This window comes from Taudactylus pleione, unplaced genomic scaffold (genome assembly GCF_031769625.1).
Source record: "Taudactylus pleione unplaced genomic scaffold, aTauple2 ptg000008l, whole genome shotgun sequence".
Lineage (NCBI taxonomy): Eukaryota > Metazoa > Chordata > Amphibia > Anura > Myobatrachidae > Taudactylus > Taudactylus pleione.
The window spans coordinates 2,761,388-2,831,835 of record NW_028284411.1 but is presented as its reverse complement, the minus strand read 5'-3'; the positions used below and the strand labels follow the sequence as shown (position 1 = coordinate 2,831,835).

General features: G+C 48.4%; 1 protein-coding gene across 2 annotated transcripts; it reads right to left on the bottom strand.

The window, feature by feature from the left end:
• Positions 1-10,090: 10,090 nt before the first annotated feature.
• On the bottom strand, positions 10,091-45,283 carry MXI1 (MAX interactor 1, dimerization protein). 2 transcript variants are annotated; one of them, XM_088464741.1, is made up of 6 exons: positions 45,106-45,283; positions 32,263-32,383; positions 29,873-29,902; positions 17,936-18,050; positions 16,544-16,715; positions 10,091-16,358 (listed from the first exon to the last, which is right to left on the bottom strand). In XM_088464741.1, the coding sequence occupies exons 1-6, from the start codon at positions 45,281-45,283 to the stop codon at positions 16,195-16,197; spliced, it is 780 nt and encodes a 259-aa protein (XP_088320867.1). In that variant the 3' UTR covers positions 10,091-16,194. The 2 variants fall into 2 exon arrangements, with proteins under 2 accessions (XP_088320867.1, XP_088320876.1); XM_088464750.1 differs by lacking the exon at positions 45,106-45,283 and adding an exon at positions 33,914-34,401.
• Positions 45,284-70,448: the final 25,165 nt, after the last annotated feature.

The following is a 70,448-nucleotide window of genomic DNA, read 5'->3' as shown; positions in this document are numbered from 1 at the left end:
TGACATGGTAGGAGTTATGTCAGACTTAACGTCAGTGTTAGCTGAGGCTCAGCCTCCCTGGGTGGCTGGGTTAACCAGCCACCCATACCAGGTTATGGGTACAGCGGTGTCTGCACCCTCGACTGCTCTCCAGGCAGAAGAGTCGGAAGAAGAATTCATCGCCACGGAGGATACCGAAGAGGGGGGCGGTACCCCTTAAAGTCCGTCTCTGCCGGGGTGGATTTTCTAATTTTGCCGGTCAGAAATGTCCTTAATTTACCTGTGGATATGTTTCCTGCATCCCAGGAGTGTGAATTATTTCACGAACAGCCTAAGAGCTCGGCTGTTTTCCAGTTTTCACAGCGGTTCCAAAATTCCACGTCTGTTTCCGTCAAGCATCCTTTTGCATCATCCATGATGGAGTAGTTGGAAACACCTCCTCCTGTAGATGCGTCTGTCTTCCATCTCTCTAAGAAAACAGAACAGCACTTCCAGTGCCGGGAATTACAGTGTTAAAGGACCCTTCGAATAGTAAGTGGGAGACAACACTAAGAGGCAGCTGGGGGCTCAATTAGACCTGCCCTTGTTACCGCCTAGGTTAACAAGGCTGTGGTTTGCTGGGCTGACCAGTTGATTACAGGACTCAGGTATTTCCAGATATCTGCGTATGCTATTTCGGGCAGCAGACCTCTCTGGTTGTGCGCTTGGCAAGCAGACGCAGAGTCCAAGCGTGCGGAGGAGGGTTTACCATTCACTGGTGACATGCTTTTTGGCCCGGAATTGGGTATCCCAGGCCTCGTGGGGTAAGTCTTCTTTCCTCCCACCTACTGCTCCGGCTCCCAGAAGACCTTACACCTTCGTTTCATGGTAGAGCCAGAGGTGCTCCCACGCAAGCTAGAGGAGACAGAGGGAGAGGTCGCCCACACACTGTTGCAGGTGCCTTAACCAGCTGAAAAACAGGTGGCATGACGGTCTTCCGCCCCACCTGGGGTCTCCTGCGGTGGGAGTCCGCTTGCAGAAATTTCAAACAGTGGATTCGCAGACTAATTTCCCTGGGGTACTGAATAGACTTCAGAGTCCCCCATCCACCTCGGTTCTTCACTACCTACAGACAAGGCCAGGGTTCTACAAGAGGCTATCCAGTCTCTAATAGTGTCATCTGGGCTAGTTCCGGTTCCGCAGCATCAACGAGGTATGGGGTTTTTACTCTAACCTGTTTGTCATGCACAAACCGGTTGGTTCGGTCAGACCCATTTTAAACCTCAAGTCCTTACACCTGTACCTGAGGATGTATTGTTCCAGAAATGGAATCTCTGCAGTCCGTCAGGGGTGAGACCAGGGGAATTCCTTTTATCCATGGATTTCAAGGATACCTATCTCCATGTTGCCATTTGGGAACCGCATCAAGCCTTCCTGCAGTTTGCTATACTGCAGAATCACTACCTATCTCGAGCATTACCGTTCAGGTTATCCTCGGCTTCCCGCATTTTTACAAACTCATGTCAGTCATGATTGCTTTCCTTCGGTCATTGGGAGTGAACATATTCCCTTATTTGGATGACCTATTACTCAAGGCTTCATCGGTAACCCTTCTCTCAGACCATGCCTTACTGACATATCACACTTTAATCCAACACTGTTGTATAATCAACTTCAAGAAATCACATCCCTATCCATCCCAGAAGCTCCTGTTTCTGGGCATGATCTTGGATACGGCATCAGAGGGTTTTTTCTTCTGATAGACAAAACCCGGGATATCGGTTGTTAGTGCAGTTGGTCCTCAGACCGAAGAAGGTGTCCCTACTTCTTTGTCTGCGTATCTTGGGGAAAAAAAAAAATGGTAGCTGCTTTCCAGACACTACAGTTCGGATGGTTCCACCCCAGAGTGTTTCAACCGGACCTCCTGTCACAAGTCTCAGGATCTCATCTGCTTCTGCATTGACAGATCCGTCTGAACCCGGTTACCAGAGGGGCTCTCCTCTGGTGGACACAATCCAACAATCTTTTGGCGGGCTGAAGATTCGGAGGGTGGAATTGGACTATCGTAATAACGGATGCCAGCCTTCGAGAATGGAGAGCAGTAGTCCTCAAGTATCACTTTCAGGGTAGATGGTCCCCTCTGGAACAGAAGTGGCCCATAAATGTGTTGGAACTAAGAGCGATTTACAATTCTCTTATAGAAACAACAGAGTTTCTAAAGTCTCGTCCGGTAAGAATTCAGTCTGACAACGCGACGACCGTCGCTTAAATCAACCGACAGGGCAGGACTCGAAGTCGCATGGCCATGCGAGAAGTAACTCAGATTCTCCCGTGGGCCGAAATTCAGTCAGTAATCCTGTCAGCGGTATTCATCCCGGGTGTGGACAACTGGGAAGTAGATTACCTAAGTCGCCAGGACATCCATCCCAGGGAATGGAAGCTTCATCCAGACGTGTTCTATGCACTGATTCATCGCGGGGGGGTGTCCTCAGGTGGACCTCATGGAGTCATGATTAAATTATCAGCCCCCAGTAGATGTGTCAAGAACTCTGGATCCGCAGGCAGAGGCAGTCGACACTCTTACAGTTCCATGGATCTACGACTTCGTTGACCTTTTTCCTCCGATTCCTTTTCTTGCTAGTCTTCTCAAGAGAATACAACACGGGTCTGCCTCTTTCATTCTAGTGGCTCCAAGCTGGCCTCTGAGAAGCTAGTTGTCGAACCTTCGGTCCCTATTGGTAGACGACACGTGGCCCCTTCCTCTGTGGCCGGATCTTTTTCAGCAGGGTCTTTTCGTCCACTCCAACTTAGCGCAGCTGAGTTTAATGGGGTGGCTCTTGAAACGATATCTTAAGACGTAGAGGTATTCCAGACTCTGTTATTCCTACCATGCTGGGCGTCAGGAAGCCATTTTCGGCTGCGCATTATCATCGAATCTGGTGTTCTTATATGTCGGGGTTTTCCGTCTAGGATTTTTCGTCCTGACGGGATTGGATTATATCTTTTTCCTTGGAACTTTAAAGGTGCAGGTCTTTGCCCTTTCCATTTTCTTTCAACGCAAATTGGCCCTCATTCCTGAGGTGCAAACAGTTCTTCAGGGGGTCTGCAGCCTCCTTTTGTACCTCCGGTAGCTCCTTGGGATTTGAACTTAGTGATTCTGTTTCTTCAGTCGCCCTTGTTCGAACCTTTTGGAAGCGGTTGATCTTAAGTACTTGTCCTGGGAGACGGTCATCCTTCTGGCTCTAGCTTCGGCTCATAGAATTCCGGACTTGGGCGCTCTGTTCTATAAGCCACCTTACCTTGTGTTTCATGCTGATAGGGCGGAACTCTGGACGGTAGCCGCCTTCCTTCCCAGGGTTGTGTCGGTTTCCATATCAACCAGCCTATTGTGGTTCTGTCGTTGGTGGAGGACTCGGGTGATTCTTCTACCTTGGGCGTGGTTAGTGCTCTCCACATTTATGTTGCCAGGACAGCGTCCCTCCGTAAGTCAGTCGTTTTTTGTCCTATGATGCTGTTCGGAGGTGTTGGGCAACTCTAAGCAGACGTTGGCACGTTGGATAGGCTGACTATTCACCAGGCTTATATATTAGTGCTGGACGTCGGCCTCCTTTGTCCTTTTCGGCTCATTCCACACATTCTGTGGGTGTGTCGTGGGGGCCGGTAGGGGAGCCTCCACGTCACAATTGTGCAGAGCGGCCACTTGGTCTTCTGTTCACACTTTTGAAAATCTTTTTTTTTTCGGATTTGACACGTTTGCTGCTTCAGCATTACGTTTTGGCCTTCTTGTTATACAGGTTCTACAGCGCGCTCCCACCCGTGGGGAAAACTTTGGGACGTCCCCAACGTAAGCAACCTCCAGTATTCCCTAGTGGATGAAAGAGAAAATGGGATTTTGGTACCTACCGGTAAATCCCTTTCTCTGATTCCACAGGGGACACTGGACGCCCACCTCTGCGCTCTTAGCCTGCCTGTTCAGTTTGTTCCGTATGTGGTATGTTTTCATTATTGTGTGTTCTTCTCTCCCTTTTACTCTGCTTGTTCTCCATCTCCTCTCAGTCTTCATTTTCTAAACTGAGGGCTGATGGGGCATAGAGGGGGAGGAGCTTCACACGTCTAAATTATTTAAAGTGCCAGCTCCAGCTATCCACGCCTCTATACCCCAGCGTAAGCAACCTCCAGTGTCCCCTGTGGAATCAGAGAAAAGGATTTACCGGTAGGTACTAAAATCCCATTTTTACGTCAGGCGTTCGACAGGCTTCAACTGGCTGAGGTTCTGGTCTCAGGTTCCGACTGCTCAAAGAAACCAGGGATTTTATTACAATCTTTTTGTGGTTCCAAAGCCGGATGGGTCCGTCAGATCCATTCTGAATCTCAAGTCTTTGAACCAGTGCCTCTCCTTCCACAGGTTCAAGATGGAGTTCCTTCATTCATTGAATGCGGGACTAGACGCAGGGGAGTTTTTGGTGTCATTGAACATCAAAGATGCCTAGCTACACCCTCCCATTTGGGAACCTCACCAGGCCTTCCTCAGGTTTGCCATCAGGGATGTTCATTACCAATTCCAGGCCCGCCGTTCGATATATGGTTTGCTTACAGAGTATTCACCAAGGTGATGATGGCTCATCTGTGCTCTCGGAGTGACTATTGTCCCTTACCTGGACGACCTGCTCATCAAGGCTCTGCCAGCAGAAGTTCTGCGCAAAGTGTCCCTTACACATCAGATACTCATACAACATGACTCAATTGTCAACTTCCAGAAATCTCAATTGATGCCGTCTCAGTGACTGGGTATGATTCTGAACACAGTCCTGCTTCGGATCTTCCTCCCGATAGACAAGGCCATAGCCATCCAGGAGATGGTTCTCTTTGTGCTCAGGACGAAGAAAGTGTCTGTGCATCTTTGCATGTGTCTCCTAGGGAAGAACGTTTCAATTAGATCTTCTGTCTGAATGGTTGGGTTCCCACCTACAAATGCATCGTCTGGGGTATCTGTCTCCTCAGACCCACATATCCTTGATCTGGTGGCACCAGACGGACCATCTGGTAGCGGGTCGACGCTTTGGAATTTGGAAAAGGACCCTGGTCACTACAGACCCCAGCCTTCGCGGATGGGGAGCTGTGGTTTTGGACAACCACTTCCAGTGGCTGTCGCGGGCGGAATCCCTTTTACCTATCAACGTTCTCAAACTGCGGGCAGTATACAGGGCTCTGATTCAGGCTGCTCTTCTACACAGACTTCCAGTTTGGATACAATCCGACAAGGCCACAGCAGTGGCATACATAAATCGACAAGGGGGAACCCACAGTCGTCTATCAATGAGAGAGGCCAGTCGCATTCTTCTCTGGGCAGAAAGGCATGTTGAGGCTATCTCTGCAGTCTTCATTCTGGGAAGCGGATTACCTCAGTCGCCAGGATCTGCACCCCGGGGAATGGTCCCTCTATCCCGAGGTCTTCCTTCAACTAGTTCTCTGTTGGGGAGGCCACAGATGGATCTATTGGCTTCTCGGACAAATAAACAGCTACCCCTTTACTGCTCCAGGACCAGGGATCCAGTACTGGTGGGAGCGGATGCCTTACGGATTCCTTGGGCGTACCGCCTTGTGTACCTATTCCCACCTTTTCCGCTTCTTCCTCTGGTTCTCAAGCGGATCAAGAGTCATCCACAGTCATCCTAGTGGCTTTGGATTATGAACTCTTGTATTCCTTTATCACTTGCTTCACTCTTAATCCACGCGCTGTCAAATTTACTTGCTTTGGGGCCCAACCAATCGCACATATGTGAAACATGATCTGTGCTAAGAGGTCGAGACCACGGTTCCTCCTGATGCATCCTCCAAGCCACATGAAACCATGGACATAATGGCTAAATAAGTATTGCTGTGAACTTTTCCTTCTCTTATTTTGTTTTTCTTCCTACTTTAGTCTTCCTTCCGTTTCCACTACCATTTTAACTAAGTCTAGTTCTTTCTCTTCTGTCGGTGAGTCTGACCTTGAAATTTAAAGTGGCGCTAATATTAAATGCAAAGCATTGCCGGGCTTTGCACTTAAAATAAGTGCTGCTTTACATTTTTAAGGTAAAATTGCTCCTTTGTGTTGACAAAAATCAAAGCTTGGTACTTTGGCTTGGTCCTACAATGTCCTCCTGAGGAAGGCTTCCTGGAACCACTTGCCTGTGACTCCTGCAATCTGCCACTGCGTTCTCCTACCCTGCGATATGGAATGTTGAAAGTGGAGGTTTCTTTCTGCCCAAGATTTTAGGTTTGCTACTTTAAACATCATGGCTCCGCCTATGTGTCCTCCCTAATGATTTATGAAGGCCACCAGAGATGTGCTGTCTGTTTTCTTGTTTTCCAAGCAATGGTTACTGAAACACTTCAACTGATTTCCATACAGCTCTTCTTTCCAGAACATACAGTCCTTGCAGATGCTTCCAGGCTGAAAGGCAGACAGTCCGATGTGACGTCCCATAATCTAGCACAGTGGTCAACAACCGGTCTTAATTTTGGTAGCTCGCCTTATGGTGGCTAACCGCATCGTAAGCTCTTTGGCCTGACTGGGAACCCGTGCAGATGTGCTGCTGTGAGCTCTCCCTTAGCTGGGGGGTGTGGGCTGACTGGGAGCCCATGCAGGTGTGCTGCTATGACCTCTCCCTTAGCTGGGGGCCTGGCTGGGAGCCCGTGCAGATGTGCTGCTGGGAGCTCTCCCTTAGCTGGGGGGTGTGGGCTGACTGGGAGCCCATGCAGGTGTGCCGCTGTGAGTGCTCCCTTAGCTGGGGGGCGTGGCCTGGCTGGGAGACCGTGCAAGAGTGCCGCTGTGAGCTCTCCCTTAGTGGCACTCCTGAGCCCACTTTAGACAAACCCTCCGCTTACCATCGGGACCGGAACCCACCTGCTGGTCTGCAGACGCGGGTCTCCGGTCTCTCTGCGAGATCTCCATAGCCGCGGCCCCATCACGCTGCTGAAGCCGCGGGCTAAATTACAGGGTCGGGAGTGTCCCTTCGTCCGCTGGACGTTACCTGCAGAGGCTCTCTGGTTGTGTTTGCCCCGTGGAGCTGTATCCACTTCTTCAGGGGCTGTAGTTTGCTGCCTTTGGTCTCCAGAGTCTCCATCTTGAAACCCACAGCCGGACACCGCATTAACCACTCAGTGCCCTGACAGCTGGACCGGGGTCACTCAACTGGACTTCATACACCTGGCTGGGGCTGAGTGACTTGAGGCTGCGGTTCATTTTCTTAGAGTGGCATTATTTTATTATATCTCCTTTTCAAAGTGCTTATACATGGTTATTAGCCAGATTTTAGTTTTCAAAAATAAAATGTAGCTCTACCTCACTGGTCTTAGAGGGGACTGGCCAGATGATGGTCACTGTGGAGTCTTGCTTTTTGTCTTTAACTTTTAATCTGGAAGGCTGTGCAGACGAATGTTCTGTGTATTGTGTCGACGAATGTTCTGTGTATTGTGTCGACTTCTTGGCTTATAGTTCTGATTTACTGATGAATTGAGGGAGGCTGGAAAAAAAAAAACTTGGACGTTTCCCTCTAGAAATTTTCACTATCATTGGGGGGTGATTCAATTCAGTGGGATGTTCTCCATCTTAGCGCAGCGCTAACAGCTTTGTGGCCGAGACTTTGGAGAATGCCGGTTAGCGTGACTAAACACCCAACTTAATGTGTGGTGTCCGCCATTCTCCGACCCAAGTTGTTCTAGTTGGACTTCACGCTGAATTCAATGGCCATCGTGGAAACCAATTTTTCTCCAGGTAAAAGATTTCTTTCAAAAAGGGACACTAGCCAAGTTATTCTTAGATTAGGTATCAGCTGTCCAAGGTTTCTTCTGGCCTCTACTGTTATTGCACTTCAGAGCACCTTCCATATACGGGACTCTTAAGAGGACACTTATCTTCTAGATAAATTGTAGTTTAAACTGTGAAGTACTGCTGACTCCATCTCACACATTCCAGCATTAAACCAGCGATTTTTCCACTTGTTCCCCTTCCTTTTGTATTAACTATTTCACCGCCTGAAATACCTCTGGCCTTGGCAGCTGTGCTCCTCGGCAAGAGATCTTTGTGCTGAAGTGGATATTACTGTTTAATTTATCCCCAAACACTTTTCTTTCAGGAAATATTCCACAGTATCCGCATCAAATTGTGTTTTTTTTTGTTTAGTTTTGCTAGAATCAATATAAATAGATCTTATTTATATAGCGCTTTTCTCCAAAGGGACTCAAGGCGCTTTACAGAAACCATGAACCTACTACAGAGGTTTAGATTTGCAAAAAATACAGAAAACCATGAACATAATATAAAGCTGTGACAGCAATTTGGGTCAGAACCATTTTGTCTCAGAGTAGCAGGTGTGGCAGCCATCTTGTGTGCACTACACTACATGCACTAGGTGGAATAGGCAATTGCCTGGAAGAGATGAGACATAATGAGGGAGCTACAGAATACTAAAGTGAGATGAGGATCCTTACATAATCACGCCACTGATAGCCATTGCGCAGTCCCACTTCTAAGACTATGTACCTCAATCCTCTCCGCCAGCCTACAGGGATTCAAACGCTCCCTAGAAACTCACCGGTTCATCAAAGTAGGGATGGCCATCAACCATCGATGATTCATAATCGATATTTTATGGCCAATGCTGAATGTTTTTGTTTGTTTTTTGCCATCAATATGGGACAACCAGATGGTTTCCCTCCATCGATGGCTAAGCATAACCGAATCTTTTTGTTTTTTCAGGGTTCCAGGACACTGAGCATAGCCCCAACCCCAGGTTCTGATTGGCCCAAGGGCCAGTCAGGCAAAGAACAGGGATGACGAATCAGTTGGTGAAACAATCGATGGTCATCCATTGCATAATTGGTAACCATTGATGGAAATCCTACCAGTCCACCTTCTCCCTATGTCCCCACTGGCCCACCCTCCTCCATACTCACTCTGTGTCACCCCCTCTTGCGTCAGCCCTTCCCCTTTAGAAAAAACTTACGCCCTCTTACAGTCTTGTCTGCCCCCATCTGGGCGTCCTTGACCTGCTGTACATTCTTTATGCCACTGTTTATTAAGTCTTACATGCTGTACTCCCCATTTGTATGGTGCCGCAGCTTTACGTGGTGCCTAATAAACCGTAATAATAATATTATACACTGACTGGCAACACATAAGCGCTGAGACTGGGATTCCTGCAATTTGCACCTTCGTTTCATGGTGAAATGTAAGTAGTGTTATGTCTCCATAGGACAGCTATCGGCGGATTCACTTTGTGCTCTAGAGACTAAATTAGACCGTTTTTCATTATCCCAAATAGCCAAGTCGGGAATAACAGCAACGAAATGTTAATCTGGGGATTTGTGCTAATCCTTGGGGGAATTTGAGCTTCTAGAGGAAATCTCAGCTGCCCAGAGGGAGCTGGTTATATAATATGTAAGATTCTAAGAGCTTGTCCTCAGGGAACTCTCCAGGAGCTGTGATTTCCTCACTCAGGGCCTGATTTCGTAGATGGACGCCAATGCAGACGCAGCTAGGATTTATACACAGCGGCTGCGCAAAAAATCTGAAAACATGGCCGCCACCTGTATTTGTATTGAGAACGCCCACCGACGTCTTTTCAAATCCAAGTGACTGCTTACACAGACGTAGAATCGGTCACAGAGCATCGACTATTGGCCTCCTGAGCGACTCTATGGTCATGCAAAATGGCCGCATGTAATATACAGTACATCTGGTTTCTGTGGCGTTAAGTATTATAATTTTCATTATTACGTTATCATTTTATACGACCACATTGATCTCCGTCAGATCTGCTCAAAGCCCTTGGATCATACAGGACCCAGCGCAGATGTCTGCCTGCACGGTCAGACGTGGCCACCGTCTTGCCGGATAAGTGGATGCTCCCATGCACACTGCGAGATGTGGCCAAATGCCCCGATTGGGTGGCATCAATGCAGCATTTATGGGGTTCCAATTACAGAAGCTAAGCCCAGATTATTACATACAAAAATACAGCTAATGTACAGGTCATATTACACATGTAAGTAGCAATTGTATGAGAAGTAACAACTGTCCGCTCAACTAAAACAAAGACACAGCAGAGAAATACGTGTATTTATTTTTTTATTATTTTTTCTTGCATTGGTTTTGCACCAGTTCGCTTAGTACATAAAAAATAAACTACAATAATGATAATAAAATAATGAACAAGTTCAGCAATAATTTATGCATTTCCATAGACAATTTCTTTAGCCACAAGGCAAGTTAAATTATTATTAAAGAAGAAATATTAAGAAAAAGGGGGAATTACGTGCTGCCAATAATTATTTGTGCAAAAAGATTTTTTTTTTTTCACCGTTAAAAATACATAATACATTTATCTGCATTTCTACATTAAAATTCCTTAGCAAATCTCACCCTGACATATTTGAGGGTCAAAGGAAGGGTCACGGGCAACAACGGGGCCCCTTGATATGGTACTGAAGATTTGCCAGAATTACAGATAAGGACGAAACGTCTAACATTTTGTATTTGGGAGAAAAAAAAAAAAAACCTTCCAGCACAGAATCATTTTTGTGTCAGGAACACCCCTATTATTAGAACATAATGAGAAGAGTGTGTTTAAATAAGAGTGCATTTACTTACAAAAAATTCACTGGAAAAGCACCATGAAACTGAAAACTATGGCCCTCATTCAGAGCTATTTACGGTCATTCGTTCAAAAACAAGGGGTGGCTATTCAAATGATCCGTTCGCACATTGGAGTCTGTTCACACCTCTAAGTCTGAACGAGCGAGCAAAACATACGCTCGTTTATTTGATAAAAGCGCCCCCTGGCCGCTCGCACCATACGTCATGTCCGCTATTTATTAGATTAATCGAGTACATCGTACAGCGTATGAACTGCTCGCTATTCTTGTGGTTGGTTTTTTCAACCGCTATTTTGCGAGCAGTTCTGAGTTTAAAAAAACCAAGTGACGTGGTCAATGACGCTGCTGGATTAATTATGCACACCCTTAAAACGCCCGTTTTGACCTTTAAGCACGCCTGCGTTCGAATTCCACTCCCCCGTTTTCAAGCACCTTCCCCTGTTACCACCCACATACGCCTCATTCTGTCACTCAAAATAGCAGGCACTCGCTATATAGCGTACAAACGATTTTCGGCCGCACTGACTGGTTCACGCATGCGTACTAAAAACCGTACGCATGCGCAGATGTGCGAACATCGCTCGGAACGAGCGTACTGCCGCTAACGAGCGGCTCTGAATGAGGGCCTATGTATATATATATATTTTTTTAGATGTTTTTCAAAAAGAGGGGCCTGGACATACATTGTCATTTTCCCTGTTTAAACTATGCACAAGAAGGCTGTAAATTACATGGATATTGGTCACAGAACTCCCCAATGTCTGTATTATTTACAGCAGAGGAGAAATGACTCCATATAACTTATAAAAAAAAAGTTATAGTAAACTCCAGGTTTTTGTTTGCGTGGATATAAAAACCATGGGCCTGATTCAGAGCCGGACGCTATTTGCGCTCGCTCGTTCAGAAAAAGGGGCCGGCTATTTAAATTGAGCGCTCGCTCTTTGCGGTCTGTTGACGCCTCTATGTCTGAGCAAGCGAACGAAATATGCGCTCGCTATTTTATAAAGACGCCCCCTGGCCGTTCGCATCCTACGTCATCTCCGCTATTTATTTGATTAATCGAGTACATTGAAAGGCATCTGAAATGCTTGCAGTGCTTGTGGTTGGATTTTCCTACCGCAATCATGCGAACAGTTCAGGCTAAGAAACAACCAAGTGACGTGGCCGATGACGCTGCTTTGTTAATCATGCACACCCTTAAAATGTCCGTTTTGACCTTTTGGCACGCCTGCGTTCGGATCTCCACTCCCCGTTTTCAAGCACCTTCCCCTGTTACCACCCACAAACGCCTCATTCTGTCATTCAAATTAGCAGGCACTCGCTACTTTGCGAGCACACAATTTCCGACCGCAATGAATGGTTCGCGCATGCGTATTACAACCCATACGCAGTTGTGCGAACGAGCGGCTCTGAATCAGGCCCCATGTCCTTTAGGGCCGTGATATAAATGCATATTAACATTGGAGGCATTACTCATTAACGGGTGGAAATGTAGTACGTAAATGCACATTTAAAAAAAACCACATATATATATATATATATATATATATATATATATAAATAGCAAATAAAAAATATAGTGCAAGACAGAAAAAAAGAAGCTTGTGACAAGAAGTAACTTATTTCATGTTCAGCGCCAGGATTAGTTCCTAATGGAGTCCCAGACGGGGGACGGGATGGTGGAGAATGCACTCGAAGATTTAATTAGCTGTGAGCGACCTCTCCACCATCTGGTTGGCGATTAATACTGCGGTTATGACCGACACAGACGTGGCGAGAGGTTGTAGGGCACAAGCCCGGGCGCACTGAATTAACGGCCTTCAGTGCAAATCTAGTACAACAGAACTTCCGCTAATTTTTTACATTTTTTCTTTAAATAAAGGATAACAAAACTTCAGCGCTCTTTCCATTTCAATAAACTTTTTTTTTGTTTTGTTAGTGCATGAGCTTAATAAAAGCAGGACCCAACATGTCTTACACGTGGCGGAGGAGGAAACTAGCCACGCCACCAAGGCATTCCAATGGCACATAAACCAATTGAGACCACAATATGGCCGTCTCCTCCGCGTTTAGGCGACAGTTCCACTTTCTATGAGGTACAAAAACAGTTTTGCACCGTATTTGCATTAACGTGATCAGTAGGGTGGCCAGGTCACCAAGCACAGGGCAGCTACACACGTAACGGGATACTATAAACCTTTAGGTTGCACCTCTATGGGTTGCAAGCGAAAACTAGTTGGATTTCCTCCCCAGATATTCCGTATAATATTAGCCCCCAAGGTTCCAACTAATCAAATCTATCTCCTTCATGTGTGAATGTTTCCAGGCGGCTGACATTCCTGGTCATTATAGTGTTTAAGAAGGTCACAGATGTCAGCAATCGTTGCAACCAATCAGATATCAGCTTAAATTAGTCTCCTGCTTCTGGACTGTTTAAAGCGAATAGCCGATTGGCTCCTATGGGTTGCTGTATGTTTTGTTCTATGCTATTAAAGACACCCGACTGCAACTTGCAAATAGCTCTATGTATAGTGCACAAGACCCAAATAACATTCACAAATACATGTAGAAATGTTCTCAAAACATGACGGGAGAGAGCAGCGGGCAATTTGCTACATCGCGAAGGAAGCCATGTTTGATTCATTTAAACTCCCCAAATCTGCCACTGTTGTAGCTTTTATAATCTCAGCCAGACAGAACTATTCTGTCGCCTGCCAAGGCACATATACATACAAGTGGACACGTACAAAAATAATCTAAATTTTAAATAAGCCTTTTTTTTTTTTTTTTCTGAGAATTACCGAGCCTAGGTATTAAGAAAAAAAAAAAAAATTCAAAAAGGACGTAAAGCCAAGAGTGACTCATCCGCTCAATGCCAATATAAATCGCCACTAATCTAAAATAATAATAAAAAAAAAAAATATATAAAATCAAAAAGACATCTCTTAGAAATCACAGTTACATGGGTAGAAGCGGGCAGACCTTTTTTCTTTCCAGCCACGTTAGGCCCCGAGCAATGTGCTCACAGATGGAAAGTCGAATATGCATAGAAAAAATAAATAAATTACTTTTCTGCTGTGATCACAACCTTACCGCAGGGCATCCCGATTCCTGAATTGCCGGCATAAATACAGTACTTGTGAACGTCACCATTTCCAATGCTGCAGAATAGGAGCAAAGCGAAATGATGCACTGACCGGCTGCCCCACCGCAAAGTGCTGCAATCAAAATAAAACAAAAAAAAAAAAAAGTCTCTTTACAAATTTACCAGCGCAGAATTGGCGTGATCATCACAGACTTCAGTGCGCAGCGAGACGACAAACTAACTGTGACATCATGCAACTTACAAAGTTGAACATTTAATTGTCTAATAGACAGTCTGGCGCACTGCTGTCACAGCTGCAATGCTTCATAGAAGAAGTATCCGATCAGCGCATGCGTGATCACAAGTAGTACAGAATAAATTAATAGGGTCCCTGCTAGCTACAAGACGCTTGCGGTATTCTTGTGGAAGGGATGGAGTGTAGCTGGTCTGTAAATAAGAGAGAGGTGACTTCCCTATTAGTATGGGGAGATAGGAAACCACACCTGTAGCTTGGAATCTCTCTAATCCAGCAATCTGTAATCTGCTTGGGTTTGCCAATAAAGTATGTGGATTCAATAAACAAAATAAATACACGCGCCCGGACAACGGGATGCTGGGGAGTTCCCCTTTACGTAAGATGTAAAACGCTTAAACTTTGACCCAGTAGTTTCCAAAAACATCTGACAACAATTACACACGTTGTGCTCTAATTATATCAAAAGCAAAAATAGATAAATCTTTAGTCTGTTGCCCCCCCCCCCTCCCCCCCGTTGGAAGTGGACAGTTTTATAACCTAACAACCCATCTAATTTAAATGTAACTGCTAACACACCTCTCGTCCCCACCAAAGAAATCTGCCGCGTGGTTGGATACCAATGACGTTTGTGAGCCCGTCATTGGGAGGGGGAGTCAAAAACAGTCAAAACATTGTACAGCACCATTTCCCCAGTCAGCTTCATTTTGCGCTAAAAGTTTTTTATTCCCCATTACTGCCTCCCATGTCCTAGTTAGTCTCCCTGCCAAACTTTCGGGACATTCTGGTTATTGGATGGAGCTACAGACGGCTCTGAGTAGGGGGAAGTTTAGTTAAGGTTACCCTGTATTTATCCTAACCGGTAACTGAAATTATAACCAGATAGAGAGCCCACGAGGCCCTAGGCAACAGGCTTGGGCCGTCTTCCCACCTTCATTTGTCTAAAAAACAAAACATAAAAACAGGTTCAGGTAATCTGGGTCCTCCCTAGGTTGACTAATGGATGTCTTGGCTAGAATTTCAAAATTTCAAATTTAAAAAAATAAAGTTCATGTAACTTTTTTTTGTCAGACATTATTTCATCTGGAACTTTACATAATTATCATTTGCAAACAATTCAATTTTGTTTCGTGAAGATGAAGGAGTATCTCCTTAAAGTGTTGTTTTTTTTTTCTTAAATATAACAGCATTTCATGTCACCCAAACAGGTTTCTTACGTTCAACATAAATAATACTTTCCGCTCGTTTTTTTTCAAAGTACATTTTGGAACAACAAATAATGGCTGCTGGAGAGTGGTTGAACTGGTGTAGTGTTCCAGTTACTATAGAACTACAAGTCTCAGCATTCTGTGACAGACAGGGGTTACAAGTATGCCACCGGCTACTAACTTCTACTCTAGAGGATCAGGAAACGTTTGTCATGTTGTCGAATATTGCAAAGATACCCCCTACACCCCCACCCAAGAGCTAATTCACAGCAGAACAGAATTCCCAAATATGAATTAGTCCCCTAAATGAAAGTTATTACTGGTCACCTAGCAGGTCACACAGGTGCGAATATTCTATGCTCCATAGACAGAGGGACTGTCACAAAGGTGGCAGGAAGATTGTGTGGTTAGAAATGAACTGTCGGAGCCAAGAGTTAGAAGCTGGCGCATCCCATATCCTTGTTGGGAATGGATCAGCTGTTGGCAAGTTGACCCAAGCTGATGAAGTGATGAGGAAACATTGCTGGTAGATTCTCAGTTTTACAGTATGAAAGACTGTAATGTGTGGCTTCTCTAGGCTAAGTTGGGTGGACAGTTACAATGCTCCGAAATACAGGTTACGGGGAGACCCGGCTGGATACACTTTATAGCCTCGATCAGTAAGGGGTTTTGTTTTATACCATTCTATGGTAATTTTGTGTAAAAGTCTTCTACTGTACATGCCGAGCTAAGGCAAAAACGTGTCAAATAACGTGGTCAAAGCTTTAGATCTGTATTAAAGTAGAGCCACGTAGCCAGATCTTTCGTGTTGTGCTACAGTCAGATCACGGCAATCTCCAACACAGCAGGAGTTGTGTGACCTTCAGGGAATGCCCGTTTTCACATGGAGGAATCGAAGCTGCTCAAGGTGTTTGGTCCAGCAATCCCACATGATTGTCCAACTCTTTATGATTGAAGATCTCCAGCAAGATGGATTGAATCCAAGTGTTGACCACGGATAACCACCAGCAGTAAATCTAATCCACTGCCGTGGCTCACCGGAGACAGTCCTAGGAGTGGTAAGCCAGCTTGACACTAGCGCTGGAATAGCCTTCATCGCTGCCCAAACTCTCCATGCTGTTGTGGTCGTCAATGTCACTAATGCTGGTACTACTGGAGCTGTCCACTTCCAAGTTGGAGAATTCTGTGCTCTCAATGTCCACCTCAATCTCCTCTGTGGAAACAATAAGAACGTGTGTTATTGTCACCAGGCAACTTAACACCCCACCTCCTAGCGTCAGACCGGCAGATCATGGTGTGCATCGCTACAACAATGTTTCAGTAGAATGGTCCTTAACACTGACATTTCTTTGGCAATTTAACACTGGTAGGCGTCAGAAGATGTCTGGTCAGTCCTACCTTGCTCCGAGTCAGATCTTTCGGGGGACATGTTAGAACCCACGCTGTCCGCTCGTAACCTCTCCGACTCAGGACAACCCTGAAGCTGCTCCAGCCTTCGCTTTAGAAACCGCTGTTCTCTCTCCAGTATGTCGAGCTGGTGTTGGCCTTTCCGCGATGTGTCTTCAAGTTTCTGTAAGACCGTGGGAAATATTAATACCACGGAGAGAACTTAAACCATGGGGATGCTCCCATTTTCCGCGCTGGCCTCCCTATCTCTCCCTATAGTATGGATTTTCGGAAACCAAGTATTGATAAGACTCAGGGGGAGATGTATCAAACGGTGTAAAGGGTGGACAAGTGGAGGTTTCCCATAGCAACCAATCAGCTACTACCTATCGATTTATAGAATGTACTTGATAAAAGCTACCTTGAAGCTGATTGGTTGCTATGAGCGACTTCTCCACGCTCATCACGGCTTGGTACATCTCCCATATAAACTAGATTAGATGCATTTCAGTACATCGAGTTACAGTTTAATTGTACAGCACCATTGAAAACAACTCTTCATATATCTCTCACATGGAAACTGGTTACATCATATAAAAGGTTAATTTCCAAATGATTCTATACAGAAAACCCAGAATTTAGAATATCGGGTTATTCAACTTTTCTGATTGGGATCCATCTCAAAGTCTGGTTCAATTTTTCCTCATTATTTGTTCCTCTTAATAACAAATGGGGAGGTGGTAGAGCTGGGGGTATCGCTTACCTCCTAATCATTTCTAATCATTTCCCTGTTATTATCGGTGAACATCATCTTAAAAACTTTTCTAAATGTAGTCTGTAAACTTTTCCCTAAATCTCCGGAAACATACATTTATTTTGTGCACATTATAAAAACGTTCAGACGGAAAAGTTGTGCACAGGATCAGGAACTAACAGCAGCCACGGGCAGCTGGATTCCTGTGCAGAACGCGTTGTGCACAGGATCAGGAACTAACAGCAGCTACGGGCAGCTGGATTCCTGTGCGAAACGTGTTGTGCACAGGATCAGGAACTAAGCAGCTACGGGCAGCTGGATTCCTGTGCAAAACGCGTTGTGCACAGGATCAGGAACTAACAGCAGCTACGGGCAGCTGGATTCCTGTGCGGAACGTGTTGTGCACAGGATCAGGAACTAACAGCAGCTACGGGCAGCTGGATTCCTGTGCAAAACGCGTTGTGCACAGGATCAGGAACTAAGCAGCTACAGGCAGCTGGATTCCTGTGCAAAACGCGTTGAGCACAGGATCAGGAACTAACAGCAGCTACGGGCAGCTGGATTCCTGTGCAAAACGCGTTGTGCACAGGATCAGGAACTAACAGCAGCTACGGGCAGCTGGATTCCTGTGCGAAACACGTTGTGCTTACCTTGATGTGAAGTTTGGCCTTATTCAGCAGCCCCAGTGTGGTGTGCCGAGTGCTGTCAGGCTCTAGGGGGATAAGGTCTTTCAGGCGTTCTAAGCACAGACGGAGATGGGCCCTCCTGAAAACAGAAAAATGATGTCACTTAGTCGCAAGTGAAAGCGGGGTCTCTTAGTGTTAAATTTACATGATACATATGACACAATGTAATTTACTAATGGTTTAAGAGTGGTTTCCACAATACTACCCCAACCTTTTATGAACTCAACCCAATACCCACCGCACCTCAACTGTGTGCCTTATTTTTAACCCGCTTTTTTGTAGTGTTCCTTGTACTTAATAAAGACAGCAAATAAACAGAAAATCCAATGTCAGAGAAATGATTTGTTCAAATATGGTTTCCCTGAAATGTAAGCAAGCATTTAGCAGTTATTTATTACTTATCATTGGCCACCAGGTGGCGGTGTGCTATTGCTTCATTTAGGTCATTTAGAATTGAAGCTTCAGCCATTTCACTGTATTTTTCTTGTTTACTAAACTGGTTTGTCTTTCTGCGATCGGTAAATAGTTATAAAAATCATGTTATGACATTGAATTACATGTCTGGACTATTGTGGGCGATTCTTTCTCAGCTTATAACTTGCTTTGTTCACTCAAATTAATGTTATCCCTCTGGTGTTCCTCTCTGGGCTGATTCAGAGTTGGAAACGTGGTAACCCAGCGCCCACCTGCAAATTTACCGAGCGTGGTAACCCCCCTGCGCCCACCTGCAAATGTACAGAGCATGGTGACCCCCCTAGTGCCAGTCTGCAAATGTACAGAGCATGGCGACCCCCCAGTGCCAGCCTGCAAACATACAGAGCATGGTAAAACCCCAGTGCCAGTCTGCAAATGTACAGAGCGTGGTAACTCCCTCAGTGCCAGCCTGCAAATGTTTCAGAGTGTGGCCACCCAGTACCCATCTGCAAATGTACCGAGCATGGTGACCAAGTGCCCACCTGCAAATGGACCGAGCGTGGTAACCCCCCAGTGCCAGCCTGCAGATGTACCGAGCATGGTAACCCCTCAGTGCCATCCTGCAAATGTACCGAGCATGGTAACCCCCCAGTGCCAGCCTGCAGATGTACCGAGCATGGTAACCCCCCGCAGTGCCATCCTGCAAATGTACCGAGCAAGGTAAACCCCCAGTGCCAGCCTGCAGATGTACCGAGCATGGTAACCCCCCCAGTGCCATCCTGCAAATGTACCGAGCATGGTAACCCCCCAGTGCCAGCCTGCAAATGTTTCAGAGCATGGCAACCCAGTACCCATCTGCAAATGTACCGAGCGTGGTAAGTCAGTGCCCATCTTCTAATGTACCAAGCGTGGTAAGTCAGTGCCCATTGGCAAATGTACCGATTGTAGTAACTCAGTGCCCACCTGCAAATGTACCGAGCATGGTGACCCAGTGTCCACCTACAAAAGTACCAAGCGTGGTAAGTCAGTGCCCATCTGCTAATGTACCAAGCGTGGTAAGTCAGTGCCCATCTTCAAATGTACAGAGCGTGGTAACCCAGTGCCCTGCAGCAAAAGTACCGAGCGGCCAGTGCCAACCATGAAGAGATAAATAAAATGAGGCACTAGGAGGCAGCCTACAGTGTCTCATTAGTGACCTGGCTCTGACAACAGGCTGTTACTTTTTAGTGCCTTTGAAACTATGGCCCTCATTCAGATCCACTCGCGAGCGGCTGTCCGTTCGCAAGTGGGTCGATGGTCTGCACTGCACATGCGCACGACGGAGGGAGCTCCGTCGTGCGCATGCGCGAGACGCGACGAGCGAAGGACTTTCCTTCGCTCGTAGTGTCTCATCAAAGGGGGCGTGCTGTCGATGTTGATTGACAGCACGCCCCCTTTGGTGGGCGTGCCTGCCAGACGGAGGCGTTCCCAAGGAAACGCCTACCGTCTGAAGCCGGCCCCACTGACATCACTAGTGATGTCAGTGGGAGTGTTTTTGGCTCTGATAGAGCCAAAATCACTCCTGGCCTTTCGGTTGAGAAACTCAACCGCAGGCTTCTGCTCACAGTGGCGATGGTCAAGACCATCGCGACCATCATCCTGTACGCTCGTATATGCTGTGGGTGGTGACCCACAGTTAAACGAGCGTCCAGGAGGACGCTCCATATTAATGGAGGTGGGCCCTGATTCAGAGCGAGCGCTCTGGTCAGAGCGTCCGGCTCTGAATTAGGGCCTATATTTGAGGAAAGCACATTCATAAGTACCAAGGTCTTCCCTCTATATTATCTTAGCCAGAATGTGACAAGAAAACACAAACACGTAAATACATTTGTAATGTACAAGACAGACCCTTATTTACATGACTCATAGCCCTGCTCCTAGGTCTCTATTTAGCTTTTTCTCTCCCCAAACTGTTTACAGATCTGAGAGGAATTTTATACAACACCCCATTGGCCCGATGCCCACTCTACGCCTGGCTCGCCCAGATCATGCTCTCAGTTGCCAGGTTGGTCTCCCAAAGCCAAACCACTTGTTTTAGCTTTACATAAAGTGACAGAAACATCTTAGATACTAGCAGGAACAACAGGTCTTTGTTTAGACTTCAAATTCTGCTTAAGGCTAGAATAGTATAGTGCAAACAGACTGTGTAAATAAAATACATTATCATCCTTATTTATATGGTGCCCCAAGTGTTCCACAGCTCTTTACAAAGTACATAAATAAGTGTACAAGAAACCAGTGACTTACAGTACAATACAATACAGGATAAGGCAGTGACGTGTGGTGAGGTGAATGGCTGGGGAGACACACATGGAGATGGGTCTGAGTGCTGGGAGCCTGTCTCACCCCCTACTCACTGTAACTCCCCTCACTACACTAAGCTTCAGTGTCCATTGATTCTCCCACCTGTATCACTGTGTCTTCTCTTGCTGCTGCTGACTGAGCTCCAATCTCTAAACACTGCGGTGCACTTCCTGGTCACATGACACATCCAAGGTGTCCATTAAAGCTCAAGGCACACCCCCATGCTCAGAGGCATGCCTCTATTAGCTCTCTTTCTGTGCAGCTTACTGCCCGTGGTGTGGCCCCGCCCCCAGCTCTGCAAGCAGTGTCAGACTATACAGAAGCGAGGCTGAGCTATTGCTGCCTCATCTCTCATCTCCCTGCAGTCCCAGGGAGCTCCACAAAGCTGGTGAGTGTTAACTCTAAAAATGATTACAATAAACAGAGAAGATGTTTATTAGTTATAAAATATCATCTTTGTATTATTCTAATCATTTTTATATCAAATCTCAGGAGTATACCCTACCCTGCATGCAGGTCCCTGGGACAAGGACATGGTTTATATGCATTGCTGCATTAGCGATCATAACACTCAAATAACTAACAGGGTTCAAGTGATAGGTGAAAGTATAAGGAAGGAGAGGCACAAGAGGGCAGAGGAAAATTATAAAGAAATTACTGCGCTGGTGTGTCTCTGTCAGAAAATCTCAATCGATTTGGTCAATATATACTCACACATAAATTTATTAGAAATAGACACAAATACATACATATAACACTATACAATGACAATAATTGAACCTCAAATTGCCTAATCTGTGGAAGGCTGATATAATGACACTAATATTGTGTACCATATGAATGTCCAATAAAGGAAATAAAATAGCAATGTCCCAAGTGTATAAAATTGCTACACACGGATTTATAACCGTGATAAGGAAAGAAATCCAGCACTTGATGAAATAAGTGAATAATTCAATGAAACAGTCCTGGCCCGCAAATGTTAAAGGAAAACATTTTTTTTATATCCACACAGTTCCAGTATTTTTACACAAGAGGGCAGAGGGCCCTGCTCATGAGATATTTTCAAGGTCTGTTTAAAAAAAAAAAGACGGTGAACCGTTGGCGACTTCTGCACGAGATCAGTAATGCGATGACCCACAGGGATTGCAGATCAATGAACAAGGCGACACACAGGAAAAGTAGCATCTACCTTGTGTAACACTAATTGCAGGACACCACCCTGTGCACAGTGCAATAGTACAGAACCACCAAATTTCTAGGACTGCAAGAGTGCACAGATACGTTATATATCAGGAGAGCAGACAGCCTCCAGGATGCCTCCACCTTCCGCTGACTGGATGCAGCATTCCACAACAGGCTGTGTGTGTGTTTTATATTTAGGACGGACACACACAAAAAGATACGATTCCCTGTGCCACGGCTCCGCACCTTCACCTCTACCTGCCCGTCCGTATTTCCCAGAGAGAACAGTTTGGATAGTAGATAAATATCATATAAACATGCAAAAATAAAACCACTTAAAGATTAATTTATCGGTATCCCTCCACTAGTAGCTACATCATTCCTCCCCACTGTCATGCTGCAGAATTCCTCCCCACTGTCCTGCTGCAGCATTCCTCCCCACTGTCATGCTGCAGCATTCCTCCCCACTGTCATGGTGCAGCATTCCTCCCCACTGTCCTGCTGCAGCATTCCTCCCCACAGTCCTGGCGCAGCATTCCTCCCCACTGTCCTGGCGCAGCATTCCTCCCCACTGTCCTGGCGCAGCATTCCTCCCCACTGTCTTGGCGCAGCATTCCTCCCCACTGTCCTGGCGCAGCATTCCTCCCCACTGTCCTGCTGCAGCATTCCTCCCCACTGTCCTGCTGCAGCATTCCTCCCCACTGTCCTGCTGCAGCATTCCTCCCCACTGTCCTGCTGCAACATTCCTCCCCACTGTCCTGCTGCAACATTCCTCCCCACTGTCCTGCTGCAGCATTCCTCTCCATTGTCCTGGCGCAGCATTCCTCCCCCCACTGTCCTGGTAGAGCATTCCTCCCCCCACTGTCCTGCTGCAGCATTCCTCCCCACTGTCCTGCTGCAGCATTCCTCTCCACTGTCATGGCGCAGCATTCCTCCCCCCACTGTCCTGGTGCAGCATTCCTCCCCCCACTGTCCTGGAGCAGCATTCCTCCCCCCACTGTCCTGGCGCAGCATTCCTCCCCCCACTGTCCTGGCGCAGCATTCCTCCCCCCACTGTCCTGGTAGAGCATTCCTCCCCACTGTCCTGGCGCAGCATTCCTCCCCACTGTCCTGGTAGAGCATTCCTCCCCACTGTCCTGGTAGAGCATTCCTCCCCACTGTCCTGGTAGAGCATTCCTCCCCACTGTCCTGGTAGAGCATTCCTCCCCACTGTCCTGGTAGAGCATTCCTCCCCACTGTCCTGGTAGAGCATTCCTCCCCACTGTCCTGGTAGAGCATTCCTCCCCCCACTGTCCTGGTAGAGCATTCCTCCACCCACTGTCCTGGTAGAGCATTCCTCCCCCCACTGTCCTGGTAGAGCATTCCTCCCCCCACTGTCCTAGTAGAGCATTCCTCCCCACTGTCCTGGCGCAGAATTCCTCCCCGCTGTCCTGGCGCAGCATCCCCCCCCCACTGTCCTGCTGCAGCATTCCTCCCCACTGTCCTGCTGCAGCATTCCTCCCCACTGTCCTGCTGCAGCATTCCTCCCCACTGTCCTGCTGCAGCATCCCTCCCCACTGTCCTGGTGCAACATTCCTCCCCACTGTCCTGGCGCAGCATTCCCCCCCCCACTGTCCTGGTGCAGCATTCCTCCCCACTGTCCTGGTGCAGCAATCCTCCCCACTGTCCTGGCACAGCATTCCTCCCCACTGTCCTGGCGCAGCAATCCTCCCCACTGTCCTGGCACAGCATTCCTCCCCACTGTCCTGGCGCAGCAATCCTCCCCACTGCCCTGGCGCAGAATTCCTCCCCACTGTCCTGGCGCAGCAATCCTCCCCACTGTCCTGGTGCAGTCTGCATCTTTCACCTGAAGGTGGGGGGCAGCGCACATACCTCACAAGGCATTCAAAATGCAATGGGGAGAGAGCAGGCTAGAGCCCCAGAACCACTAGGCACTTCTCTACTCGGTTAGATGCCATCCATTTGTGTGCCTTGCAATCGCATGTCATGTCATGTCCCAACCTGATTTCTCATGAGCTTGACCATCTCTGCCCTCCGCCTCACACCTGTTCATCTGCACTTCCTTCGTCCAGTTTACGGTTGACTTATTGGCATCTTATAAATAACCCCCCCTGATGAAATCTCTTTATAGACTACCTGCGTAGGAACTGTATAACAACCCTATTAATACCATCTTTCATTGCCCGGTGTGCCACTGCGGCTGCGCTGCTATACAGATGTGGCTGCAGCGGTTGTGGACAGAAAAAAGAATGGTTACAGGTGGGCCCCTAAACCGCCCCTCCACCACGTGGCCGCCCCTGTGGCAAGCTTATGGCGCTGCTTTGCGACACACACTATTTCGTAACAGGTCTTTTGGGAGGGGGCATGAACTCTCCAACCCTCCCCCCCAATACCAGGGCTTGTTGTAGCTCTCAACGGCCCTGGATGCCATCCTACTGACAAGTCCGTGCATCAACTACATGCCCTGCTGGAGCTGCCCTGGTCACCTGTAAGTGCTGTTATAGAGACATCCTGGATTGGGTTCCCACGGCCGAGCAACCGCATCCGTTCTCCAGGACGTTGGAGCAGTGGAAATGCGTTCACTAGAGAATGACAAATCACGTTTCACCGTTTGCCAGTCTGAAGGGCTAATCAGGGTGCAGTTCTACACAATTTATGTACAACCAAAATGTGTCCGGTTCTTAGAACACCTTGCCCACAGCTACAAATGTAATAATTCCATCCAATCAGGGCACAGCACACACTCCTGTGACCCCTGATGTGTAATGAGGCAATAGAGACACAGCAGCAGGAATAAGCCCCCACCGCACTCTCATTATAGCTGCCGGCATAGCGTCTTCACCCTGCAATAATTCTTTAGGCGCCAACCTGTCGGCACATTCAGAATTTGCAGACCCCCTCTCGCCCGGTCCACGTGCTCTAGTTGCTCATAAACAAGGGTTTTATTTAATTAAAAATGTAAATGGTCAGTAATGAGTGGCTGGCAGGCACCCTAGGACCCCCTGTTCCCTAGGCACCCACCTAAATGCCTAATGGGTAATTCGGCCCTGCCCACAATGACAGTTGCAAAAACGCTCCGGTATAGCATGCAGTGTGCGCTGGGCAGGTGCGTATGGAATGGGATCAGTGTTGTTTCCATTACCGAAATATAATTTTCCCCACTTGAGTTGATGCCTCTGAATTCCCTAAACACTTTATATCTGCCCCTTTGGACAGGACAGGACAGGACAAACATTATCCAAACAGATTTTGATAATTATTTTAGCCAATACTAAAGTTAAAAGAATGCAATATTAGCAATTCCTATAAACACGTTGTTAATGGATTACCAGTCTAGCATGTAATCTATGCTGTGTTATGCATTACAGCGAATATGCACCTTAGCAAAACCAGTTTGCATTGCAGGAGCGCAAATTCATGATGCGCATACAGATTTAGAGTTGGGAAGGACGTGTCCGACTCCTGGTAAATATGGCCCCTTGTGTCTTAGTGTATGCGAATCCCGGCAGCCATGTTCCAGAATGTAATGGAAAGCCTTTCCAGGACAGCGGACGCTGCTACAGCAGGAGCGACCAAATCCATATTAGTGTCCACCAAGCACCTATGGGTGTCATGTCCAGGTATATCTGTATCAGATCAGATCAGTGCTATATACTCTGAGAAATTGTCCCGGTCTGACTGTAGCTTTTTATTGTGAACATGGCGCCTGCGCTATATTCCTGGCGACTTTTCTATTGTGCATGCGCAAATGTCTGGAAAAATGGGCGCCGCACCATTCTCCAAGGACTTCTGATGCTGCAGCAGCACCGATGCGGGACTCCAGAGTGGAGAGTGTAATTATATGGGTGGGTAGGGTGTGCGGTGTGGGCCTCCCACAACACAAACAGCGCACTTTCTAGATACACCAATAATTGGGTAAACAGGTAAAAAAAAAAGGTTTTATAACATGCTCTGGAAACTGAAGGGAAAAACCCAAAAAGTGTCTGTTTAAAATATACAGTGCATCCGGAAAGTATTCACAGCGCGTCACTTTTTCCACATTTTGTTATGTTACAGCCTTATTCCAAAATGGAATAAATTATTTTTTGTCCTCAATATTCTACACACAATACCCCATAATGACAACGTGTAAAAAGTTTTTTTGAGATATTTGCATTTAATAAAAAAAAAAACTAAAAAATCACATGTACATAAGTATTCACAGCCTTTGCTCAATACTTTGTTGATGCACCTTGGGCAGCAATTACAGCCTCAAGTCTTTTTGAATATGATGCCACAAGCTTGGCACACCTATCTTTAGGCAGTTTCGCCCATTCCTCTTTGCAGCACCTCTGAAGCTCCATCAGGTTGGATGGGAAGAGTCGGTGCACAGCCATTTTCAGATCTCTCCAGAGATGTTCATTCGGATTCAAGTCTGGGCTCTGGCTGGGCCACTCAAGGACATTCACAAAGTTGTCCTGAAGCCACTCCTTTGATATCTTGGCTGTGTGCTTAGGGTCGTTGTCCTGCTGAAAGATGAACCGTCGCCCCAGTCTGAGGTCAAGAGTGCTCTGGAGCAGGTTTTCATCCACGATGTCTCTGTACAATGCTGCATTCATCTTTCCCTCTGTCCTGACTAGTCTCCCAGTTCCTGCCGCTGAAAAACATCCCACAGCATGATGCTGCCACCACCATGCTTCACTGTAGGGATGGTATTGGCCTGGTGATGAGCGGTGCCTGGTTTCCTCCAATCATAACGCCTGGCATTAATGCCAAAGAATTCAATCTTTGTCTATCATGGTCAGAGTCCTTCAGGTGCATTTTGGCAAACTCCTGGCAGGCTGCCATGTGCTTTTTACTTAGAAGTTGCTTCCGTCTGGCCACTCTACCATACAGGCCTGAAGGTTGGATTGCTGCAGAGATGGTTGTCCTTCTGGAAGGTTCTCCTCTCTCCACAGAGGAATGCTGTAGCTCTGACAGAGTGACCATCGGGTTCTTGGTCACCTCCCTGACTAGGGCCACTGTGCTCTTTGGGACCTTCAAAGCAGCAGATATTTTTCTGTACCCTTCCCCAGATTTGTGTCTTGAGACAATCCTGTCTCGGAGGTCTACAGACAATTCCTTGGACTTCAGGCTTGGTTTGTGCTCTGACATGCACTGTCAAGTGTGGGACCTTTATATAGACAGGTGTATGCCTTTCAAAATCATGTCCAATCAACTGAATTTACCACAGGTGGACTCCAATTAAGCTGTAGGAACATCTCAAGGATGATCAGTGGAAACAGGATGCACCTGAGCTCAATTTTGAGCTTCATGGCAAAGGGCGTGAATACTTATGTACATGTGATTTCTTAGTGGTTTTTTTTTTTAATTAAATTTACAAAAATCTCCCAAAAAACTTTTTACATGTTGTCATTATGGGGTATTGTGTGTAGAATTTTGAGGACAAAAATAAATTTATTCTATTTTGAGATAAGGCTGTAACATAAGAAAATGTGGAAAAAGTGAAGCACTGTGAATACTTTCCGGATGCACTGTAGATCTCTATAAACCTCACAGTCTGACTGTTTGTTGAGTTTTGTGGGTTTTTATCGCTGCAGTTACAATGCCAGTGGGCTCTTTGGTGTGGGTAACAGCCGCACACAGGAAGGACCCTGTACTTGTGCCACCGCATTGTTACTACTTCTAAAAAAGACACAGCAAGGAAGCCATAAAAAAAAATAAAAATAAAAATTTGCACCACAACCACACTATCCCCTGCAAGAGCACACAGCCGAGACGCTATGCAGGTAGTGGAAACAGAACCTCTCTCTAACATTTAATCCCTCACCACAGCTCTCCTGTTCATTCATAAAATAGGTCTTATTTATAGACAGTGTTTAAAATAACTATATTTTATTGTTGCCTAAACATAGCGGCAGCCATTTTGTGAGCCGAAGCCTCTCAGTCACCAAGAAGAACCAGTGACATTGCTGAGGTATGAGGAACAAAGCCCCTCGTGCCTCAGTGGTGTCACTGCTTCTTGGTGAATGGATAGGCTGACAAACATTGGTCAGGTCACAAAATGGCTGCCTCGGCTGCATGTAGGAAAGATGTATTTTCTTTGTAAAATAAACCGAGAGAAAGGGGGTGACTTAGTAAAACTTCCACAAAGGAAAAGAGGTGTTTCCCATAGCAACCAGAGTTTTCCTATCATATTCAGGAATGTACTGTGTAAATAATAATAGCTGGCATCTGACTGGTGGGTAACACCCGTACTTTTCCTTTTTAGAGGCTTTAGTAAATCTACCCCAAAACGGCACCTATAGGCACTGACGGGAACAGGTTATAGATGTATACACAACTCGATAAATTAAAGCACATAAATAAATGAATAAAAACAGCTCCACACACCACCTACCCTCCCGATAACATAGCAAAGTGTTACGTTACATACAAAACTACCACATTCATCCCCTGATCTGTTTTGTCTTCAGAAAAACTTGTAAATGAAATGACAACACTTTTATTTGAAAGCCAGGACACTTCTGAGATGATATAAACCAAGGTGATGTTTTCCGTGTCACTGACAGATTATCTGTGTAACTCCCCAGCCAAGGATGGTGACAGCCTGTGAGACACGCACGCAACCAAATAAATCACTGTACAGAGAAATCCTGTGACCCTGCCCCGCAGAGTCCTGTCCTCGTCCTCCTACATTGCATGAGCCTCCCTCCCTCCACAGTCCCTGCATTCCCACAGCCTCCAAGATTCCCAACCATCCTGATTTTCAGCGGGTCAGTCCCGTTTTTCAGCCCCTGCCCCGCTGTTCCAGCCGCGGGCCGAAGTGTCCCGCCGGTGGTCGTGAGGTTGGGCACCCCCACTGCTGCGCGGAATCCATTCAGTGCAGTGAGAGGGCTGGGTGCAGCCCAGCTACCGAGGGCGCGCTCGGCTCGCCCCCAGCCTGACGTTAAAAGGGAGGCGTGCAGTCCCTGCAGCACCGCGTTAGCTGGAGGCTGGAGTTCTCTTCTGAACTCCAGCTTCCGCCTCTGACCATGCGCACTATGGGAGAGACGTCATGACGTCTCTCCCATAGTTCCGAAGAGCAGCCGGGCGGACAGGACGGCGGCGGATGCAAGAGCGGGGATTAAGGTAAGTGTTGGGGTTTTTTTGAACAAGCGGCACTACAGGGGCATTATATGGGGTACTACTACAGGGGCATTATATGGGGGCACTACTATATGATTTCCTTCCTTTCAAATCAAGGGGGTAACTTCGGCGTATCTAAATATATTTTGGGGTAAAAGGTACAAAAGCTCCATGACCCCTGTGCTAGACAATGCGTCAGGCCTCAGTGATGTCGCTAGTTCCTATGCAATCGGCGGGCTGCAAATTGGTAAACCCCCCAAAAATCTCCCTGTAATGTGTGCAAGAGAGTGAGATAGACTTAGGAGAAGATTCATTTAGGTGCCAGGTCCCGGTAATGTCTCCACAGGACATCACTAGTTACAAAGTAACCGAATGGTGCCGGGATTCCGGAGCGGGCATTCTCTACGCCAGCATCCCGACTGCCGGGATATAAACTACATCCCGTTACAAACATTGCTTGTTTATGCTGGCACATAATGTACGCAGGAGCACATTGCACAAAGTACCTCCAGAACCTCACATAGCTCAATCTTCCCCTCAGTGCAAAATATGGTCCACAGCAATCGAACAGCGCCACCCAGTGGTCAAAGTTTCCCGAAATTGCCAGTGTGCTTGCGTGGCGATACCCAGAACAAGATTCCATGAGGCGTAAGAAAACACAGGATGTTACAGTACAAAAACGGGACGAGCATGTATAATTTCTCCAGCGAACATCTCACAGTACTGCGCGCCCTTAATGCAGAAGAAAGCAAGCTACCACTCTTCAGTCCTTGTGAAACTACAAGTCCCAGCATGCCCTGCTGAGCGAGTGAATTTTTATTTACAATGATTAGGATGACAAAATTGACTTACCTATTTTTTTCTAGTTCATTGTGTGTTGATCTGTAAAATAAAAATAAAAAATAGAAAGCCATAGTTATAATGGTGTTACAAACATGGCGGGGGCCACAGATATAAAACACTTCTAGCTGACTTCAGGCTACGAATTAATCACTTCTCCGACGACCACCGACACAGATGGAGCAGAGTTTGTTGCAGTGCACTACTCCCTAACAGCATAGAATATATTTTTTAATTATTTGCAATTTCGGATAAATCCAGTTATTTACAGCTAAGCTGCCCAGAAATCAGTCACAAGATAATGCAAATTCTCCACTTAACCATGCACCATTGAATGCAATGAATGCTACTCCAGCTGCACTAAACCAGGGAACCCCCTCCCTTAAAAAAAGATTATAAAGCAATGCTGCAACAAAACAAACATAAAAAACATCTGCTTTTCACTTCAGGTTTTATTAATTAAACTGCTTTGCCTTAGTACATTCTAGTTTGGTTTAATCCTGCTAAAGGAGTTAACGGTTTACTGCTCCTCTATGTGACTCAGGACTTCTGCTTTGGTAAAGCGAGTTCACTTCAGGTTACGAGCACACAAGCCACAAAATAACAGGAATCGCTTGGGGGCGCATGTATACTTGTTACTGTCAAATATGCACAATTCACTATAAAATATATATATCCGCTATAAACAGAATTTGCAGCCAGTAGCAATGAGCACAGACAGCAGCCCGACTAAGACCTCGGTTGTGTTGCTAACACAATTATGTTAGAGAACGGATGATTTTAGAACGTCGCGATCGTGGTCTTGCTTTGCAGCCGTACAATACAGATTTCCTGAGCACGTTAGTTAAGGCCTTTCTTTTCAAAAAGAAAAATAAAAAAAAAAGACTTCCCGCAAGAGGCGTCATGGAAACCTCGTTATGTCTGAGAATCCGGGCCCTCACCCACATAGCTCAGGGGACAAAACTTTATTCAGTCTGTGTACTGGAAACAAAATAATTGCCGATCCTTAAAAAGTGTCCCCTACATACGATGGAGGCAGCCATTTTGCTGTCTAAACCAACAGTCAAGGTATCAACTCACCAATAACTATCTTTATATTCCTGAGACATGAGGCACACAGTTATTCTCACCTCAGTGATGTAACTAGTTGCTAGTGAACGGATAGGCTGAATGTTGATTATGTTCGCAAAATGGCTTCCTCTGAGGGAGCAAGCAATGGGTACACTGTAAGCGGTTACAGATTTGGAACAACGGTCAGACATACAAGGTCCCAGCATGTAATATTAACATGTTGAATACTGAAATAAAAATACTTCAATAAAATCACTTTAAAATGTCCCTAAGGTTCTAAGAAAGACCCCATCCCCAGCAGGAAATCCTGGTTTTATCTCGCTGTAGACACAACCGTCATCTCCAGTTTTAATGGTAAAATCCCCAAAGGAAAACTTTATTTCTGGAACATGGTTTCAGTGTGTTCCCTTCCCTTGCTAGAGACAATGCTACAGCGCACTGTGCCCCCATGCTACCGGCCCGCAGATGTCACATCCTGCTTTCCGTGCCTCACAAGTATTCAGGGCCTTAAGTATAATTCTGGGCTGAGAACTAACAAAACCAAAGTAGCACAATAAGTGAAAGTTCATTAATTACTGTCCCACTCCTAAGGGCAGATAGATTTTAACTGCTGCTCCTTAAATTGCAGCCGATCGCGCCACCATGTCTGCTGGGCGCCCCCCTGGAGCAAATGGCGCCTTAAACGTTGCCTATATACAGGGACAGATCTGAACTCCGCAAATTTGTAGAAGAATACCACACTTATTCATTGCTCGCGCCTCTATGGGACATGACCAAAAGCAAACAAGGTTTTCCAGTCTGGACCAATTGGAAAGTCTGGGGGAACGGGGGAGCGGTGTGTAGATCTGGGCAGGTTATGACCGGCTAGGTGCAGCCGTGAATAACGGCGGTTTTCAGATATTTTACCGCATTTTAGCATGAGTACATCCCCCCCGCCATTGAGGTAAAGCTGCTATTTTCTTTGGTGGTTAACTCCCACACTGTGACCCCAAAAACTAGTAGGGGTATCTGAGCTGGTATTATAAAAAGGGGGCATCATGTATTTATACTTAGGGCCAAAATCAAAACATGTGGGCTCTGCGAATAAATATTGCAGACCTGGTGCTTTGGTCAATTAAAAATAGATTTCTGCAATGTAAATCCCCCTCCCAAAGATTGTGGACAACTATATATATTGCCTGTGGGGACAGTCCCAGGTGCTGTTAAGAAAGTGCGAGTAGAGTCCCGTCATTTGAGGAAGGGGCGGGTCCCTTTCATGTGCGCCTGGTGACCATGTCACGTGTGAGTTATGTTTCGGAGGTGGCTGAGAGGAAATGACAGAATGGCGTTACCTGTTCAGGCCGCTTCCTAGGCTGTTATTACATTTCTTGGATTTTAGCCGCCTCTGTTTCAGACTGTGAAGGTCCGAGCTGTCTGGTGAGGGGAACGTGGAGGCGTATCCGTGTTCACATTCTGCAACAATAGACAATAGTAAGAGAGTCAGTCCTGTGGTAACATGAGAATAAGCCCCAACCCGGCTCATCCTATTAAAGCCCAGCGGGGAGAATTATTTTAAAAAAATTGTCGTCAGATAATTTGCTATAACCCAGCGCAGCCATCAGTAGGAAACAGGGAGCCAGTTGCTATGGGTTACAACAATACAATTTTTGCACCAGTTTTGGGGTATATCCCCTAATGTATCGTTTAACAGAGTAATACAGAGGTCACAATGGGCACAGAAATAGGTACATGATTACCGTCCACTTGGAAAACAGATTTATGGGTTCCCACTCACCATATTAAACAATTGTAGGCTACTTGACTGCTGACTAAATGACTAATTCTGTGTGTCAGTATGGTAGTTAGATTGCAAGCTCCACTGGGTCAGGAATTTAAGTGTCAGAGTTTCCCACTATTGTAGAATCTATGGGCCTGATTCAGACCCGCTCGCTAGGATGCGTTCGCTCGTAGTCGGTCGATGTTCGCATCGCAGTGTGCATGAGCGACCTGCAGCGAGAGATCGGAAAGTGTTCGCTCGCTGCGCATAAACAGTCCAGCGGAGTGAGTGACAGGAGAGGCCGTTTCTGGGTGGTGACAGGGGCTGTCCACTATAAACGGGGGAGTGGAGGTGCGAACGTAGGCGTGCCTGAGCATCTCAATGCCGTTTCAGAGGCGTGCATATTTAAGAGGCAGCGTCATAGTACACGTCACCTGGCTGGTTTTGACACTGAACTGCTCGCAGGGCTTGCGGTAGGGTACGGTCTGCCTCGAGCGCTGCGATCGCATCCGATGGTTGCATACACTTCCTGGAGATGATGTGCACAGGCGGACGTCTTAAGACTGGTGGGCGTCTGCATACACTGAGCGATCGCATGCCAAGACATAGTGGGCGTGCTAATGCCTTGCCGTGCGATCGCCTGCCTTCCCAAATTTGCATACGCTGAGTGCGAGCGTACACATCTAGCGAGCGGGTCTGAATGGAGCCCTATGTTTCACGATTAATGCCAAATAGAGCATTCTGGGAGTTGAAATTGTCTTCTGCTTGGGATAAGTTCCACAGTCCATACCAGGTGTTAAATACATTAGCTATAACATTTATAGGCAACCAAATTATCACATATAATACAGTAAATTGTGCTTGTATATTAAATGACAACATAAAATGTATAAATTTCATACAGAGCCTTCTGCTTTCCCGCTAAGGCATTTGTAACTAAATATAGCATGCATGCAATTTATAAAGTGGAATTAGATCAAGACATTTCCAGCATAGCAAAACTAACATGGGGCGGGGAGCACACTCTTCAAATAACTCATAAACAATAACACACAAACTACACGCCATCTATGCAATATATAAATTGTATCTAAACTGCCATTGGCTGACAAAATGCACCGAGATGTAAATATAAACTAAAATAAAAAAAATAATACAATTTAAAAAAAAAATAATATATATATATATAAAATAAACGATAAATAACCACTTTCAGTTCCAATTACCTCGATCTCTTCTCTCCAAATACTCAGCAGCCTCTAAGAGCCTCTGGATATTTAACATGCGTACACCGTCCATCGTACCAATTTAAGTTTTGACCCGCCAAAAAAAAGGTAAAAAAAAAAGAAATTTAAAAGGGAAACGAGGGTTTTTGTGCAAAACCGTCCAGAAAACTAAAAATGTCACCTGGTCCCGTAAATAAATAGTTAACTATATCCGGTTTGCTTGCAAAAATACCTCAGTCAGGTAAAGTGATTTGGAACAGCCAGGTGGGATTTGCAGCCAGGGCAGGCCTCAGTGGGGCTGAGCTGTGCACAGTTGTTATAAGGTTTCTGGTGCACAAAAAGAAATACAGGCTGGAAGATGATGATCTGACAGCGGAAAATGTTTTTGGAAGTTGAATAAAATAAGAAAAAGGAAAAATAAAAGTTGGGATCAGTTGCAGCAGAGGGACATAGGCTGTGTGTGAGCTGCCCAGCCTGCCCTGCACAGTTTGTTTACTTCTTGCAGCGGAGAGAGAAGGCTGGTCCCATGTAAGCTGCAAGTACTGCTGGGAGTTGTAGTTTTCTGCAGCCTGTTCTGCAGCGTTCCGATTTTTAACTCTGTCACTGCCGCAGCTTTCTAGCTGACATATATTTTAGAGGACAAAGAAATGGTCTAAGCAAAAAATAAAACAAACACAATGGCCCCAAGTATAGTACATGTGTATTTTACAGGGATTTTAGTGCTTCAAATTTTCGCCACTACAATATATAACCCAAGGGGATGCATCCGCCCAGCGTCAATGTCTGTCTGTTGAAAATATATACAATGTCGTGACTATGTACTGCTGTGGGGTATTATTTTATTTTTTTAACTATTGTTCAGTAATTTGTTTATTATTTACTAACATTTATTTATGTATAACGACAGTATATTACGCTGCGCTTTATAATTGGTTCATGGCAGCTTACTACAAAAATAAATAAATTATATATATATATGCATATAAAATATACATATCAGATGTAAAGCTAGGGGTCTATTTACTAAGCCTTGGATGGAGATAAACTGCCAGCCAACCAGCTCCTAACTACCATGACACAGGCTGTGTTTGAAAAGTGACCATTTGGAGCTGATTGGCTGGTACTAGTACATAGATCCCTAAGCCTAAACAGGGGTCGGAGTTAACGTGCACCTACGCACACTACCACATTCACATGTGAATCACCTAATCTGTCTCTTGAAGAACAGGGGGTCACAAAGGTGCTGAAAAGGGGAGGGGGTATAGGGACAAAGGTTTTCCAAGGGGGTGCAGACCCCCCCCCCCCAACCCCCATAAAAAAAAAAAAATTGTGTCTACACCTCCTTCAACGATGTCTATAGAGGGGCCTCATATTCACAACTTGGCATGGCAATGCCCCTATATGCTTGGGCACTCAAACACTAACCTACACCTGCTCCAAACACAACCTATTGGACCCACCTCAGTCAGGCGCAAGGAAGTCGGGTAAGCCTGTGATGTCATGTACTCCATGACACCGTGCACTATAACAACATCTCAGGCCTGACTCGGTTGAGGACTCTTCCGGAAAATGATGAACACAGGGGCCTGTTTCAAAGTTGTACCCTAATGCTCCCACAGCTGTGATGTTCGTAGTTGTGGAAGTGCCGCCAGGACTTGCACTGAGACGCCCACCTGAGCCATAGCAGACGCCAGCTGTGACACGCCCCCAAAATGGTCGAGGCATGCTGCATTTCTTGCCAACACTCTCCGTTGCCATCCCCAAATGCTCCCTGCCTGTCAATCACACTGTGATTAAAGACTGGCATCGTGTGACTATGGTAATGTACCACGACGCAGACACGGTGTGGCTCAGACGCATGTGGATTGACAAAAATAAAATCGCTATATTTGCTAAAATATCGGCATAGTATACAACTGTGAATCAGGACCATATAGCATATATGGCAATCAAATAGCAAACTATATTACCTCTAGCGGGGCAGTGGAAATGAAAGTACAAGTCTGATTGGCTGCTATGAGTTACATCACTTTTCTCTGATTGTTTACTATAGGTTATATTAACTGTTCCCTTTTCATATCTATGAGTTACATCACTTGTTAACTTGTTATGGGTTACGTCTCATTTTCTCTGGTTGCTATCGGTTACTTGCGTTTTCCCCTTAAAGAGGCTCTGTCCAGCCTCACCGTTTATAATATAGGTAATAAATGAATATATTTCACAGTGATGATAGTAAGAGGGGAAAAGAATGTCTGTGAACCAGAAAAAATGTAAACCATACCCATTTTCTACAAACATTGGATGCAGCCATTTTGTGGGCTGAAGTGCAAAATGGCTGCCTCTACAGTGTTACTACACTAGATATGCCTGATACTCGTGTAGTATGAGTACGCCCAGTAGGAACAGTAGATTGAGATGAGAAATTCTAAATATTACTGATAATTGCTCAGCGAGGCAATACATATGTCTGACATTTCAGAATGTCGGCCCTCATGGAACTATCGACATTACATTTCATCGACATAATGTTGATGATGACATTTTGAAGGTGTCCACATTATGTCAACACTTTAACCATGTCGACATCATCTTTGTGTGAATGTCGACATGTTAAATGGAGACATAATAATTGCGTACCGACGCTCTGCAGTGCAGGTAGAAGTTAGCACAGGGAGAAGTTACGCAGACCTTTAGGTGAGATTCCCAAACAGTACAGGATGTTCTCTGCAAAGTGGGAACATACAGATCCGGTGTAGCTGCCAGTTTTCCCTTATTTGTGACTTGACACTGGAAGTTTTCATCCATATCAATGTTTTGATCTTAATTACTTCGGCCCAGCACAGCTTCTCTTTTCCTGCATGCAAATCTCGTTATCTGCTTTTCATATATCACCTAGCAAAATACATGATCTCAAATGGTCAATTTAAATTTCCTATTCTGTCTGGGGCATACTAAGTATAATATTATACTGGGCGGCACAGCTGGGGTAGTGGTTAGCATTACTCCTCACAATCCTGAGGCAATGAGTTCAATTCCTGGCCAAGGCCCGATTTGTGTGGAGTTTGCATGTTCTCCCCATGTTTGCGTGGAGCGGGTTTTGTCCAGGTGCTCCGGTTTCATCCTGCGCACCACAAACATACCGGTGGATTAATTTGGCTTTTGACAACAAAATTAACCCTAGTGTGTGTTTCTATGTGGCAGGGAATATAGGGGGTCATTCAGACCCACTCGTGAGCGGCAGTACGCTCGCAAGTGGGTCGATGTTCCCCACTGCGCATGCGCACGATGGAGGGAGCTCCGTCGTGCGCATGCGCGAGACCCGTCGAGCGACGGACTTTCCATCACTCCGGGTCTCGCACCAAAGGGGGCGTGCTGTCGATGTTGATTGACAGCACGCCCCCTTTGGTGGGCGTGCCGGGGGCGTGCCTGCCAGACTGAGGCGTTCCTATGGGAACGCCTACCGTCTGAAGCCGGCCCCACTGACATCACTAGTGATGTCAGTGGGAGTGATTTGGGCTCTGATAGAGCCAAAATCACTCCTGGCCTTGCGGTTGAGAAACCCGACCACAGGGTTTCACTCGCAAGTCCGATGGTCGCGATGGTCAAGACCATCGCAACCATCTTGTTGGACGCTCGTATATGCTGTGGGTGGTGACCCACAGCTATACGAGCGTCCAGGAGGACGCTCCATTTTAATGGAGGTGGGCCCTGATTCAGAGCGAGCGCTCTGGTCAGAGCGTCCGGCTCTGAATCAGGGCCATAGATTTAAGCTCTACTGGGGCAGAAGCTGATGTGAGTGACTAAATATTCTCTATAGCAGAGGTTCCTAAACTCCGCCATTACAGACCAGGTTTTAAGAAGATCCAGGCTTGAGTCCAGATGATTAAATTAAATTGACTGAGGTACCGATTAAGGGCTTGATTCAGCTTGCATCGCAGTTGCTAATATGAACGCAATCGGCCGACTGTTTCGCACTGCGCATGTGAACGCATTACAGTGTGCGAACCAGCCACTGCAATTGGAAATGCGATCGCAGTGGCGATGCAAACCCATCGCAGAGTGATTGACAGGAAGTGCTGTTGGGGGGTGGTGACGGGGGGTGGTCAGGCAAACGCAGGCGTGCCAGTGCGTTGGGATGGCGTTGCAGAGGCGTGCATAAATTAGCCACTGCGATACCCTACACAGCCTGAGGTCTCATAGCGTGCGCAGAAGACAGCAATTCCTTAGTGAAGTCTGACCGGCCTTAGCTGTGCGAATGGATCCGATGTTACTCGATCTTACCGCTTATTTCGCTATCTTGCCAAAGTATACGGATGTGAGTAAGGGGAAGTGGGCGTCCTTATGTTAGGCTGCGATCGCAATGCGCATGTAATCATTTGCATATTACCGCTAATATTAGCAACTGTATTGCGTGCATATTAGCTGAATAGCGATCCTTGCTGAATCAGGCCCTAAGTCACCTGTGCTCAAGCAGGGATATCCTTAAAACGTGGACTGCAAAGGCAGAGTTTGGGAACTTCTGCTCTATAAAGTTCTGCATCATTTGTATTTTTATGTGCATAGTAATAGCAAAAATAGCTGTATTCACTTTCTTTTAAGCATATACATGACATTTTCAGGATTAGATTTAAAAATACACATGCAATGATATGACAATGTGTAAAGCCTGTCTCTGTGTGTAACACTGGCCGATCTCCAAGTCTTTTGTTCTTTGTCCATTGTAAATAAAAGCTGTTGCTTTAACACAACGGATGACGTCACCAGCTCTGAGAGACAAGCGATACCCGCCCACCAAGCCCTGAGCCCAGCAACCGGTGACGTCAGCGAGCCAGCTGTTATCTGATTGGCAGGTTAATAAATGCTGGCTTCTCCGCCTCCTGCTGGGCAGCCAATAGAAAGGCAGGGATTGTGCCCATGTGGAAACCATGTGTTTGCTCAGAAAGTACAGGTGAGGAGATGCTGCACCTGAGTGTGTGGTCGTGTCTCATTAAAAGGCCCCAGTACATCAGCAATTGATTGCAGCAATCGTGCAATTTGCAATCGATTGTGTATAAAAACCTTTCCCTTTTTCAATCGATTGTGGCAATTCTGCAATCTGCAATCCATTGAAAAAGGGAAAGATTTTTATACACAATCGATTGCCAATTGCCCGATTGCTGCAATTAATTGCTGATGTATGGGGGCCTTCACACTCATCCTGCTGCATTATTATAAGGCTTTTGTGCTTCCATATCCAACTGCTACGACTCAATAAAACACCTGCTACAGAGTACAGGGTAACACTGACCACAATACATGGTACAAAGTTACAAAGTAGCAATGCAGGATTACAGAATAACATCACAGAAGTGCTACAAGTTTGCAGTGTCCATAGATCAAACAATTGCTAAAAGTATAGAAAGTCATAATAAACACAAGACACATAATAAACAATAATATCTGCTAAAATAACAATAAGCACAAAACATACACTACTTTACAAAGTAAAACTAACTGCAATACACACAGTTATCAAATAAACACTAATTAAATGACTGGATAAAGTAACACTAAACACAATATATGGTAATGATAATCGCAATAACACAAAGTAACACTAAATGGCTGTCTGAGTGCATGAATAGGATCCAGTTCATGATTAGACAAAGTCGGGGCTTCTATTGTAACCAACGACAGACAGGTCTATTGTGCTATTATCAGACAGGGGTGGGGGGCTCTGCAGCTGCACAGTGCAGGGGAGGGGGCAGGAGAGTTACTGCCAGGGCTTCATGTAGGTTATATTACAGGTGTCACTACAGAATACCAGAAACCTCATTCATTCATGCCTGGGCTCAGGCCAGTTACTGCACATTATTCCTACACAACATGTAACAATGTATACAGTATGACACATGACCTATATAATATACAGACTAGAGATACCCCTGCTATTCTGTGTATAATCAGGTGGGTAGTAGTGGTAGTTCCTGCACAACATGTAACAGTGTATACAGTATGACACATGACCTATATAATATAGAGACTAGAGATGCCCCTGCTACTCTGTGTATAATCAGGGGGGTAGTAGTGGTAGTTCCTGCACAACATGTAACAATGTATACAGTATGACACATGACCTATATAATATAGAGACTAGAGATCTCCCTGCTACTCTGTGTATAATCAGGGGGGTAGTAGTGGTAGTTCCTGCACAACATGTAACAATGTATACAGTATGACACATGACCTACATAATATAGAGAATAGAGATGTCCCTACTCTGTGTATAATCAGGAGGGTAGTAGGGGTAGTTCCTGTACAACATGTAACAATGTATACAGTATGACACATGCCCTATATAATATAGAGAATAGAGATGCCCCTGCTACTGTGTGTATAATCAGGGGGTAGTCAGGGTAGTTCTTCTACAATATGTAACAATGTATACAGTATGACACATGACCTATATAATATAGAGAATAGAGATGTCCCTGCTACTGTGTGTATAATCAGGGGGTAGTAGGGGTAGTTCCTGTACAACATGTAACAATGTATACAGTATGATACATGACCTATATAATATAGAGACTAGAGATGTCCCTATTACTCTGTGTATAATCAGGGGGTAGTTCCTGTACAACATGTAACAATGTATACAGTATGTATGACACATGACCTATATAAAATAGAGACTAGAGATGTCCCTGCTACTCTGTGTATAATCAGGAGAGTAGTTCCTGTACAACATGTAACAATGTATACAGTATGATACATGACCTATATAATATAGAGAATAGAGATGTCTCTGCTACTCTGTGTATAATCAGGGGGGTAGTAGGGGTAGTTCCTGTACAACATGTAACAGTGTATACAGTATGACACATGACCTATATAATATAGAGACTAGAGATCTCCCTGCTACTCTGTGTATAATCAGGGGGTAGTAGGGGTAGTTCCTGTACAACATGTAACAATGTATACAGTATGACACATGACCTATATAATATAGAGAATAGAGATGTCCCTGCTACTCTGTGTATAATCAGGAGGGTAGTAGGGGTAGGTCCTGTACAACATGTAACAGTGTATACAGTATGACACATGACCTATATAATATAGAGAATAGAGATGCCCCTGCTACTGTGTGTATAATCAGGGGTAGTAGGGGTATCTCCTGTACAACATGTAACAGTGTATACAGTATGACACATGACCTATATAATATAGAGAATAGAGATGTCCCTGCTACTCTGTGTATAATCAGGGGGTTGTAGGGGTAGTTCTTCTACAATATGTAACAATGTATACAGTATGACACATGACCTATATAATATAGAGAATAGAGATGTCCCTGCTACTGTGTGTATAATCAGGGGGTAGTTCCTGTACAACATGTAACAATGTATACAGTATGACACATGACCTATATAATATAGAGAATAGAGATGTCCCTGCTACTCTGTGTATAATCAGGGGGTAGTAGGGGTAGTTCCTGTAAAACATGTAACAGTGTATGCAGTATGACACATGACCTATATAATATAGAGAATAGAGATGTCCCTATTACTCTGTGTATAATCAGGGGGTAGTAGGGGTAGTTATTGTACAACATGTAACAATGTATACAGTATGACACATGCCCTATATAATATAGAGAACAGAGATGTCCCTGCTACTCTGTGTATAATCAGGGGGTAGTTCCTGTACAACATGTAGCCATGTATACAGTATGACACATGACCTATATAATAAAGAGACTAGAGATGTCCCTGCTACTCTGTGTATAATCAGGGGGTAGTTCCTGTACAACATATAACAATGTATACAGTATGATACATGACCTATATAATATAGAGAATAGAGATGTCCCTGCTACTCTGTGTATAATCAGGGGGTAGTTCCTGTACAACATGTAACAGTGTATACAGTATGACACATGAGCTATATAATATAGAGAATAGAGATGTCCCTTCTACTCTGTGTATAATCAGGAGGGTAGTAGGGGTAGTTATTGTACAACATGTAACAATGTATACAGTATGACACATGACCTATATAATATAGAGACTAGAGATGTCCCTGCTACTCTGTGTATAATCAGGGGGTAGTAGGGGTAGTTCCTGTACAACTTGTTACAGTGTATACAACATGACACATGAGCTATATAATATAGAGATTAGAGATGTCCCTGCTACTGTGTGTATAATCAGGAGGGTAGTAGGGGCAGTTGCTGTACAACATATAACAGTGTATACAGTATGACACATGACCTATATAATATAGAGAATAGCGATGCCCCTGCTACTGTGTGTATAATCAGGGGGTAGTAGGGGTATCCCCTGTACAACATGTAACAGTGTATACAGTATGACACATGCCCTATATAATATAGAGAATAGAGATGTCCCTGATACTCTGTGTATAATCAGGGGGGTAGTAGGGGTAGTTATTGTACAACATGTAACAATGTATACAGTATGACACATGACCTATATAATATAGAGAATAGAGATGTCCCTGCCACTCTGTGTATAATCAGGGTTAGTAAGGGTAGTTATTGAACAAAATGTAACAATGTATACAGTATGACACATGCCCTATATAATATAGAGAACAGAGATGTCCCTGCTACTCTGTGTATAATCAGGGGGTAGTAGGGGTATCTCCTGTACAACATATAACAGTGTATACAGTATGACACATGAGCTATATAATATAGAGAATAGAGATGTCCCTGCTACTCTGTGTATAATCAGGGGGGTAGTAGGGGTAGTTATTGTACAACATGTAACAATGTATACAGTATGACACATGACCTATATAATATAGAGAATAGAGATGTCCCTGCCACTCTGTGTATAATCAGGGGGTAGTAGGGGTAGTTATTGTACAACATGTAACAATGTATACAGTATGACACATGCCCTATATAATATAGAGAACAGAGATGTCCCTGCTACTCTGTGTATAATCAGGGGGTAGTAGGGGTAGTTACTGTACAACATATAACAGTGTATACAGTATGACACATGACCTATATAATATAGAGAACAGAGATGTCTCTGCTACTCTGTGTATAATCAGGGGGTTGTAGGGGTAGTTCCTGTACAACATATAACAATGTATACAGTATGACACATGCCCTATATAATATAGAGAATAGAGATGCCCCTGCTACTCTGTGTATAATCAGGGGGTAGTAGGGGTAGTTCCTGTACAACATGTAACAATATATACAGTATGACACATGGCCTGTATAATATAGAGAACAGAGATGTCCCTGCTACTCTGTGTATAATCAGGGGATAGTAGGGGTAGTTCCTGTACAACTTGTAACAGTGTATACAGTATGACACATGACCTATATAATATAGAGACTAGAGATGTCCCTGCTACTCTGAGTATAATCAGGGGGTAGTAGGGGTAGTTCCTGTACAACAAGTAACAATGTATACAGTATGATACATGACCTATATAATATAGAGAATAGAGATGTCCCTGCTACTCTGTGTATAATCAGGGGGTAGTAGGGGTAGTTCCTGCTACTCTGTGTATAATCAGGGGGTAGTAGGGGTAGTAACAATGTATACAGTATGACACATGACCTATATAATATAGAGAATAGAGATGTCCCTGCTACTGTATAATCAGGGGGTAGTAGGGGTAGTTCCTGCACACTATGTAACAATGTATACAGTATGACACATGACCTATATAATATAGAGAATAGAGATGTTCCTGTTACTCTGTATAATCAGGGGGTAGTAGGGGTAGTTCCTGTGCAACATGTAACAATGTATACAGTATGACACATGACCTATATAATATAGAGAATAGAGATGCCCCTGCTCTGTGTATAATCAGGGGGTAGTAGGGGTAGTTCCTGCACACTATGTAACAATGTATACAGTATGACACATGAAATATATAATATAGAGAATAGAGATGTCCCTGTTACTCTGTGTATAATCAGGGGGTAGTAGGGGTAGTTCCTGTGCAACATGTAACAATGTATACAGTATGACACATGACCTATATAATATAGAGAATAGAGATGTCCCTGCTACTCTGTGTATAATCAGGGGGTAGTAGGGGTAGTTCCTGCTACTCTGTGTATAATCAGGGGGTAGTAGGGGTAGTAACAATGTATACAGTATGACACATGACCTATATAATATAGAGAATAGAGATGTCCCTGTTACTCTGTATAATCAGGGGGTAGTAGGGGTAGTTCCTGTGCAACATGTAACAATGTATACAGTATGACACATGACCTATATAATATAGAGACTAGACATGTACCTGCTCTGTGTATAATAAGGGGCAGTTCCTGCACCTCACCCCCCCCCGGGGATTATTAGCACATAGACGCCACCTGCAGACGTGCAGCCCATCACACACACTGTGGGCACTGATGATGTAAGTGGGGATGAGAGGACACCTGTATGTTAGTAATATAGAGTTCTGTATTACTATTAGTGCATCATTATATCAGGCAGCAGGGTGCAGTCACGTGGGTACCGGCGTCGGGGTGGGGATGGGGGGGTTCTCCATGTAGTCAGTGACCGGCTCTTTGTGCTGAGAGCACACGTGCAGCAGTATCACAGTGTCAGCAGTCAGGAGCACCCCCATGTGCACCCCGTTACCCCATCCCATGGCACAGCTATGTACAGTATACACTATGTACAGTATACAGCAGCACACATATAGCCCGGGCACCTATGCCCAAACACACATGCATGTAAAGTTGGTAACTTATGCATATGATACGACAAGTACCCATGTTAACATACATGGGGCAGTAAACTATATACATGCAATTTCACATGACACTAAACGTATTCTCCATACATACATGTAGGGTCAGGACACATGTTCTCCATACATACATATATGTACAGAACACAAGCACTCTAAAGACACATGTAGTGTTTCCCTCACATGCCTCCATTGGTACATACATGTAGGTACAGGACACATACACCCAGGATATACATGATGTGCCAGCTTATATGCCCCCTGGATGGCAGAGTCTCTCTCTCTAGCAGATAACAATGAGGAGAGAAATGTTTGTTCTTTGTTTGGACAAATCTGACCCAGAAGAGAGAGAAAGTTCCCCGGGAGCCCGCACATGAGTGATGCCAGGGTCCGGGGGCTCACTACCCTCTGCCAGCCCCCCCCCGGGATCACACAGCCCCCTCTGCCCCTCTTACTCTTCCTCTCCTGCTCCGCTCTCTCCAGGTAACTTGCAGCTTCCAGCAGGATCTGTACATTGTCCAGGAAGGTGGTGATGTGCCCCATGGCACCCTCCTCTGTGCCCAGCAGCTCAGTCAGGGGGCACCTGGGAACCTGCGGGTGCAGGCAGTCCTTCCTCGGCCGTCCTCTCACCATGGTCCCTGAGAAGTGATGGCTCAGACTGTCCTGGGGGCTCTATGCCCCCCCTCTCCCGGGCACTTTATCCCCGGCTGGGGGCAGGAGCTGGGCTGGTCCTAGCGCCGCCCGGTGACCCATATTAGCATACAGCACAGACTAGGGACCTGCCACAGTTACCGCCACGGGACTGCTTTCACCGCCTAATCCCAGCAGCCAGTCCCAGCTAGTGACTGAGGAATCACTAATAGGGATCAGTCACCCGCCATCCCCTCTCTGCTGTATTACTGCACCCACCATCCCCTCTCTGCTGTATTACTGCACCCACCATCCCCTCTGCTTTATTACTGCACCCACCATCCCCTCTCTGCTGTATTACTGCACCCACCATCCCCTCTCTGCTGTATTACTGCACCCACCATCCCCTCTCTGCTGTATTACTGCACCCACCATCCCCTCTCTGCTGTATTACTGCACCCACCATCCCCTCTGCTGTATTACGGCACCCACCATCCCCTCTCTGCTGTATTACTGCACCCACCATCCCCTCTGCTGTATTACTGCACCCACCATCCCCTCTCTGCTGTATTACTGCACCCACCATCCCCTCTCTGCTGTATTACTGCACCCACCATCCCCTCTCTGCTGTATTACTGCACCCACTATCCCCTCTATGCTGTATTACTGCACCCATCATCCCCTCTATGCTGTATTACTGCGCCCACCATCCCCTCTCTGCTGTATTACTGCACCCACCATCCCCTCTGCTTTATTACTGCACCCACCATCCCCTCTCTGCTGTATTACTGCACCCACCATCCCCTCTCTGCTGTATTACTGCACCCACCATCCCCTCTGCTGTATTACTGCACCCAGCATCCCCTCTCTGCTGTATTACTGCACCCACCATCCCCTCTCTGCTGTATTACTGCACCCACCATCCCCTCTGCTGTATTACGGCACCCACCATCCCCTCTCTGCTGTATTACTGCACCCACCATCCCCTCTGCTGTATTACTGCACCCACCATCCCCTCTCTGCTGTATTACGGCACCCACCATCCCCTCTGCTGTATTACGGCACCCACCATCCCCTCTCTGCTGTATTACTGCACCCACCATCCCCTCTCTGCTGTATTACTGCACCCACCATCCTCTCTCTGCTGTATTACTGCACCCACCATCCCCTCTGCTGTATTACTGCACCCACCATCCCCTCTCTGCTGTATTACTGCACCCACCATCCCCTCTGCTTTATTACTGCACCCACCATCCCCTCTCTGCTGTATTACTGCACCCACCATCCCCTCTCTGCTGTATTACTGCACCCACCATCCCCTCTGCTGTATTACTGCACCCAGCATCCCCTCTCTGCTGTATTACTGCACCCACCATCCCCTCTCTGCTGTATTACTGCACCCACCATCCCCTCTGCTGTATTACGGCACCCACCATCCCCTCTCTGCTGTATTACTGCACCCACCATCCCCTCTGCTGTATTACTGCACCCACCATCCCCTCTCTGCTGTATTACGGCACCCACCATCCCCTCTGCTGTATTACGGCACCCACCATCCCCTCTCTGCTGTATTACTGCACCCACCATCCCCTCTCTGCTGTATTACTGCACCCACCATCCTCTCTCTGCTGTATTACTGCACCCACCATCCCCTCTGCTGTATTACTGCACCCACCATCCCCTCTCTGCTGTATTACTGCACCCACCATCCCCTCTCTGCTGTATTACTACACCCACCATCCCCTCTGCTGTATTACTGCACCCACCATCCCCTCTCTCCTGTATTACTGCGCCCACCAACCCCCCTCTCCTGTATTACTACACCCACCATCCCCTCTGCTGTATACTGCACCCACCATCCCCTCTCTGATGTATTACTGCTCCCACCATCCCCTCTCTGCTGTATTACTGCACCCACCATCCCCTCTCTGCTGTATTACTGCACCCACCATCCTCTCTGCTGTATTACTGCACCCACCATCCCCTCTCTGCTGTATTACTGCACCCACCATCCCCTCTCTGCTGTATTACTGCACCCACCATTCCCTCTGCTGTATTACTGCACCCAGCATCCCCTCTCTGCTTTATTACTGCACCCACCATCCCCTCTGCTGTATTACGGCACCCACCATCCCCTCTCTGCTGTATTACTGCACCCACCATCCCCTCTGCTGTATTACTGCACCCACCATCCCCTCTCTGCTGTATTACGGCACCCACCATCCCCTCTGCTGTATTACTGCACCCACCATCCCCTCTCTGCTGTATTACTGCACCCACCATCCTCTCTCTGCTGTATTACTGCACCCACCATCCCCTCTGCTGTATTACTGCACCCACCATCCCCTCTCTGCTGTATTACTGCACCCACCATCCCCTCTCTGCTGTATTACTACACCCACCATCCCCTCTGCTGTATTACTGCACCCACCATCCCCTCTCTCCTGTATTACTGCGCCCACCAACCACCCTCTCCTGTATTACTACACCCACCATCCCCTCTGCTGTATTACTGCACCCACCATCCCCTCTCTGATGTATTACTGCTCCCACCATCCCCTCTCTGCTGTATTACTGCACCCACCATCCCCTCTCTGCTGTATTACTGCACCCACCATCCTCTCTGCTGTATTACTGCACCCACCATCCCCTCTCTGCTGTATTACTGCACCCACCATCCCCTCTCTGCTGTATTACTGCACCCACCATCCCCTCTCTGATGTATTACTGCACCCACCATCCCCTCTCTGCTGTATTACTGCACCCACCATCCCCTCTACTGTAATACTGCACCCACCATCCCCTCTCTGCTGTATTACTGCACCCACCATCCCCTCTGCTGTATTACGGCACCCACCATCCCCTCTCTGCTGTATTACTGCACCCACCATCCCCTCTCTGCTGTATTACTGCACCCCCCATCCCCTCTGCTGTATTACTGCACCCACCATCCCCTCTCTGCTGTATTACTGCACCCACCATCCCCTCTCTACTGTATTACTGCACCCACCATCCCCTCTATGCTGTATTACTGCACCCACCATCCCCTTTGCTATATTACTGCACCCACCATCCCGGCTCTGCTGTATTACTGCACCCACCATCCCTTCTCTGCTGTATTACTGTGCCCACCATCCCCTCTCTGCTGTATTACTGCGCCCACCATCCCCTATCTTCTGTATTACTGCGCCCACCATCCCCTCTGCTGTATTACTGCACCCATTATCCCCTCTCTGCTGTATTACTACACCCACCATCTCATCTGCTGTATTACTGCACTCGTCATCCTCTCTGCTGTATTACTGCACCCACCATCCCCTCTCTGCTGTATTGCTGCACCCACCATCCCCTCTCTGCTGTATTACTGCGCCCACCATACCCTCTCTGCTGTACTACAGCCCCCACCGTCCCCTATCTGCTGTACTACTGCACCCACCGTCCCCTCTCTGCTGTACTACTGCACCCACCGTCCCCTCTCTGCTGTATTACTGCATCCACCGTCCCCTCTGCTGTATTACTGCACCCACCGTCCCCTCTGCTGTATTACTGCACCCACCGTCCTCTCTGCTATATTACTGCACCCACCATCCCCTCTCTGCTGTTTTACTGCACCCACCATCCCCTCTGCTGTATTACTGCACCCACCATCCCCTCTATGCTGTATTACTGCACCCACCATCCCCTCTCTGCTGTATTACTGCACCCACCATCCCCTCTCTGCTGTATTACTGCACCCACCACCCCCTCTCTGCTGTATTACTGCACCCACCACCCCCTCTCTGCTGTATTACTGCCCCCAGCATCCCCTCTCTGCTGTATTACTGCACCCACCATCCCCTGTCTGCTGTATTACTGCACCCACCATCCCCTGTCTGCTGTATTACAGCACCCACCATCCCCTCTCTGCTGTATTACGGCACCCACCATCCCCTCTCTGCTGTATTACGGCACCCACCATCCCCTGTCTGCTGTATTACGGCACCCACCACCCCCTCTCTGCTGTATTACTGCACCCACCATCCCCTCTCTGCTGTATTACTTCACCCACCATTCCCTCTCTGCTGTATTACTGCACCCACCATCCCTTCTCTGCTGTTTTACTGCACCCACCATCCCCTCTGCTGTATTACTGCACCCACCATCCCCTCTCTGCTGTATTACTGCACCCACCATCCCCTCTCTACTGTATTACTGCACCCACCATCCCCTCTATGCTGTATTACTGCACCCACCATCCCCTCTGCTGTATTACTGCACCCACCATCCCCTCTCTGCTGTATTACTGCACCCACCATCCCCTCTGCAGTATTACTGCACCCACCATCCCCTCTGCTGTATTACTGCGCCCACCATCCCCTCTGCTGTATTACTGCACCCACCATCCCCTCTATGCTGTATTACTACACCCACCATCCCCTCTCTGCTGCATTACTACACCCACCATCCCCTCTGCTGTATTACTGCACCCTCCATTTCCTCTGCTGTATTACTGCACCCACCATCCCCTCTCTGCTGTATTACTGGACCCACCATCCCCTCTGCTGTATTACTGCACCCACCATCCCCACCTCTGCTATATTACTGCACCCACCATCCCCTCTCTGCTGTATTACTGCACCCACCATCCCCTCTCTGCTATATTACTGCACCCACCATCCCCTCTGCTGTATTACTGCACCCACCATCCCCTCTCTGCTGTATTACTACACCCACCATCCCCTCTCTGCTATATTACTGCACCCACCATCCCCTCTCTGCTGTATTACTGCACCCACCATCCCCTCTCTGCTGTATTACTGCACCCACCATCCCCTCTATGTTGTATTACTGCACCCACCATCCCCTCTCTGCTGTATTACTGCACCCACCATCCCCTCTATGCTGTATTACTGCACCCACCATCCCCTCTCTGCTGTATTACTGCACCCACCATCCCCTCTTCTGTATTACTGCACCCACCATCCCCTCTCTGCTATATTACTGCACCCACCATCCCCTCTCTGCTGTTTTACTGCACCCACCATCCCCTCTGCTGTATTACTGCACCCACCATCCCCTCTATGCTGTATTACTGCACCCACCATCCCCTCTCTGCTGTATTACTGCACCCACCATCCCCTCTCTGCTGTATTACTGCACCCACCATCCCCTCTTCTGTATTACTGCACCCACCATCCCCTCTCTGCTGTATTACTGCACCCACCATCCTCTCTCTGCTGTATTACTTCACCCACCATTCCCTCTCTGCTGTATTACTGCACCCATCATCACTTCTCTGCTGTTTTACTGCACCCACCATCCCCTCTGCTGTATTACTGCACCCACCATCCCCTCTCTGCTGTATTACTGCACCCACCATCCCCTCTCTACTGTATTACTGCACCCACCATCCCCTCTATGCTGTATTACTGCACCCACCATCCCCTCTGCTGTATTACTGCACCCACCATCCCCTCTCTGCTGTAATACTGCACCCACCATCCCCTCTGCAGTATTACTGCACCCACCATCCCCTCTGCTGTATTACTGCGCCCACCATCCCCTCTGCTGTATTACTGCACCCACCATCCCCTCTATGCTGTATTACTACACCCACCATCCCCTCTCTGCTGCATTACTACACCCACCATCCCCTCTGCTGTATTACTGCACCCACCATCCCTTCTGCTTTATTACTGCACCCATCATCCCCTCTATGCTGTATTACTGCGCCCACCATCCCCTCTGCTGTATTACTGCACCCACCATCCCCTCTCCTATATTACTGCACCCACCATCCCCTCTCTGCTGTATTACTGCACCCACCATCCCCTCTCTGCTGTATTACTGCACCCACCATCCCCTCTCTGCTGTATTACTGCACCCACCATCCCCTCTCTGCTGTATTACTGCACCCACTATCCCCTCTGCTGTATTACTGCACCCACCATCCCCTCTCTGCTGTATTACTGCACTCATCATACCCTCTGCTGTATTACTGCACCCACCATCCCCTCTCTGCTGTATTACTGCACCCAGCATACCCTCTGCTGTATTACTGCACCCACCATCCTCTCTTCTGCATTACTGCCCCCACCATCCTCTCTCTGCTGTATTACTGCACCCACCATCCCCTCTGCTGTATTACTGCACCCACCATCCCCTCTATGCTGTATTACTGCATCCACCATCCCCTCTCTGATGTATTCCTGCACCCACCACCCCCTCTCTGCTGTATTACTACACCCACCATCCCCTCTGCTGTATTACTGCACCCACCATCCCCTCTCTGCTGTATTACTACGCCCACCATCCCCTCTCTGCTGTATTACTGCGCACACCATCCCCTCTTTTGTATTACTGCGCCCGCCATCCCCTCTGCTGTATTACTGCACTCTTCATCCTCTCTCTGCTGTATTACTGCACCCACCATCCCCTCTCTGCTGTATTACTGCACCCACCACCCCCTCTGCTGTATTACTGCACCCATCATCCCCTCTACTGTATTACTGCACCCACCTTCCCCTCTCTGCTGTATTACTGCACCCACCATCCCTTCTCTGCTGTATTACTGCACCCACCATCCCCTCTACTGTATTACTGCACCCACCATCCCCTCTCTGCTGTATTACTGCACCCACCATCCCCTCTCTGCTGTATTACTGCACCCACCATCCCCTCTCTGCTGTATTACTGCACCCCCATCCCCTCTCTGCTGTATTACTGCACCCACCATCCCCTCTCTGCTGTATTACTGCACCCACCATCCCCTCTCTGCTGTATTACTGCACCCCCCATCCCCTCTCTGCTGTATTACTGCACCCCCCATCCCCTCTCTGCTGTATTACTGCACCCCCCATCCCCTCTCTGCTGTATTACTGCACCCACCATCCCTTCTCTGCTGTATTACTGCACCCACCATCCCCTCTCTGCTGTATTACTGCACCCACCATCCCCTCTCTGCTCTATTACTGCAACCACCATCCCCTCTGCTGTATTACTGCACCCACCATCCCCTCTTTGCTGTATTACTGCGCCCACCATCCCCTATCTTCTGTATTACTGCGCCCACCATCCCCTCTGCTGTATTACTGCACCCACCATCCCCTCTCTGCTGTATTACTGCACCCCCCATCCCCTCTCTGCTGTATTACTGCACCCACCATCCCCTCTCTGCTGTATTACTGCACCCACCATCCCTTCTCTGCTGTATTACTGCACCCACCATCCCCTCTCTGCTGTATTACTGCACCCACCATCCCCTCTCTGCTGTATTACTGCACCCACCATCCCCTCTGCTGTATTACTGCACCCACCATCCCCTCTCTGCTGTATTACTGCACCCACCATCCCCTCTGCTGTATTACTGCACCCATCATCCCCTCTGCTGTATTACTGCACCCACCATCCCCTCTCTGCTGTTTTACTGCACCCACCATCCTCTTTCTGCTGTATTACTGCACCCACCATCCTCTCTGCTGTATTACTGCACCCACATCCCCTCTCTGCTGTATTACTGCACCCACCATCCCCTTTGCTATATTACTGCACCCACCATCCCCTCTCTGCTGTATTACTGCACCCACCATCCCCTCTCTGCTGTATTACTGCACCCACCATCCCCTCTGCTGTATTACTGCACCCACCATCCCCTCTCTGCTGTATTACTGCACCCACCATCCCCTCTGCTGTATTACTGCACCCATCATCCCCTCTGCTGTATTACTGCACCCACCATCCCCTCTCTGCTGTTTTACTGCACCCACCATCCTCTTTCTGCTGTATTACTGCACCCACCATCCCCTCTGCTGTATTACTGCACCCACCATCCCCTCTCTGCTGTATTACTACGCCCACCATCCCCTCTCTGCTGTATTACTGCGCACACCATCCCCTCTTTTGTATTACTGCGCCCGCCATCCCCTCTGCTGTATTACTGCACTCTTCATCCTCTCTCTGCTGTATTACTGCACCCACCATCCCCTCTCTGCTGTATTACTGCACCCACCACCCCCTCTGCTGTATTACTGCACCCATCATCCCCTCTACTGTATTACTGCACCCACCTTCCCCTCTCTGCTGTATTACTGCACCCACCATCCCTTCTCTGCTGTATTACTGCACCCACCATCCCCTCTACTGTATTACTGCACCCACCATCCCCTCTCTGCTGTATTACTGCACCCACCATCCCCTCTCTGCTGTATTACTGCACCCACCATCCCCTCTCTGCTGTATTACTGCACCCCCATCCCCTCTCTGCTGTATTACTGCACCCACCATCCCCTCTCTGCTGTATTACTGCACCCACCATCCCCTCTCTGCTGTATTACTGCACCCACCATCCCCTCTCTGCTGTATTACTGCACCCCCCATCCCCTCTCTGCTGTATTACTGCACCCCCCATCCCCTCTCTGCTGTATTACTGCACCCACCATCCCTTCTCTGCTGTATTACTGCACCCACCATCCCCTCTCTGCTGTATTACTGCACCCACCATCCCCTCTCTGCTCTATTACTGCAACCACCATCCCCTCTGCTGTATTACTGCACCCACCATCCCCTCTTTGCTGTATTACTGCGCCCACCATCCCCTATCTTCTGTATTACTGCGCCCACCATCCCCTCTGCTGTATTACTGCACCCACCATCCCCTCTCTGCTGTATTACTGCACCCCCCATCCCCTCTCTGCTGTATTACTGCACCCACCATCCCCTCTCTGCTGTATTACTGCACCCACCATCCCTTCTCTGCTGTATTACTGCGCCCACCATCCCCTATCTTCTGTTTTTCTGCGCCCACCATCCCCTCTGCTGTATTACTGCACCCACCATCCCCTCTCTGCTGTATTACTGCACCCACCATCCCCTCTCTGCTGTATTACTGCACCCACCATCCCTTCTCTGCTGTATTACTGCACCCACCATCCCCTCTCTGCTGTATTACTGCACCCACCATCCCCTCTCTGCTGTATTACTGCACCCACCATCCCCTCTGCTGTATTACTGCACCCACCATCCCCTCTCTGCTATATTACTGCACCCACCACCCCCTCTGCTGTATTACTGCACCCATCATCCCCTCTGCTGTATTACTGCACCCACCATCCCCTCTCTGCTGTTTTACTGCACCCACCATCCTCTTTCTGCTGTATTACTGCACCCACCATCGTCTCTGCTGTATTACTGCACCCACATCCCCTCCCTGCTGTATTACTGCACCCACCATCCCCTCTCTGCTGTATTACTGCACCCACCATCCCCTCTCTGCTCTATTACTGCACCCACCATCCCTTCTCTGCAGTATTACTGCACCCACCATCCCCTCTCTGCTGTATTACTGCACCCACCATCCCCTCTATGCTGTATTACTGCACCCACCATGCTCTCTACTGTAATACTGCACCCACCATCCCCTCTCTGCTGTATTACTGCACCCACCATCCCCTCTATGATGTATTACTGCACCCACCATCCCCTCTCTGCTGTATTACAGCACTCACCATCCCCTCTCTGCTGTATTACTGCACCCACCATCCCCTCTGCTGTATTACTGCACCCACCATCCCCTCTGCTGTAATACTGCACCCACCATCCCCTCTCTGCTGTATTACTGCACCCACCATCCCCTCTCTGCTGTATTACTGCACCCACCATCCCATCTTTGCTGTATTACTGCACCCATCATCCCCTCTGCTGTAATACTGCACCCACCATCCCCTCTCTGCTATAATACTGCACCCACCAACCCCTCTGCTGTAATACTGCACCCACCATCCCTCTCTGCTGTATTACTACACCCATCATCCCCTCTCTCCTGTATTACTGCACCCACCATCCTCTCTGCTGTATTCCTGCACCCACCATCCACTCTGTGCTGTATTACTGCGCCCACCATCCCCTCTCTGCTGTATTACTGCGCCCACCATCCCCTCTTTTGTATTACTGCGCCCGCCATCCCCTCTGCTGTATTACTGCACTCTTCATCCTCTCTGCTGTATTACTGCACCCACCATCCCCTTTGCTATATTACTGCACCCACCATCCCGGCTCTGCTGTATTACTGCACCCACCATCCCCTCTCTGCTGTATTACTGCGCCCACCATCCCCTCTCTGCTGTATTACTGCGCCCACCATCCCCTATCTTCTGTATTACTGCGCCCACCATCCCCTCTGCTGTATTACTGCACCCATCATCCCCTCTCTGCTGTATTACTACACCCACCATCTCATCTGCTGTATTACTGCACTCGTCATCCTCTCTGCTGTATTACTGCACCCACCGTCCCCTCTCTGCTGTATTGCTGCACCCACCATCCCCTCTCTGCTGTATTGCTGCATCCACCATCCCCTCTCTGCTGTATTACTGCGCCCACCATACCCTCTCTGCTGTACTACAGCCCCCACCGTCCCCTATCTGCTGTACTACTGCACCCACCGTCCCCTCTCTGCTGTACTACTGCACCCACCGTCCCCTCTCTGCTGTATTACTGCACCCACCGTCCCCTCTGCTGTATTACTGCACCCACCGTCCCCTCTGCTGTATCACTGCACCCACCGTCCTCTCTGCTGTATTACTGCACCCACCATCCCCTCTCTGCTGTATTACTGCACCCACCACCCCCTCTGCTGTAATACTGCACCCACCATCCCCTCTCTGCTGTATTACTGCGCCCACCATCCCCTCTCTGCTGTATTTCTGCACCCACCATCCCCTCTCTGCTGTATTACTGCACCCACCATCCCCTCTCTGCTGTATTACGGCAACCACCATCCCCTCTCTGCTGTATTACTGCACCCACCATCCGCTTTCTGCTGTATTACTACGCCCACCATCCCCTCTCTGCTGTATTACTGCGCCCACCATCCCCTCTGCTGTATTTCTGCGCCCACTATCCCCTCTGCTGTATTACTGCGCCCACCACCCCCTCTCTGCTGTATTACTGCGCCCACCATCCCCTCTCTGTTGTATTACTGCGCCCACCATCCCCTCTCTGCTGTATTTCGGACCCACCATCCCCTCTCTGCTGTATTACTGCACCCACCATCCCCTCTATGCTGTATTACTGCACCCACCATCCCCTCTGCTGTATTACTGCACCCACCATCCCCTCTCTGCTGTATTACTGCACCCACCACCCCCTCTCTGCTGTATTACGGCACCCACCACCCCCTCTCTGCTGTATTACGGCACCCACCACCCCTTCTCTGCTGTATTACTGCCCCCAGCATCCCCTCTCTGCTGTATTACTGCACCCACCATCCCCTGTCTGCTGTATTACTGCACCCACCATCCCCTGTCTGCTGTATTACAGCACCCACCTTCCCCTCTCTGCTGTATTACGGCACCCACCATCCCCTCTCTGCTGTATTACGGCACCCACCATCCCCTGTCTGCTGTATTACGGCACCCACCATCCCCTCTCTGCTGTATTACGGCAACCACCATCCCCTCTCTGCTGTATTACTGCACCCACCATCCGCTTTCTGCTGTATTACTACGCCCACCATCCCCTCTCTGCTGTATTACTGCGCCCACCATCCCCTCTCCTGTATTACTGCACCCACCATCCCCTCTCTGCTGTATTACTGCACCCACCATCCCCTCTCTACTGTATTACTGCACCCACCATCCCCTCTCTGCTGTATTACTGCACCCACCATCCCCTCTCTGCTGTATTACTGCACCCACTATCCCCTCTGCTGTATTACTGCACCCACCATCCCCTCTCTGCTGTATTACTGCACTCATCATACCCTCTGCTGTATTACTGCACCCACCATCCCCTCTCTGCTGTATTACTGCACCCACCATCCCCTCTCTGCTGTATTACTGCACCCACCATCCCCTCTCTGCTGTATTACTGCACCCACCATCCCCTCTATGCTGTATTACTGCACCCACCATCCCCTCTATGTTGTATTACTGCACCCACCATCCCCTCTCTGCTGTATTACTGCACCCACCATCCCCTCTATGCTGTATTACTGCACCCACCATCCCCTCTCTGCTGTATTACTGCACCCACCATCCCCTCTTCTGTATTACTGCACCCACCATCCCCTCTCTGCTATATTACTGCACCCACCATCCCCTCTCTGCTGTTTTACTGCACCCACCATCCCCTCTGCTGTATTACTGCACCCACCATCCCCTCTCTGCTGTATTACTGCACCCACCATCCCCTCTCTGCTGTATTACTGCACCCACCATCCCCTGTCTGCTGTATTACTGCACCCACCATCCCCTTTTCTGTATTACTGCACCCATCATCCCCTCTCTGCTGTATTACTGCACCCACCATCCTCTCTCTGCTGTATTACTTCACCCACCATCCTCTCTCTGCTGTATTACTTCACCCACCTTTCCCTCTCTGCTGTATTACTGCACCCATCATCCCTTCTCTGCTGTTTTACTGCACCCACCATCCCCTCTGCTGTATTACTGCACCCACCATCCCCTCTCTGCTGTATTACTGCACCCACCATCCCCTCTCTGCTGTATTACTGCACCCACAATCCCCTCTATGCTGTATTACTGCACCCACCATCCCCTCTGCTGTATTACTGCACCCACCATCCCCTCTCTGCTGTATTACTGCACCCACCATCCCCTCTGCAGTATTACTGCACCCACCATCCCCTCTGCTGTATTACTGCGCCCACCATCCCCTCTGCTGTATTACTGCACCCACCATCCCCTCTATGCTGTATTACTACACCCACCATCCCCTCTCTGCTGCATTACAACACCCACCATCCCCTCTGCTGTATTACTGCACCCACCATCCCTTATGCTTTATTACTGCACCCATCATCCCCTCTATGCTGTATTACTGCGCCCACCATCCCCTCTGCTGTATTACTGCACCCACCATCCCCTCTCCTGTATTACTGCACCCACCATCCCCACTCTGATGTATTACTGCACCCACCATCCCCTCTCTACTGTATTACTGCACCCACCATCCCCTCTGCTGTATTACTGCACCCACCATCCCCTCTCTGCTGTATTACTGCACCCACTATCCCCTCTGCTGTATTACTGCACCCACCATCCCCTCTCTGCTGTATTACTGCACTCATCATACCCTCTGCTGTATTACTGCACTCACCATCCCCTCTCTGCTGTATTACTGCACCCAGCATACCCTCTGCTGTATTACTGCACCCACCATCCTCTCTTCTGCATTACTGCCCCCACCATCCTCTCTCTGCTGTATTACTGCACCCACCATCCCCTCTGCTGTATTACTGCATCCACCATCCCCTCTCTGATGTATTCCTGCACCCACCACCCCCTCTCTGCTGTATTACTACACCCACCATCCCCTCTGCTGTATTACTGCACCCACCATCCCCTCTCTGCTGTATTACTGCACCCACCATCCCCTCTGCTGTATTACTGCACCCACCATCCCTTCTGCTGTATTACTGCACCCATCTTCCCCTCTATGCTGTATTACTGCGCCCACCATCCCCTCTGCTGTATTACTGCGCCCACCATCCCCTCTGCTGTATTACTGCACCCACCATCCCCTATCTTCTGTATTACTGCACCCACCATCCCCTCTCTGCTGTATTACTGCACCCACCATCCCCTCTATGCTGTATTACTGCACCCACCATCCCCTCTCTGCTGTATTACTGCACCCACCATCCCCTCTGCTGTATTACTGCACCCACCATCCCCTCTCTGCTGTATTACTGCACCCATCATACCCTCTGCTTTATTACTGCATCCACCATCCCCTCTCTGCTGTATTACTGCACCCATCATACCCTCTGCTGTATTATTGCACCCACCATGCTCTCTGCTGTATTATTACACCCACCATCCCCTCTGCTGTATTACTGCACCCACCATCCCCTCTCTGCTGTAATACTGCACCCACCACCCCCTCTCTGCTGTATTACTACACCCACCATACCCTCTGCTGTATTACTGCACCCACCATCCCCTCTCTGCTGTATTACTGCACCCACCATCCCCTCTGCTGTTTTAGTTCACCCACCATCCCTTCTGCTGTATTACTGCACCCATCATCCCCTCCATGCTGTATTACTGCGCCCACCATCCCCTCTGCTGTATTACTGCACCCACCATCCCCTCTGCTGTATTACTGCACCCACCATCCCCTCTCTGCTGTATTACTGCACCCACCATCCCCTCTCTGCTGTATTACTGCATCCATCATACCCTCTGCTGTATTACTGCACCCACCATCCCCTCTCTGCTGTATTACTGCACCCATCATACCCTCTACTGTATTACTGCACCCACCATCCTCTCTGCTGTATTACTGCACCCACCACCCCCTCTCTGCTGTATTACTACACCCACCATCCCCTCTGCTGTATTACTGCACCCACCATCCCCTCTCTGCTGTATTACTGCACCCACCATCCCCTCTGCTGTATTACTGCACCCACCATTCCCTCTATGCTGTATTACTGCACCCACCATTCCCTCTCTGATGTATTACTGCACCCACCATCCCCTCTATGCTGTATTACTGCACCCACCATCCCCTCTATGCTGTATTACTGCACCCACCATCCCCTCTATGTTGTATTACTGCACCCACCATCCCCTCTCTGCTGTATTACTGCACCCACCATCCCCTCTATGCTGTATTACTGCACCCACCATCCCCTCTCTGCTGTATTACTGCACCCACCATCCCCTCTTCTGTATTACTGCACCCACCATCCCCTCTCTGCTATATTACTGCACCCACAATCCCCTCTCTGCTGTTTTACTGCACCCACCATCCTCTCTCTGCTGTATTACTTCACCCACCATCCTCTCTCTGCTGTATTACTTCACCCACCTTTCCCTCTCTGCTGTATTACTGCACCCATCATCCCTTCTCTGCTGTTTTACTGCACCCACCATCCCCTCTGCTGTATTACTGCACCCACCATCCCCTCTCTGCTGTATTACTGCACCCACCATCCCCTCTCTGCTGTATTACTGCACCCACAATCCCCTCTATGCTGTATTACTGCACCCACCATCCCCTCTGCTGTATTACTGCACCCACCATCCCCTCTCTGCTGTATTACTGCACCCACCATCCCCTCTGCAGTATTACTGCACCCACCATCCCCTCTGCTGTATTACTGCGCCCACCATCCCCTCTGCTGTATTACTGCACCCACCATCCCCTCTATGCTGTATTACTACACCCACCATCCCCTCTCTGCTGCATTACAACACCCACCATCCCCTCTGCTGTATTACTGCACCCACCATCCCTTATGCTTTATTACTGCACCCATCATCCCCTCTATGCTGTATTACTGCGCCCACCATCCCCTCTGCTGTATTACTGCACCCACCATCCCCTCTCCTGTATTACTGCACCCACCATCCCCTCTCTGCTGTATTACTGCACCCACCATCCCCTCTCTACTGTATTACTGCACCCACCATCCCCTCTGCTGTATTACTGCACCCACCATCCCCTCTCTGCTGTATTACTGCACCCACTATCCCCTCTGCTGTATTACTGCACCCACCATCCCCTCTCTGCTGTATTACTGCACTCATCATACCCTCTGCTGTATTACTGCACTCACCATCCCCTCTCTGCTGTATTACTGCACCCAGCATACCCTCTGCTGTATTACTGCACCCACCATCCTCTCTTCTGCATTACTGCCCCCACCATCCTCTCTCTGCTGTATTACTGCACCCACCATCCCCTCTGCTGTATTACTGCACCCACCATCCCCTCTATGCTGTATTACTGCATCCACCATCCCCTCTCTGATGTATTCCTGCACCCACCACCCCCTCTCTGCTGTATTACTACACCCACCATCCCCTCTGCTGTATTACTGCACCCACCATCCCCTCTCTGCTGTATTACTGCACCCACCATCCCCTCTGCTGTATTACTGCACCCACCATCCCTTCTGCTGTATTACTGCACCCATCTTCCCCTCTATGCTGTATTACTGCGCCCACCATCCCCTCTGCTGTATTACTGCGCCCACCATCCCCTCTGCTATATTACTGCGCCCACCATCCCCTATCTTCTGTATTACTGCACCCACCATCCCCTCTCTGCTGTATTACTGCACCCACCATCCCCTCTCTGCTGTATTACTGCACCCACCATCCCCTCTCTGCTGTATTACTGCACCCACCATCCCCTCTGCTGTATTACTGCACCCACCATCCCCTCTCTGCTGTATTACTGCACCCATCATACCCTCTGCTTTATTACTGCATCCACCATCCCCTCTCTGCTGTATTACTGCACCCATCATACCCTCTGCTGTATTATTGCACCCACCATGCTCTCTGCTGTATTATTACACCCACCATCCCCTCTGCTGTATTACTGCACCCACCATCCCCTCTCTGCTGTAATACTGCACCCACCACCCCCTCTCTGCTGTATTACTACACCCACCATACCCTCTGCTGTATTACTGCACCCACCATCCCCTCTCTGCTGTATTACTGCACCCACCATCCCCTCTGCTGTTTTAGTTCACCCACCATCCCTTCTGCTGTATTACTGCACCCATCATCCCCTCCATGCTGTATTACTGCGCCCACCATCCCCTCTGCTGTATTACTGCACCCACCATCCCCTCTGCTGTATTACTGCACCCACCATCCCCTCTCTGCTGTATTACTGCACCCACCATCCCCTCTCTGCTGTATTACTGCATCCATCATACCCTCTGCTGTATTACTGCACCCACCATCCCCTCTCTGCTGTATTACTGCACCCATCATACCCTCTACTGTATTACTGCACCCACCATCCTCTCTGCTGTATTACTGCACCCACCACCCCCTCTCTGCTGTATTACTACACCCACCATCCCCTCTGCTGTATTACTGCACCCACCATCCCCTCTCTGCTGTATTACTGCACCCACCATCCCCTCTGCTGTATTACTGCACCCACCATTCCCTCTATGCTGTATTACTGCACCCACCATTCCCTCTCTGATGTATTACTGCACCCACCATCCCCTCTATGCTGTATTACTGCACCCACCATCCCCTCTATGCTGTATTACTGCACCCACCATCCCCTCTATGTTGTATTACTGCACCCACCATCCCCTCTCTGCTGTATTACTGCACCCACCATCCCCTCTATGCTGTATTACTGCACCCACCATCCCCTCTCTGCTGTATTACTGCACCCACCATCCCCTCTTCTGTATTACTGCACCCACCATCCCCTCTCTGCTATATTACTGCACCCACAATCCCTTCTCTGCTGTTTTACTGCACCCACCATCCCCTCTGCTGTATTACTGCACCCACCATCCCCTCTATGCTGTATTACTGCACCCATCATACCCTCTGCTTTATTACTGCATCCACCATCCCCTCTCTGCTGTATTACTGCACCCATCATACCCTCTGCTGTATTATTGCACCCACCATCCCCTCTCTGCTGTATTAATGCACCCACCATCCCCTCTCTGCTGTATTACTGCACCCACCATCCCCTCTCTGCTGTATTACTGCACCCACCATCCCCTCTTCTGTATTACTGCACCCACCATCCCCTCTCTGCTGTATTACTGCACCCACCATCCTCTCTCTGCTGTATTACTTCACCCACCATTCCCTCTCTGCTGTATTACTGCACCCATCATCCCTTATCTGCTGTTTTACTGCACCCACCATCCCCTCTGCTATATTACTGCAACCACCATCCCCTCTCTGCTGTATTACTGCACCCACCATCCCCTCTCTACTGTATTACTGCACCCACCATCCCCTCTATGCTGTATTACTGCACCCACCATCCCCTCTGCTGTATTACTGCACCCACCATCCCCTCTCTGCTGTATTACTGCACCCACCATCCCCTCTGCTGTATTACTACACCCACCATCCCCTCTGCTGTATTACTGCGCCCACCATCCCCTCTGCTGTATTACTGCACCCACCATCCCCTCTATGCTGTATTACTACACCCACCATCCCCTCTCTGCTGCATTACTACACCCACCATCCCCTCTGCTGTATTACTGCACCCACCATCCCTTCTGCTTTATTACTGCACCCATCATCCCCTCTATGCTGTATTACTGCACCCACCATCCCCTCTGCTGTATTACTGCGCCCACCATCCCCTCTCCTGTATTACTGCACCCACCATCCCCTCTCTGCTGTATTACTGCACCCACCATCCCCTCTCTAATGTATTACTGCACCCACCATCCCCTCTCTGCTGTATTACTGCACCCACCATCCCCTCTCTGCTGTATTACTGCACCCACCATCCCCTCTGCTGTATTACTGCACCCACCATCCCCTCTCTGCTGTATTACTGCACTCATCATACCCTCTGCTGTATTACTGCACCCACCATCCCCTCTCTGCTGTATTACTGCACCCAGCATACCCTCTGCTGTATTACTGCACCCACCATCCTCTCTTCTGCATTACTGCCCCCACCATCCTCTCTCTGCTGTATTACTGCACCCACCATCCCCTCTGCTGTATTACTGCACCCACCATCCCCTCTATGCTGTATTACTGCATCCACCATCCCCTCTCTGATGTATTCCTCCACCCACCACCCCCTCTCTGCTGTATTACTACATCCACCTTCCCCTCTGCTGTATTACTGCACCCACCATCCCCTCTCTGCTGTATTACTGCACCCACCATCCCCTCTGCTGTATTACTGCACCCACCATCCCTTCTGCTGTATTACTGCACCCATCATCCCCTCTATGCTGTATTACTGCGCCCACCATCCCCTCTTCTGTATTACTGCACCCACCATCCCCTCTGCTGTATTACTACACCCACCATCCCCTCTCTGCTGTATTACTGCACCCACCATCCCCTCTCTGCTGTGTTACTGCACCCACCATCCCCTCTCTGCTGTATTACTGCACCCACCATCCCCTCTCTGCTGAATTACTGCACCCACCATCCCCTCTGCTGTATTACTGCACCCACCATCCCCTCTCTGCTGTATTACTGCACCCATCATACCCTCTGCTGTATTACTGCATCCACCATCCCCTCTCTGCTGTATTACTGCACCCATCATACCCTCTGCTGTATTACTGCACCCACCATGCTCTCTGCTGTATTACTACACCCACCATCCCGTCTGCTGTATTATTGCACCCACCATCCCCTCTCTGCTGTAATACTGCACCCACCACCCCCTCTCTGCTGTATTACTACACCCACCATACCCTCTGCTGTATTACTGCACCCACCATCCCCTCTCTGCTGTATTACTGCACCCACCATCCCCTCTGCTGTTTTAGTGCACCCACCATCCCTTCTGCTGTATTACTGCACCCATCATCCCCTCCTTGCTGTATTACTGCGCCCACCATCCCCTCTGCTGTATTACTGCACCCACCATCCCCTCTGCTGTATTACTGCACCCACCATCCCCTCTCTGCTGTATTACTGCACCCACCATCCGCTCTCTACTGTATTACTGCACCCACCATCCCCTCTCTGCTGTATTACTGCACCCACCATCCCCTCTCTGCTGTATTACTGCACCCACCATCCCCTCTGCTGTATTACTGCACCATCCATCCCCTCTCTGCTGTATTACTGCACCCATCTTACCCTCTGCTGTATTACTGCACCCACCATCCCCTCTCTGCTGTATTACTGCACCCATCATACCCTCTGCTGTATTACTGCACCCACCATCCTCTCTACTGTATTACTGCACCCACCATCCCCTCTGCTGTATTACTGCACCCACCTTCCCCTCTCTGCTGTATTACTGCACCCACCATCCCCTCTCTGCTGTATTACTGCACCCACCATCCCCTCTGCTGTATTACTGCACCCACCATCCCCTCTATGCTGTATTACTGCACCCACCATCCCCTCTCTGATGTATTACTGCACCCACCATCGCTTCTATGCTGTATTACTGCACCCACCATCCCCAATTCTGTACTACTGCCCCCACCGTCCCCTCTCTGCTGTATTACTGCACCCACCATCCCCTCTCTGCTGTATTACTGCACCCAATATCCCCTCTATGCTGTATTACTGCACCCACCATCCCCTCTCTGCTGTATTACTGCACCCATCATACCCTCTGCTGTATTACTGCATCCACCATCCTCTCTGCTGTATTACTGCACCCACCACCCCCTCTCTGCTGTATTACTACACCCACCATCCTCTCTGCTGTATTACTGCACCCACCATCCCCTCTCTGCTGTATTACTGCACCCACCATCCCCTCTGCTGTATTACTGCACCCACCATCCCCTCTCTGCTGTATTACTGCACCCACCATCCCCTCTCTGCTGTATTACTGCACCCACCATCCCCTCTCTGCTGTATTACTGCACCCACTATCCCCTCTATGCTGTATTACTGCACCCATCATCCCCTCTATGCTGTATTACTGCGCCCACCATCCCCTCTGCTGTATTACTGCACCCACCATCCCCTCTGCTGTATTACTGCACCCACCATCCCCTCTCTGCTGTATTACTGCACCCACCATCCCCTCTCTACTGTGTTACTGCACCCACCATCCCCTCTCTGCTGTGTTACTGCACCCACCATCCCCTCTCTGCTGAATTACTGCACCCACCATCCCCTCTGCTGTATTACTGCACCCACCATCCCCTCTCTGCTGTATTACTGCACCCATCATACCCTCTGCTGTATTACTGCATCCACCATCCCCTCTCTGCTGTATTACTGCACCCATCATACCTTCTGCTGTATTACTGCACCCACCATGCTCTCTGCTGTATTACTACACCCACCATCCCCTCTGCTGTATTACTGCACCCACCATCCCCTCTCTGCTGTAATACTGCACCCACCACCCCTTCTCTGCTGTATTACTACACCCACCATACCCTCTGCTGTATTACTGCACCCACCATCCCCTCTCTGCTGTATTACTGCACCCACCATCCCCTCTGCTGTTTTAGTGCACCCACCATCCCTTCTGCTGTATTACTGCACCCATCATCCCCTCCTTGCTGTATTACTGTGCCCACCATCCCCTCTGCTGTATTACTGCACCCAACATCCCCTCTGCTGTATTACTGCACCCACCATCCCCTCTCTGCTGTATTACTGCACCCACCATCCGCTCTCTACTGTATTACTGCACCCACCATCCCCTCTCTGCTGTATTACTGCACCCACCATCCCCTCTCTGCTGTATTACTGCACCCACCATCCCCTCTGCTGTATTACTGCACCCTCCATCCCCTCTCTGCTGTATTACTGCACCCATCATACCCTCTGCTGTATTACTGCACCCACCATCCCCTCTCTGCTGTATTACTGCACCCATCATACCCTCTGCTGTATTACTGCACCCACCATCCTCTCTGCTGTATTACTGCACCCACCATCCCCTCTGCTGTATTACTGCACCCACCTTCCCCTCTCTGCTGTATTACTGCACCCACCATCCCCTCTCTGCTGTATTACTGCACCCACCATCCCCTCTGCTGTATTACTGCACCCACCATCCCCTCTATGCTGTATTACTGCACCCACCATCCCCTCTCTGATGTATTACTGCATCCACCATTGCTTCTATGCTGTATTACTGCACCCACCATCCCCAATTCTGTACTACTGCCCCCACCGTCCCCTCTCTGCTGTATTACTGCACCCACCATCCCCTCTCTGCTGTATTACTGCACCCAATATCCCCTCTATGCTGTATTACTGCACCCACCATCCCCTCTCTGCTGTATTACTGCACCCATCATACCCTCTGCTGTATTACTGCATCCACCATCCTCTCTGCTGTATTACTGCACCCACCACCCCCTCTCTGCTGTATTACTACACCCACCATCCCCTCTGCTGTATTACTGCACCCACCATCCCCTCTCTGCTGTATTACTGCACCCACCATCCCCTCTGCTGTATTACTGCACCCACCATCCCCTCTATGCTGTATTACTGCACCCACCATCCCCTCTCTGATGTATTACTGCACCCACCATCCCCTCTCTGCTGTATTACTGCACCCACCATCCCCTCTCTGCTGTATTACTGCACCCACCATCCCCTCTCTGCTGTATTACTGCACCCACCATCCCCTCTCTGCTGTATTACTGCACCCACTATCCCCTCTATGCTGTATTACTGCACCCACCATCCCCTCTGCTGTATTACTGCACCCACCATCCCTTCTCTGCTGTATTACTGCACCCACCATCCCCTCTCTGCTGTATTACTGCACCCACTATCCCCTCTATGCTGTATTACTGCACCCATCATCCCCTCTATGCTGTATTACTGCGCCCACCATCCCCTCTGCTGTATTACTGCACCCACCTTCCCCTCTCTGCTGTATTACTGCACCAACCATCCCCTCTCTGCTGTATTACTGCACCCACCATCCCCTCTGCTGTATTACTGCACCCACCATCCCCTCTATGCTGTATTACTGCACCCACCATCCCCTCTCTGATGTATTACTGCACCCACCATCGCTTCTATGCTGTATTACTGCACCCACCATCCCCAATTCTATACTACTGCCCCCACCGTCCCCTCTCTGATGTACTACTGCACCCACCATCCCCTCTCTGCTGTATTGCTACACCCAATATCCCCTCTATGCTGTATTACTACACCCACCATCCCCTCTCTGCTGTATTACTGCACCCATCATACCCTCTGCTGTATTACTGCATCCACCATCCTCTCTGCTGTATTACTGCACCCACCACCCCCTCTCTGCTGTATTACTACACCCACCATCCCCTCTGCTGTATTACTGCACCCACCATCCCCTCTGCTGTATTACTGCACCCACCATCCCCTCTATGCTGTATTACTGCACCCACCATCCCCTCTCTGATGTATTACTGCACCCACCATCCCCTCTATGCTGTATTACTGCACCCACCATCCCCTCTCTGCTGTATTACTGCACCCACCATCCCCTCTCTGCTGTATTACTGCACCCACCATCCCCTCTCTGCTGTATTACTGCACCCACTATCCCCTCTATGCTGTATTACTGCGCCCACCATCCCCTCTGCTGTATTACTGCACCCACCATCCCCTCTGCTGTATTACTGCACCCACCATCCCCTCTCTGCTGTATTACTGCACCCACCATCCCCTCTCTACTGTGTTACTGCACCCACCATCCCCTCTCTGCTGTATTACTGCACCCACCATCCCCTCTCTGCTGAATTACTGCACCCACCATCCCCTCTGCTGTATTACTGCACCCACAATCCCCTCTCTGCTGTATTACTGCACCCATCATACCCTCTGCTGTATTACTGCATCCACCATCCCCTCTCTGCTGTATTACTGCACCCATCATACCCTCTGCTGTATTACTAAACCCACCATGCTCTCTGCTGTATTACTACACCCACCATCCCCTCTGCTGTATTACTGCACCCACCATCCCCTCTCTGCTGTAATACTGCACCCACCACCCCCTCTCTGCTGTATTACTACACCCACCATACCCTCTGCTGTATTACTGCACCCACCATCCCCTCTCTGCTGTATTACTGCACCCACCATCCCCTCTGCTGTTTTAGTGCACCCACCATCCCTTCTGCTGTATTACTGCACTCATCATCCCCTCCTTGCTGTATTACTGCGCCCTCCATCCCCTCTGCTGTATTACTGCACCCACCATCCCCTCTGCTGTATTACTACACCCACCATACCCTCTGCTGTATTACTGCACCCACCATCCCCTCTCTGCTGTATTACTGCACCCACCATCCCCTCTGCTGTTTTAGTGCACCCACCATCCCTTCTGCTGTATTACTGCACCCATCATCCCCTCCTTGCTGTATTACTGCGCCCACCATCCCCTCTGCTGTATTACTGCACCCACCATCCCCTCTGCTGTATTACTGCACCCACCATCCCCTCTCTGCTGTATTACTGCACCCACCATCCGCTCTCTACTGTATTACTGCACCCACCATCCCCTCTCTGCTGTATTACTGCACCCACCATCCCCTCTCTGCTGTATTACTGCACCCACCATCCCCTCTGCTGTATTACTGCACCCTCCATCCCCTCTCTGCTGTATTACTGCACCCATCATACCCTCTGCTGTATTACTGCACCCACCATCCCCTCTCTGCTGTATTACTGCACCCATCATACCCTCTGCTGTATTACTGCACCCACCATCCTCTCTGCTGTATTACTGCACCCACCATCCCCTCTGCTGTATTACTGCACCCACCTTCCCCTCTCTGCTGTATTACTGCACCCACCATCCCCTCTCTGCTGTATTACTGCACCCACCATCCCCTCTGCTGTATTACTGCACCCACCATCCCCTCTATGCTGTATTACTGCACCCACCATCCCCTCTCTGATGTATTACTGCACCCACCATCGCTTCTATGCTGTATTACTGCACCCACAACCCCCAATTCTGTACTACTGCCCCCACCGTCCCCTCTCTGCTGTATTACTGCACCCACCATCCCCTCTCTGCTGTATTACTGCACCCAATATCCCCTCTATGCTGTATTACTGCACCCACCATCCCCTCTCTGCTGTATTACTGCACCCATCATACCCTCTGCTATATTACTGCATCCACCATCCTCTCTGCTGTATTACTGCACCCACCACCCCCTCTCTGCTGTATTACTGCACCTTCCATCCCCTCTGCTGTATTACTGCACCCACCATCCCCTCTCTGCTGTATTACTGCACCCACCATCCCCTCTGCTGTATTACTGCACCCACCATCCCCTCTATGCTGTATTACTGCACCCACCATCCCCTCTCTGATGTATTACTGCACCCACCATCCCCTCTATGCTGTATTACTGCACCCACCATCCCCTCTCTGCTGTATTACTGCACCCACCATCCCCTCTCTGCTTTATTACTGCACCCACCATCCCCTCTCTGCTGTATTACTGCACCCACTATCCCCTCTATGCTGTATTACTGCACCCATCATCCCCTCTGCTATATTACTGCACCCACCATCCCCTCTCTGCTGTATTTCTGCACCCACCATCCCCTCTGCTGTATTACTGCACCCACTATCCCCTCTGCTGTATTACTGCACCCACCATCCCCTCTCTGCTGTATTACTGCACCCACCATCCGCTCTCTACTGTATTACTGCACCCACCATCCCCTCTCTGCTGTATTACTGCACCCACCATCCCCTCTCTGCTGTATTACTGCACCCACCATCC

What these genes read in the sequence shown, in the direction of transcription:
- MXI1 (XM_088464741.1), bottom strand. Translation starts at nt 45,283, where the DNA reads ATGGTGAGAGGACGGCCGAGGAAGGACTGCCTGCACCCGCAGGTTCCC. An exon ending in AGCGGAGCAGGAGAGGAAGA is followed by an intron (nt 32,384 to 45,105) that starts GTAAGAGGGGCA and finishes CTATTGTTGCAG; the next exon opens with AATGTGAACACGGATACGCC. An exon ending in AGGCCAAACTTCACATCAAG is followed by an intron (nt 16,716 to 17,935) that starts GTAAGCACAACG and finishes ACGGTCTTACAG; the next exon opens with AAACTTGAAGACACATCGCG.